Consider the following 72089-nt stretch of genomic DNA (forward strand, 5'->3'; position numbering starts at 1 on the left):
TCTTGATTTTCAATAGAGATTCAATTATGAGTGCTGAAAAGAATTACCAAACTTAAAGCCCCTTTTCGACACTTGTCACTGTAAACCAACTTTGTTACACCGGGATGGGAGACATTTCATGAATACAATAAAACAAGGAATACGGTTTACTTGAGAATTTTAATAGCATTTCAAACCTTGAAATGAATCAATTAACAAAAATATAATCACTATATATATTATCATATAATCACTATATGAAGAAATCAATCAATATCAATGATCTGAAAGTTTGCACTCTTTCCAATGATGGCTTTATAGGAATAATGATAACAAAATACAGGGTCTTACCCTACTTCATTGCACTTAACCTTACAACTTTTGGTCGAAATACTATTTCCAGAAACCATAAAGGAATCTCAAGGCTTTTGTTTTACACTACTGCAAATAAACTTCTCTGATTCTTGAGATCCGGGAATCCGGCAGTCTCCAGCAGTAACCACTTCAGACCTATTTTCAACAGTGCATACAGATACGTCCAGGACGATCACCTTGTGTTCACATTATTTCTGTTTTCTATGTTATTAGTAGTTCTCATGGATTTCATGATGGTATGCTTTCTTACGATTCTTCGACTTTTAATGATCCTATGATCTTTATGATTTTATGATCTTACGATATTTATGCTGTTTTACGAACGATTTGGTCTGGCAGAACTATAATACAAAAGAAAACTGTTGTAAACGATATTCTGATGGCTCTACGATTTGTTACAATCAACAAATTCAAATTATGTCATCCTTATCAAATGCTATTTCTTTCAAGGTGTAGCTTATGTTTTAGTTGGTCAACTTGAACCATATTCAACTTACAGTACTTAATCATGAACTAAAGCGAGTTATACTAATATTTTTTTATTCAAAGGATAAATTCACATCATATAGATAATCGGGTGTTCATGTTTTTCATATGTGGACCGTAATAATGCCTCACCGATCTCTGAAAAGGAATTAGTTTGAGATGTCATATAATACTCTAATACTCTATTAGGTAGAGCACACAAAACTTTCATAAATGCTGTCTTCTACAGATTACACTACTAGTAGGCTTCCTGTAAATCAAAAGAGATAATTTTACGTGATGTGTGTAAGTAATTCTATTATAAAATTGTACTGTTACTGAAGAGTATACTCACTTTAGTTGTCATGCATTGATATATCTGTATATATTTTCATCGTTATATTTATGTATTTTCTAGCCTTGGATCGTCTATTTGCGCTGGTGGTGAACTTGAATATTTTCATCTGTCATCAGAAAATAAACAATCGGATGTCGACCTCTAACTTTCAATCAGCTGAAGGATATTTTCTTTCATGTTCCGAGAGCAGATCGGTTAATGTGTTCTGTTCTCATCATTCTTCCACACTCGGTGCGTTCGTTGTTTATTCAACACTACGAAACGTGAATCTCTAGACATGCCATCTGGCGGGTCGAAACAACTACTCTTTTCTTCTAGTAGTCCTTTTGACATTAGGTAGAAGTTCTTGGCATTACAGTTTTCGTCATTTAAAAACACCCATATATATGTGTATATATAAATTTTATTATTTCCAGTTCAAATCTCAACCTGTTCGAAAATAATGAAACTCAAAGTACTTTGTCTGACGTCACCGTTTCGACGTGAAAAACAGACTCAGAATGTGTGCCAGTCTGAATGCGCTGTAGGTTGATTTTTTTGAAATGAAAAAAGAAGGTCCTCTTTTTTGAGTGGCCGGCCTGATTTCAGAGTGGCGAGCCATAAGCTCTGGTTTCCTTTGTGAAATTTTTCTTTTGCGATGAGGATATGCTCACACAGATTGTGATTTTGTTGTTTAGTTTGTTTCTGTTGAGAGCAAGTTTATCTTCTGAACCCGATAGGGTTTTTCCGTTGGGGCTTGATGATCTTTACTCACTATAATTTGAGAAGAAATAATCCATTTCTGGAGTTTCCTTTTTCGAGTCTGATTTCAAGAAGTCCAGCACGGGTACCACGAGGTCCTGTTCAACAGCTTCCTGTTGTAACTGTACCGTGTCAGTACTTTCAACCGTAGCAGTGTCCCAAACTCTGTAGATGTATCCCAGGTCCGATGTATAGTTCTATTGAAGTGTTCAGAATGCAGGTTCCATTGCAAGGCAGATTTGATTCCACCAATATCAGCTGATGTGTTTGAATCTAGTCTTCACTTCAGCTGGAAGTAAATCCACCAGGCACCCTGTTTGGCACATCCACCATACACGTTCACCATCACCAATATACCGTCTAAGGCAGAGCTGATTCTGAAGCTCTTTAAAAGGTATAAAATTCTATTATTTCTATTCATCATCCATGTAATGGACAACCATATTCGTTCATAATTATCTTGGGTAATATCCCAGATTTTGTATATAACTCATTGTATCTCATCATCATTCTACGCCATAAACAAAAATTATTGTAGTAATAAATTATAGTTTTAGATTTTGACTTTCATTTCATAAGGCTCTGTCATTCTCAATATTTTGTTTTCTGGGTTTCATAAAATCAAATTCTAGTGGCGCCTAACATTTTTTTTGTGCTATCAAACAATACTTAGTTTAGACTTGAAACCATGCCCAATGCCGCCAGTCGAAGAGCTGACGTTTGCTGTGTGTATATATAAGTAAAATTTAAGCCACAATAAGATTTTATATATTCCTCTTTCAAATTCATGTATATGAACACTCCAAAAGTTGGAAGTTATTCTGATGGATGATTCTCAAAAATTTTATTTTTATCACCACTACGTATCCTCTATACTCATTGTTTTTCGACCTTTTCCATGACTCGACCCCCCTAGGAAGAAAAAATATTATGCGACCCCCAAGACCCATTTTTCATGTATGTTATTATTTTATGTTACAAATAACCAGTCCAACATTTTGATGCGTTTTAATAATTGGAATATAAATACATAATAAAGTACGTAAAAAAATTCGAAAAAGTCGCCAATTGATAAAGTCGCCAATTTATAATGAACGCAATTAACGCACATAGGTAAGAATGACCAAGGCCGATGCCGGTCATCCAGCTGAGAAACAGGACGTAACATGGTATGAAAACGGTGTTAGATAATTTGAAAGAAGAATTATGTCTTTACTTTTCTGTGCAAGAGATATCGGAAAACACTGAGCAAAGATGGATCTTGAATCCATTTTTAATTGCAGCTATAAATGAAGCGAGTTTAACAACTCACCTCAAAGAAATTTTGTTGAAGTTATGTTCCGATGGGATGTTTCACTTAGAATTCAAGTTTGCTAATTTGGATAGGTTTTGGTTAAAAGGAAAAACAGAAGACCCTAAATTAACAACTGCCACCTCGTATTTGTGCGAGTTGATATTTTCATCAATGGCCCAAATAAAAAGCAAGCAAAGAAATCTCTTAAATTTAGAAAATGACTTGATTCTCAATGTAGCAAACACGAAACCTCGATGGGAAAATTGATTAATTGAAAACAAGCGCAACCTTCGCATTAAAAGTGACAAGTAGACGTAGGCTTTAATTTTTTGTTAATTTGTTTGTATTAATATGTACAAATGTTTACCAGTATATACTTTTTGTTAACATTTTCTTAATAAATCTATCTTTATAAACTTTATTAATTTTAACAGAGGTAGTTTTTTTATCCTTGCGCGACCCCCCTACAGAAACATCGCGACCCCACAGGGGGTCGCGACCCACACGTTAAAAAACGGTGCTCTATACGAAGCCAGGCATAGAAAACACCCTTTCATAATTTCATCCTTCACTCATAGACTCGGTGTCGGTTCAAAGTACAGACAATTTTGCCACCTGTTGAATTATTCATAATATATACAAAGTCAACCGAATCTAAATATGGTATTACTAAAAGAAGATATCTCTCTCTGTATCTCATTTATCACACTACGTGACACTATTAAAATAGAGTCTATGATTGAACACCAAAAGGAGACTCTGAATAATAGGTGTAAGCATTCTGATTTTTTCGGATTACTACTGTAGACCGCTCAGAAGAATCCCAGATCTGTGAAAATATAAAATAGAAACTTCAAATGATTGGTATGTTACAATCTATAAGTTTAAATTAGCAAAAACGATTTCTTTCTATTCAGATTCGTGTTCGGCGATTTTCTGCAATGGAAAAATGGATCAAAGAATATGCATAAAATTTTGTGTAAAAAATGGAATTGAGGGCTCAAACACACTTTAAATGTTGACAGTGGCATAAGGTGATTGACCTCTGAGTCAGAAAAATGTTTAAAAGTAGTAAACGATTTTCACAGAATGTCGAGGTGTAAAGGACGACGCTCGCCCTGGATGCTCCAGCATATCAACAACCGATGAAAACGTCGAGAAAGTGAAGAAAATTGTTATGGAGAATCGTTGAAGCACTATTAGAGAACTTGTTGAGGATGTCGTCATACCGGTTGGCTTATGCTACGTTATTTTTTTGAAAATGTTTGGCATAAAGCGTGTGTCAGCGAAATTCGTTTCAAAATTGGTGAATGTTGGCAAAAAACCATCGCATGGACATCGCTCATTGACGTCAACGGCGATCCAGATTTGCCCGAAAGGTCATATCTGGTGACGAATCATGGGTATATCATTATGACATCAAAACCAAAGTCCAATCGTCCCAATGGAAGAACCAAGGAGAGCCAAGACAAAAAACATGGCAAGTTTGATCAAATGTCAAGGTTTTGGAAAACGTCCGGTATTGTGGAAAAACCTTTCGTTGCTTTTGCATAACGATAATGCAGCTGATCACTTGTCATTGCTTGTTAGTAATTTTTTGGCCAAAAACAAGACCGTAACCATGCCTCAGCCACCATATTCACCAGATCCGGCCCCAACGACCTTTGGTTCGCAAGATTAAAGAACCTATGGAAGGGCGGCGTTTTGCTGAGAGAGCTCAAGGACATATCAAAAAGTGCGTATCAGAACTGCTTCTAGGATTAGAAAAAAGGAAGTCAAAAATGTATTTTATTGGTGAAGACTACTTCGAAGGGATTGAAATAAATATTGATGAATAAATTAATAAGTTTTGGAAAAAAATTAAACTTCACCCTATTTTTTGAACAGAGAGCGAATTCTGTAAAAGTTAATTAGCTTATGAATCCACCCAAAAATGAATTGAAATCTTATTATGGTAATATTTGAAAAGTTTCTGCGTGGGCGTTGTAGCTGTTTTTCATTTAAAATTTATTGAATCTAATGTAATGTGAGAATGTTTTTCTTTTCATCCCTGAAAACGTGATTCATTCATTTATACTCCGTTCTTGTTGGAGCGTGAATATAGATACAGTCTACAGAACAATTCCCAAGAAAATCTAGTATTTTTGATAATGTTACATTCATTACGATAACTTTTTGATAAATATGAAAAACATTGTCAAATATGTCAATAAATACATGCGGGGAATGCTCTTAAAACCGCAAAATTCCAGCACGAATTCTGTCAATCTACATTCCAATATTTAATTTGATTGGTTTGCAAGAATATTTCAGATTTATGTATAAATCGAAAGTAATTTGAAGGAAGAATTTGTGTTTTGTACTAGTTTGTACCGAAAATATACAATTGCACCTTACACAGACCTTTCAGGAACACCAATTATACGTCTTTTTGCTGAATAATTTATGGGGGTTTATGTGTTATTCGAAATAATGAAACACAATCTCCTCTACAAAAATAATTTTACAAAAATGTATCGCCTGAAAACTAAAATGAGGAAAACATATGAATTATGTTTTTGATTCTACACTCGGAGGTCCTCATAAGCCTGAGTACTAACTAAATTGATGAACCGTTGATGGCTCAGTACAGTTAAACTACAACCTCAATAATTCATATACAGGCTTTTTTTCTGATTCCAATATTGCTATCTCGGAAACGGAAACGGAAACTCAAGGTCGATTGAATTGGAAAGTTTTCAATTTTGGGGAACTGGAATAATCACTTTTCAGGTCTAGAATATATGTGTTTGTTTTTGAAATACTCGCCGGAAAGTAGACTAGTGGAAATTCGGTTTTTGGTTGTTTCGCCTCCATTTTGAATGATATAAAACAAGGAAGAGGAACTTTCAATACTGTCACATATTTGATATAATCTGATATAAACCAATTTGCAATGCGACGTTCCGTTCATTAGATTTCATCATAAACTTTATTTTTTTGAATGCGGACCTCTAGTTTTTTCATAGATTTTTGTAGCCACTGGTAATGATACTTTCTGCTATGTATTACATCACATGTGTTTCCCGACGCTTTCCTTACCATCACTATATAGTTATAAAATTCCCGGTTAGGGCTACCCCAAAATGGTAGGGACTAATATTTTTTGGGTCTACAACCCAAAACTATATATAAATTCCACGTATTGAAAGAGAATATGATATACCGAGTAACAAAGGGAAAAAAATCAATATCAAAATACTCCTAACCATTTACGTCTTTACGATATCCAATTGAATGTTCACATTGCCGTCCATCGTTCCTTGAACACATATTCGCTCTTGCAATAGTATTTTTATGTATCAATTTTCCGGCATTTGTGAAGTCATAGTAATACAAGCCCTCCTTATTGTTTCTTTCAATTCGTCAATATGACCAAAAGTTGAGCCAAATACCTTGTCTTTAATGAAGCGTCAGAAAGAAATGTCCAGAAGGGTCAAATCAGGTGAACGTGGTGGTCATTTGATAGGACCATTGTTTGCCATCCATCGTCCTGGCATTGTCATATCGAGGAAATCTCTGCAGATAGTTCTGCAATGTGGTGCAGCTCCATCATGTTGGAAACACTAATATTGTCTCAAACTATTCAAAGGCAGATCTTTCAACAATTCAAACAGAGTCTCAGACAAAAATTTCAAATATAATTCCCCCGTCAAAGATATCTCAAAAAAGTTAGGATCTATAATTTTGGCCAAATATTAACTCCAAATCTCTTGGAAATTTGTATCTACATGTAGGAAGGAATTTTCTTGTCGCCAGTGATGAAGAATATCATCGAATCAACGGTTATCTGTCAATCTACTCCTATCATACCATGGAATTTCATTACAGATTCTATTATCCTGATGATGTTGTCTGAGTAGCCGTCCACAGATTTTTTTTCTATCATAGTCCGTTAAACGCAAATAGTGGATTTTTCTGACTTTATTAGGTCTACATTTATTTCTTCTCAAAATTTCTCTGACTGATGCCAATTTCAGTATCGCCAACTCTTTTAGTTGCTATACAACCCTTAGTTGAGGGTTTTTCTTATAAACCATGATTTCGTGAACTCCTCTCAATGCGTTGAAAAGATCTTTGATGATTGACGTCTCTCAGAGTACCATTCCCCATACAAAGCTAATAGCATTTCTCAAACATCTAGGTTATACTTAAAGTGTATCAACTTCATCGTAATCAGAAAAACTCATGATTTTTCTCTCACAATTTCACACGAATTGAATGATTGTTTATGTACTTGACAGTAAATTTGACAATTATACATACATATTCTGTTAATTAATGACTCACGTTGAACAAATCAATTCATTTCAGTACTCTCATGAATTTTTTCTCCACCATTTCAATTTGCAAGAAAATATCGGAAAAAAACATTTGTGTTCCATGAAAATTAGCTTTTGAATAGTTATTCAATATCAATACGAAACCTCTGGAATGCATAGACGTTCACCTCTACTTGCAAATTTTCAAAAGATGTGTGGTGTTGATGTATTTTTGAGTTCTAAGATATTGGTTTCTATCTTTTTGAGACTACACATATAATGATGATATTTTTCAGAGACAAACGTTGAAAAACATATTAATGTATCATCTAAAAAAACAATTCGTTTTGGATGATTTGATTTATAGCCAGTCCTCAAGTATGCCCACTGACTATATGTGGAAAGTTCTCTTTCCTTATACGAGGAATTGTGCAAATTTCGGATATGCGGTTGGTTACCTAGTTCACAGGCAGATGGGGCGATGACAAACCTTGTTATTTGTTATCCGCTTCAACCTAGTTCAAGGAATGATACTCTGAAGGAATTCGATTTTCAATTATCGGAAGTCATCAATTTTATAGTGATGATAGACACTACCTTGCACTGATGAGTGGCCAAACAGCCAGAAACCGGTGTGCAAGTGTGTTCCAATATTTGAAAATCTATTGCGGCAGTTGTATCGCCAACAGCATATGCAGGAATAAGTTCAGTGAATAATCCTGCACTGACACCTATCGGATATAATCCAACGCCCTTCGTAGTATTAGCCAGGGCAGTAGTTATTTTCTGATAGGTGTCAGTCCATCAACCTACAGTGTAGGGAGTTGAGACTGACCTGAACGAATTGTTCTTTTAGATAATTTGATTTATAGCTAGTCTTCAAGTATACATGTGAAAATATGTATTGTAATACACAGCCGAATTTGTGATTAAAGTGGCTACAAAAAGCGATGAAAAAAACTAAAGGTTTGTATTTAATAAGTGGATGATGAAGAAATTTAATGAAAGAAACATTACATTGCAAATTGGTTGATTTCGGATTATAACAAATATGAAACAGTATTGGAAATTTTTCTGGTATTTTTTTATAATTCGGAAAAGATATTATTCTAGTCTCCGAAAATAGAAAACTCTTATCTGACCTTGTAGGCTTTACCGTTTCCGAGATAGCAATAGTGAAACATCAAAAAACGGCGTGCATAATTATCCCATTCTACAATTCAGAAGCTCTATTCAGGTAAGTAAATACATTAAAATAATATTAGATTATCAATCATCAACCAATTAGTCTCAGTCAAGATTAACTTTCTATAAAATCTCCCAAACAATGAATAATAGAATATCTTCATGAGATAATACAGATGCGGCAATTTTTTTCGTGGTAACTGTGTCATGGATAATCCTCCTCAGATAAATCAAATTTCAATTAGATTTCATTGAAATATACATTCTAGTCACTTCTTCGAAGTGACTTTGATTTCTTACAAATTTTTAATATTTATAATTTCAGTGAAAATATTCATTCGAGCTAATTGAACGACTCATCACGAAGAATGATTGGTTTTTAAATATTCATTTTTCATTCAAAACAAATTCAATGGTAGAATAAAATAAGGGAAAATGATTGACATTGACTCTTGAAGTTCCATTCTACGAACTAGCCTACTTACCCAAGTAACACTTCATCGTGATATTTTCACCGGACAGTTTACAAAACTACTACACGTGTTTCGCTATACCAAAGATTTCTTCAGTTTTTTCATAGGCTTTTACATTTATTTTCCATTAGAAACATCAAAAATCGCAACCTGTCAAGTAGAAACAGCTCACAACTAGATACGTATGGAAAATATTTTTCGGGTATTTCCCGAAGTAATGCGTGAGATAATCTGCTTTTGCTTGCTTGTATTTTCTGTAATTTTTTATTGATAATCTTTAGTTTTTTTGCAATATTCAATTTTTTTCCATATTTTCATATATTCCTTACCGTACTTGATCCATCAAAGCTTCTGATTCATTTTTATTGATTGTCGATGATTCTGTGAAGCTTTTTTTATTATTTCATTTATTTGCTTTGTAATTTTCTTAATTACTTGATTGATTCTCTGTTCACAGGATGTCAATTTCTTTTCCAGTCTTTCTTTATTAATTTACTTGACTATCAGTTCTTTTCTATATATTTTCATCTCTTTCCTATTCTTCTTTGTTTCATTTTAGGTTGACATCTTTTTCAATGTGTATTTATGAAGTCGATCACTATTAGCTTTGTGACCATCTTGCAAAAGGTTAAAGTAGAGCATAAAGTGAGTCATGTGAATTCATATCGAAAGTTTTCTTATTTATTTCCCAAAAATTAATCACTCTCGAAAATATAATCCCTTTAAATTTGAAAAAGATCCGTTTGGCCTGAATTTATTCAAATAAGAGAATGAATGTTATTATTTTTTTTCCACCGTAGTGTGCGCTGGTTATGTATCGGGGATTCGAGGGATACCCTGTGCCCTGAGCAAACGCAGTGAGCCGAGAATGACAACCTTCTGCACATGTGCGGCTAAGATTTCTGCCTTAGTGCGGCAAGCCGGTATGATTTTAAGATTCGTCCACCAAGGACTCCAATAATCAGAACAACCATCTTGACAGAGTGATCTGGATAGAGTCTGCGGAGTTCGAAGAGGAAATCTCGATATTTTATCCGTTTTTCCTCCTCTTTTCTGACGATATTCGTCTCGCCAGGAGCTGAAAACTCCACAACAAATATCGTTTTGCTCTGGTGATCGAGAAGGACAACATCAGGCTTATTAGCTTGTATGAGCCTGAAGTTGGGGAACGAATCGTTCCAATGAATTTGGCACTTCTCGTTCCCCACAACGTTCCCAACACCGGTGTCTCGTCAATACCGTAAGAGTGCCGTAGATGGTAATATAACACTCTTAGGGCCGCGTTATGTCGATGGATATAGGCCGAGACCGCATATGCTGGACATGCTGATATCAAGTGCATTAGGGTCTCGGGCGCCTCGCGGAAGGCCCTGCACCTTGTGTCAGGAACCTCTATATCCATCATGCGACTGCGGTAGACTAGGGTGTTGAAGACACTATCCTGGCAAGCCAGGATGGTGTCTTCAGTTTCCGACTTCAGTCCACTCGACCTGAGAAAAGCAAACGTCAGGGGCTTTGATAAGCCAAGGTCTCCAATATTATTAAAGGAGACTCCATGCAGTGGCTTATCCTTGTGTCTCCGCAGAAGTAAGGTGATCTCTGCGGTTTTTATCTGAGCTTTTTGCTGAACGGGTTCCAACTTGGTGACAGAGTTGTGGTCACCTCGTTCAGAGTCGAAAACTATACCGAGTTCATCAGCTGCTCGGGCAGCTACCCTAAGGAGAATTTCTCCAATTACTGCTCTCTCATGGTCACAGACTATGCAGAGAAGGAGATCCGAACTCCTGACGACTTTACAGGCTGTATCCAGTACCATTCTGTCATGTAGACACTCCAAACTCAAAAGTCCACGACCTCCCTGTTGTCGGGGGAAGTACAACCATGGAACGGACGATTTGGGATGCAAACTCCTATAGAGATGCATCATTTCTCGGGTTTTTACGTCGAGTTGATACAGCAACTCCCGAGTCCACTTCACTACTCCAAACGAGTAGAGTGAGATTGGAACGGCAAGCATATTTGTTGCAGCAACTTTGTTCTTTCCCGACAGTTCCGATGACCAGATCTGTCGAAGTTTGTGCTGATACTTGCCGTGGAGAGAGTTTTTCACTGCTGTTTAAAAATCTGTCTGTTTTAAAATCTGTTTTTCCGTTAACCAGCTGTCGCACCCCTACGAACGACAACCCTCAGAAGTCGAAACTTGTGCGAGCTAAGGATTAACGAGGTCTCACCTTTTAACGTGTGATTCCTAACACGGGTTGGACGGTAGCACGTGAAGATCGATAGTTCAGACTAGGGCTTGAACCACCGACCAACACGGCAGTCAATTCGGGTGAGTGAACAAAGCATCCACGCCGAACCGCTTGGCTACCGACTGACCATGTTACCTCATGTGATTCTCGTTGTTCCACCCCGAGGTAAGTATACGTCTCTCCGGCATCCAGATGGTGTAGGATGCTTCCATCTACGAGCTGCACATCCTCTCCGTAGTCCCCGCATCGTCCTTTTTTGAGATGGACCACTGCACATTTGTCTATCCCGAATTTCATACCGATAGCATGCGTGTACTCTTCCACCACCCTCAAGGACTGATGGAGATCCTTCTCTCCAGAAGCAAAAAGTTTAAGATCATCCATATAAAACAGATGGGTGACCTTGTGCCTCCGGTTTCCGGGGGTGCCACAGTTATACCCTCGAGTGTTTCTGAGCGCAACGGATAATGACAATAGTGAGATGCAGAAGAGAAGGGGACTGAGGGAATCACCCTGAAATACACCCCTTCTGAAAGTGACCCACCCTGTTTGGACTCTTGCTTGACCAGATGTTATGGTAAAGCGAGTTCGCCAAAGTGGTATCAGTTGTTCAATGCATCTCACTATTTTATCGCGTACCGCAAGGCATCTGAGCAAATGCAAGATGAGCTCATGCGATTATTACGATGCCATCGATGACATGAATAAATCAAATTCATTCCTTGACATAAAGTCATAAATCATGACTTATAATGTTATCCAGGTTGGTACTGAAGAGCCATAAGGCAAATGTCTTACGGCGAAACATTGATGTCTACCAGTGAGGATGATAGTGTTTCATGTAAGTGTAATTTTTACCTTTCATTTATTATATTGTGTAAGAATCCTGTCAATTATATCGGATTCAATTCCATAACGAATATTTGGAATACAAACTGAGTGAAGAAAAGTGTTTTTGTATCATTCAGTATTTATATAAAAGTTATTATTTCGAAAGCATTTTTTTTCGTGTAATTCAATGTTTATATGAAAGTAGCTGTTTCAGGAGGGCTCCTTCTTCCAGTTAGTGTCTGAAAGTTACTTCTTGCAAGATCTAGACATATATGTATAGAGTAACTTCTTTTGAAATTGATTGCTTCCTTTTTTTCTTTGGAAGATTCCCACAAATTTTTGTATCAAGATGGAGTAGTAGAAAGCCAAAAACTTCCTTTGGAAAAAAATTAATCACTCACAGCTTACAGTCGTAGACTACCTTTTGAAACTAAACTTCAAAAACAAAGCATTCGTGATAAAACGCCTGATAGCTATGGGTATATAGTAGCATCGCCCACATGTCCAGCTACAACCAGCATACTGAAGGTGCTGTTTGTTTGATTTCAAGGGAATTTCAGTTGATATCGAGCGGTGATAGAAACATGTCTGTCACTAGCAGTTCTGTGGAAGAAGTCGTCATTATAGTGGCCGCATTATTGAATGTAGAAAAAAATTGTCACAAAAAATAATGTTGTGGGTCCATTCCATTTATCAAAAAACGGCAAATCTGGGAGAGTTTCATCATCTTTTCAACGATCTGAAAGAAGACGAGGAGAAATTTTTCCAGTATTTCCGAATGACTCCAGGCAAATTTTCAGAACTTCTAGATATTCTATAGCCTGCCTCAACAAGCAACTCAATTTTTCCTCGTCCATTTTCATAGGTACCATCTGACACTGTTCTGTCAACTGATGCAAACAACAGAAAGACAGAAACTTCCCAGGCACTTTTGGACAAGTTGATGCTGGCAAGCGCTGGCCGTCGACGCGCTCACTAGGCCAGTCCGTCATAGCACGTTCCGTTATTTGCCGGTCAGGATTGGAGAGCTGGAATCCTTTCCGGCGGAGGACGCTCTTGGCGTGCCGGGCTAGTTGGCGGTTGTGTATTCATTTTCATTGTTCCAATTCTATCCGTATTTTGACGGGACGGACCGTGCTGTGCTGTGCTGGACAAGTGGGCGACAAGCTTTATAAGGCTGAGAGTAGATTCCCACACACCTACGCGTTTCATTATCAACTGCTCATGCCTGGGAACCCTACCTAGCTGTGAAGCAGAACTCAAAGGAGATCATGAACCCATAATAGAAATATTGGCTTCAAAAGCAAGTATCCCAAACAAAATTTCACAACTTTCAGTATCGACGTAGCTTCTTCCACAGTATTGCAAATATTTTCGAATCAACTCAGGATGACTTCAAAGATCGAATAATTTTTTTGTGAAAAAATGATTTTTCTTGATGAATATGTTCACCTTGCATTGAATAGGAATTTATTCTGAATAGAATGATATGATATCTGTGGAATTGGCCGCGGTGGTAGTGCGCCCGACTCACGATCGGAAGACCGTGGGTTCGATTCCCGCCTCGACCAGATATTCTTCTCGAGAGAATTTATCTGGTTGAAGCTGGAATGATTCTGCAACCGTGTTAGGAATCACACGTTCAAAGGTGAGACCTCGTTAGTCCTTAGCTCGCACAAGTTTCTCAACTTCTGATAGTTGTCGTTCGTATGGGGGCGACAGCTGATTAACAGAAAAACAGATTTGAAACAGATTTTTTTTATTCTTTCACATGAATGAGTCCTTCCCATTGCTCAGCATACTAAAAAAGTCCTCACATATATTTCTTACACAAATAGTATTGGTAACTTTAGCGTACACTTCAGTATTTCACTGGCATATATTTTTCTCTCCGATTTGAGTTCGGGTGTAAGAGCGCGGTCTCTTTGTTGCAAAACAGTGGAGTACGAACCCTGCCTTTCGTCATTGTATTATTTTAATTGACACAAAGGCTATTTTCCGGTTTTTCTAGCCGTGGTCTGCAGATTTTTATGCCTGGTGTTTCGTCTACTACTGTTCTGGTAGACATTTTCAATAACGAGTTGGTGCTCTGGTTCTTGTTCCTGTTGTATCCAACGCATTAACTGCTTTTGAAAAGCAGTAGCAGTAGCCTCCACACAGTCATCTCCGGCCGTAAAAGTTTACATTCTTCGAATAAGAACATTATTATGTAACTATTATTTCATTACCATTATCACATACTGATTTGGGTTATTTCATGTTGGTTGACATCACCCTTCTATTTATTTTTTATATTCATTTTACTCTGTTTGTGTTTTGAATACATAATAATGATTGAATCGAAGATCTTATGAAAAGTGAAAACTTTTATTTACAGGACGCATTATTTACAAATAATTGTCATTAACTTTCTTTTTCACTACTGAAGTTTCTCTTCTGGTTGGGGATGTGCTGCAATCCATTCCAAAGCTCTGAGTATCGCAGGTGGAACTGGATGAGGTGTTGGTAAGATATCTGACTGGGGTTGGAATCCATCCTTATTAGCAATATAAGAAACCTGGACTTTTGAGCCGTCGTCATTGGTATACTCATATGATCCAGCAACTTCTAGTTCAGCTTCTTCAGGATTGTCACCAACTTTCACTTGACCTTTTTCTTGAGCACTGATACCGTTTCCAGTCTCAATACTATAAATTAAAAAACAGAGTCATCAAAGTTGTTTTTCAATTAGCTTATGGGTACGGTTATTCGCTTAGAAAAAAGTAACAGAAGTATCTAATATTGAAAAGTGTTGATAAGGTTGATTAGATAATTGACTGTCTCAGAAAAATTCGAAAAGTAATCTATTGACACATTGTAATGTTGTTTATGAAACAATGTTTTCATTGATATTCGCCATTTTTTTCCATGTTTCAACTTTGTTCATGCGTTTCTTTATATTACTGGGCTATAACTATACATTATGATCACTTTTTAGTTGATGAAACTCCATTTCTCCAGACCTTAATGAATTTGATTTTTTTTAATCCGAAATATGTGTGCAGGTGTGGAAATGAAATAACTATAGGTAGAGTTATCATTATTGCAGAATTCAATTTGTCTGTTTCCTATTCAGTGATATATTCGATAAAAAATGTTGGAAAGTACCCTTTCATATATTTTATAGTGAACGAAGAAAAATAATTTTACTTACTTCCATTGATATGAACCATCCGCATTGACACCTTCATTGTCATACCTTATGATTGGAATTGGTTCAGCAGTTGTTTCGCTAGCAGGAGCACAATTCACTGCAGCAATAGCCAAACTGAGAATGATCTGTGAAATATAAGAGAAAAAAGTCAATAACTTTAGAATCGTTGAATAATCTTTAGTGAAATAATATTTTGCCTTGAATAAATGGTCAAGAATACATAAAATATTTTTCTTTGCGTACTTTATTTTCTATTCAACTTAAATTGCATTATTATTTTATCTACTGAAAAATTTACGAACGAGTGAATGTAATTGTGTGTGTTGGAATTGGCGGATTCCTAATAAAAATTAATAATGCTCCGAATAACCGAATATAGAATATAATCCGGTTTACCCCTCACCGAATCGGATATTCGGCCGAAGTTTTAAAATAAATGTTGATATAAGTTTCAAAAATAAATGTTGATTCGATTGAAGTTCAAAATTAACGATTGTTTTGATTTAACGTTTAAAAATAAATGTTTATTTTAAGTCAAATTGCTTTATAACACATTCTTCATAGGATTTTTTCGACTTATAATATACCATAAATCTTACAATAGAATTCTATACCGTCAATAGAAATACTCAAACCGAATATATTCGGTACCAAAGACGAATGATTCGGCCTAACACAAATGATGAAAAAGATGCCGAATACGCCAAAAACCGAATACTGAACGAATATTTGGCGTATCACTAATAAAAATTAATAACTTATTCAACTATCATGTCATTATGAGTTTTTCACTAGACAGTTAACCAAATTGCTATACAGTATTTTCCTCAAGCGTATAAAAACGCAAAAGCCAAATACGTTTGGCAGTTTTGTGAACTGTCATATGAGTTAAGTTAATAAATAGCTTTAGCTGACACTCCGCCCTTTCGTCGTTAGGTCTTCTTCTACTAATGAGAGTACAAATAAGGTATCTCGCATCTCCTGTGACGAATAAAGTTCATTATCATCATTATTATTATAAAATCTTACAATGAAGTGTTTCCTGAATGGATCAAGTACTGCTTGAATGAAAATTGTGTAACAATTATGAGTTGTCTGTGATAACATTTACATTCACAATCGAATTTATATTGTAGCCTATAGTTTATCCTTAACTTGTTCTCATTCTTCAATATCATCAATATAACTTGTCATAAATACCAAATAATCTTTATTTAGTAGTACTGTTAATATATATTGAAAGTGACGAATAAAAAGAATGTGATAAAATTTTGAAAATTTCGTGTCTGTCATATAAATGCGGCTTCTATGAAAACAAATGTTATAAATACTCACCAGCTTCATTTTGATGATTATAGGTACAAATCACGTCTATGCTGATTCTAATGATGTTGGAGATATTTATATTTTTCGCACTGATTACTCCCACCATTTGAACAACCCCGAAATAGTTTTTTAAACCGTTTGGCGGTATTTGAACAAACGACCTTCAACAAAGGTGACGAAATCTGCACGAAGTATGAAGATGACAATTAGTGTCTTGCATTACGTAATTTGTGATAATTAAAAACGTGCCTAAAAATTAATTCCTGATTGATCATTTGAATGTTTCTTGAAATCGGTTTTATAATCAATATTTCCGAAATATACGTTATTTTGGAGAATCAGGTGCTCCAATCGTGTTCTGAATAATGATAAAGACATGATGCAAAAATTAATTTCTCAAAAATTGTTTCAGTTCATTTGAATGTAGGACAGTAGTCAGTTGGTTCATTCTACCCAATCAATCGATCGCTATTTGGGGTTGGTTCAAGCCCTATGGCCATGCCATCGATTTTCTCAGCTAATCATCGAAACCTAGCTAGGAATCGCACGTTCGAAGGTAAGACTCCGGTAAATCTCAGTTCGCACAAATTTTGACTTCTGAGGGCTGTCATTCGCAGGGGGTGAGAGCTGGTTGTTTGGCAACAAAGAATCCACCCTGGGTATATTCATAGATATCGAGGGAACGTTTGATAAAACAACCTTTACAACAATTTTCCTGCAACTACACACCAGGAATGTACCTCTGGTAGTACCTAGGTGAATGGATACTCAGGATGCTCTCTAGTAGAGTAATGAGTATCAATGTAGAAGACATCACAGTGAGAGGACTGGTCATGAGGGGATGTCCATAGGGAGGGGTCTTATCACCCTTTTTTTGGAACATAGTACTGGATACCCTAATTAATCACCTCAACAATAATGGATTCTACACAATTGTATATGCGGATGACATAGTTATCATGCAGACCGGCAAATTTGTGAACACGCTGCGCGATAAAGCGTAGGATGGGTTCAAATTAATAGAAACATGGTGTAAGGAACATTCACTGTCGATCAATGCCAAGACAACTGAGATTGTCCTTTTCACTAGGAAAATTAGTTTATCGGGCTCAAAACCTCCCGAAATCTTCAAAAGTAAACTACACTTCTCTGAAGAGGTGAAATACCTTGATACTATCCTCGACAGGAACTAACATGGAACTCTCACCTACAGAGTAGAGCATATGTGGCTTATGAACAATGTCTGAGGACACTGGGATGCGCATGAGGTCATTCACCTCGTGTGGTCACCTAGATCTACACTGCAATAATAAGACATACGGAGCCATTACACAGGGACCGAAAGTTCTACAAGCAACGGCCATCCAAAAATTATATCCAATTCAGTGATTTGCTTGGTGTAAGGAACATTCACTGTCGATCAATGCCAAGACAACTGAGATTGTCCTTTTCACTAGGAAAATTAGTTTATCGGGCTCAAAACCTCCCGAAATCTTCAAAAGTAAACTACACTTCTCTGAAGAGGTGAAATACCTTGATACTATCCTCGACAGGAACTAACATGGAACTCTCACCTACAGAGTAGAGCATATGTGGCTTATGAACAATGTCTGAGGACACTGGGATGCGCATGAGGTCATTCACCTCGTGTGGTCACCTAGATCTACACTGCAATAATAAGACATACGGAGCCATTACACAGGGACCGAAAGTTCTACAAGCAACGGCCATCCAAAAATTATATCCAATTCAGTGATTTGCTTGCTTAAACATCACAGGAGCCATGAGAACAACGACGGCAATGGAATTAATAACTGGTTTAATCCTCCTAGACCTGTACATTAAGGAGGTGGCGTTAATGGCATTGTTACGATTGCGCACGGCTGGTGTAAATCTCGAAGTTGGAATGGGTCAATTGAGGCTGAGCCTATGGCAAGAAGCGTCTACTGCGCAACCTCTGCTGCAGGCAGCCAATGACGCAATTGAACCCAGGTTTGTGTTTAATAAGCCCTACAAAATATAAATAAAACAAAACCCAGAGTCAGATGCTACAAACGCAATACGCATATATACAGACGGCTCAAAAACCAAAGAAGGCTTAGGATGTGGAGTATACTCCAGATCACTAAGGCTAAGGATTGAGTGGGGAATGGAAAAATAACAGCGTGGTTCAAACAGAAGTGACTGATATCTCAATCGCCACAAAAGAAATAACCAGGAAAGGAATTTCTGGCAAAAACATAACAATCTGCACTGATAGAAGACAGCTTTGAACAGACAACATGTTTCCTCAGGGCTAGTACTAGAATTGCCTTGCCGATTCTTCAGCCAAGAAAGCATCTGGACTAAGAATTTAAGGACCTAGTGGCACCTACGGCCTGATGACTTCGACAATTGCGGAACTAGCCAAATGTCACGCCCATTCTTAATCCCTGAAGAGATGGGATGAGCTCAAAAGATGCAATCTTGCCAGAAATATCTGACGATGACCAGGAAAAATCTACGCCTAACAGTAGGATTTCTGACTGGCTATTGTTGACTAAGGAACCAAACACCTCCATAATATGGGGCTAGTGGACACACCTCTATGCAGGATGTGTGAACAGGAAGATGAAACTGTCTAGGGGGACAACTCTTCGGAAGGATGTACAGATAGAGGTACAGATAATATCAGCAGTCTGAATAAAAGACGAATACAACTTATTTGTACTTGAAAGAAAAAAAAAAAAGAATTATTCTACATATATATGTACGTGATAAAAGTTGATCAAGGATATTTTTCAAATACTCCACGTGTTTTAAATCCTATGTATACAGGTTGATTCACGGTGGATGGCACATTAGACGTTTCTGGTGAACCAGACAACGGATCACTTTGAAAATTCAATGGAGGGCATATTCGGACATTCTCTAGCCAACTAAAATATTTTCGACAATGCGGTGTTGCCGCTTCTATTAGAAAGCAGTAGCAACTTTGATTTTTCAAATGGAACACTCTGTATATAATATTATTTTTGGAATCTCCAACAATTGCCCGACAACTTTTCTTGATATTTCCCTATACCTATCTGTTACCGTTTTTGAAATAAAAATTAATTTCAATTTTTTTCTTCGAAAATCATGACTTCTAAAAATGCCGATATCTTTTAGTTAAGAAGTACTATGATATCGAAATTTGGTTTGGAGTTAGGTGATACTTGGACACTTCCCACACGTCAGCCTAATCTCCGTTACTTCAGTACAGGGTGGTAAAAAAATACAGTTTTTTCGTTTGCTTGAAGAAGTTGCTGAAATTTGATTATTTTAAATGGAACACCCTGTATATTATTGAAAATTCGGAAAGCTGCTGAAATTTGCTTTCTTTCTATGTATATCATACCTATACCTAACTAGTCAAGTTTCGGACTTATGAACATTTATTTGTGAAAATGTCCCTTCAGAATGGTATTTCCATTCGGTATTTGGTAAGCAGGCCATGATTACTATTTGACAGTAGCGTTGTGACATTCTCCTAATAATATCGACATTTTCGTCACTTCAGAAGTTGCAAATACCTTCAAAACGATGGAACAAAACTATTCAAACGAAGTTCTTATGAATTTGTTCATTATTTTTGGACAGTGTGACAAAATTATCAGCAGAACATGTAGAAAGTTCAATGAAATGTATCCGAATCTACCGCCAATGAACCTCAAGAAATTTATACGAATTCAGAACAATTTCAATGCATTTGGATCAACTTTAAAAGCACCAAAAAACTTGCCTCGACCCGTAACTTTCGAAGACAACCAGATTAATGTTTTAGCATATTTTCACGCATTTCCCGAGTCATCGATAAGAAGTGATGAAGAAGATTTGGGTATAAAATATTCATCGGTTTAAAGAATCTTGCGAAGACATAAAATGCATGATTATAAATTCACCAAAATTCAAGCAATGAAGCCTCAAGATCCTCAACAGAGAGTAGAATTTTGTGAAATGTTGTTGACACGCATTCAAGAAGATCCACTTTTTTTAAATAAAATTATTTGGACTGATGAATCGAAATTTTCGAGAGAAGGGATTTTCAATAGAAAAAATCGTCATTATTGGTCCAGTGAAAATCCTCACGTCACAAAAGAAGCCGGATTTCAAGAAAAATTTAGTTTTAATGTCTTCTGCATGTTGATGGACAACAAATTGAGGTACGTGATATACGAGGAGTCATTAACATCCAGAAGCTACCTGAATATTTTGGAGAATACTGTAGACAGTTTCGTGGATAATCTGCCACTCGAAGATTATCGAAACTGTTGGTACCAACTAGACGGAGCTCCTGCACATTGCACAAAAGAAGTGAGCGCAGAACTGGATAGACTATTTGACGATCGGTGGATGAGGCGCTTGGGACCATGGAATTGGCCAGCGAGATCACCCGATCTTAATCCATTAGATTTTTATTTGTGGGAAATGTATAAAGAAAAAGTTTACAAAATACCCCTGCGTTCGAGAGATGAATTGTTAGAAAGGATTGCCCAAACATTTGAAGATTTGGATCCCAATGAAATCAGATCTGCCACCACGAAACCAGTCAACACCCGCATTTAAAAGTGCTTGGAAGTGAACGGCCAGCGATTCGAACATATTTTGAATTATTCCACATGATTGTTTTACTTTTTTACAATTATTCATATCAATATTACCAATTTCAAGTTTCTTGGTGCTTTTTTAAAGTTTATCCAAACATATTGAAATTGTTCTAAATTCGTATAAATTTCTTGAGGTTCATTGGCGGTAGATTCGGATACATTTCATTAAACTTTCTACATGTTCTGCTGATAATTTTGTCACACTGTCCAAAAATAATAAACAAATTCATAAGAACTTCGTTTGAATAGTTTTGTTCCATCGTTTTGAAGGTATTTGCAACTTCTGAAGTGACGAAAATGTCGATATTATTAGGAGAATGTCACAACGCTACTGTCAAATAGTAATCATGGCCTGCTTACCAAATACCGAATGGAAATACCATACCAAAATACCAAAGTCCGACACTTGACTAGTTAGGTATAGGTATGATATACATAGAAAGAATGCAAATTTCAGCAGCTTTCCGAATTTTCAATAATATATAGGGTGTTCCATTTAAAATAATCAAATTTCAGCAACTTTTTCAAGCAAACGAAAAAACTGTATTTTTTTACCACCCTGTATTGAAGTAACGGAGATTAGGCTGACGTGTGAGAAGTGTCCAAGTATCACCTAACTCCAAACCAAATTTCGATATCATAGTACTTCTTAACTAAAAGATATCGGCATTTTTAGAAGTCATGATTTTCGAAGAAAAAAATTGAAATTAATTTTTATTTCGAAAACATTAACAGATAGGTATAGGGAAATATCAAGAAAAGTTGTCGGGCAATTGTTGGAGATTCCAAAAATAATATTATATACAGAGTGTTCCATTTGAAAAATCAAAGTTGCTACTGCTTTCTAATAGAAGCGGCAACACCGCATTGTCGAAAATATTTTAGTTGGCTAGGGAGTGTCCGAATATGCCCTCCATTATATTGTCAAAGTGATCCGTTGTCTGGTTCACCAGAAACGTCTAATGTGCCATCCACCGTGAATCAGCCTATATACTTCAATTGCATGTCTTCTATGAGCGACTTTTCCTGTGGTATTGATATGAAGATATAATAAACTCTGAGCTCTAAAGTTACATTATCCTGACAGTTCGTCAAATATAAACTACCAACTCCTGATTATATCAGGAAATATTATTTTAAACATAATGTGAAAGGTATTTTGATGTTGAACTAACTCAAATAGTAACTGTTTGGTGTACAATAACCAAGTAGGTCGTATGATTGAAACAATAAAAGAAGTAACAAATATAAATAATTTTTAGTGCATTAGGTCACTGAAATTTGTGAAATTCCTATTATATTCTTAACTGAACTAACTGTTCACAGAATTCATGCAACTTTTCCGAAACACCCGGATATTTTTTGTCTACATATCAAAATGACTTCATCAGGACAGAAAAATATCCAACAAAAAATCTAATACTGAACTGTGGAAAATATTTTAATGTCTTTATTGACTATATTTACGCATATTTCATTGACAGGTAACGCCTCATACACATTTGTTCATAATCATGATTCATTCCTTCGAATTCTGAATCATTTAATTTGTAATCATTTGCGATTCAATATTCTTTAAACTCCCTAAAAACTGAATTATTCTTCTAATACTATCATTACGCGCTATTAGGGTATCATCAACGAAGAGGCCTTGAGAAACACCCACATCATTTGTTAATTATCTATCACATACTATTGAAAGGTACTTTTATTCACGGACTCTGAAGCAGTTATTGAGCCAATTATGAACACCACTTCCATTGCCGTTTTTTTCTTCTAAAAGTATTTTTCGGTCACTGGTCTCGACTCCGATAGAAACTGATTATTATCGATTGGTCATTTTCCACAGCAGAAGAATGTGGGTTTGAAAATGTTACCCAAATTTGTTTTGACTGCATCCTGAATTATCAGGTTTTCTGACGTATATTCGAACTTGAAATTCAGCTTCAGATTCAGCTTCAATTTAGAAATCGAAAAGAAACATTCTCAAGAGGTATATTTTCAAGAAATATTTTCAGTTGTAACTTCATTTCAACTTTATTTTAAATAAATTTTGATTCTGTTTCCAATGACACTTTAATTTTTTATTTTTAGACCCACAATTTCCCAAAAATCACAGATATAATTTCATCTTGCCTGCGTAGACTGTAATTTTTTTCAAAATATAATTTGAATAAAAATTATTGTTTTGGGTTTACTTTCAGTAGAAATGATCAGAAGGGTATAAATACTTATTCGTGTAGATGAAATTTCAGCGAAGGAAATTGTCTCTTCATTAAAAACATTCTCATAACATTGTTAAGGTTCCATGTATCATTTCAAAATAAAATATCAACACGAGTTTAATATTTCTCTACCTCCTTTACACTTTGTGATAATGGGGGAGGCCAGGATGGGACAATTCAGACTGGAAAACTTACGGAACTACAAAAGATCGGACCGAACAGAAATTTCGAAACAAGTGGAGGAGCACATATTGAATAAGTGCACGGACCACATGACACCGAAGTACACCTTTAACACAAACTTCACGGCCAAAATCATAAGTCGTGAAGAGTGGAAAACCATTAGTCATCCCGAAAACATGTTTGGAAAAAACACCTGGTATACAGATGGATCGAAGACCAAACATGGAACGGGAGCTGGAATATACCGAGCGGATAGAAATCTAAACTACAGCTATCCGTTAGGACTATACACATCCGTCTTTCAAGCGTAAGTGTATGCTATCTTGCAGTGTGCAAGGCTTATCAACTTGAGACCTCAACGAAATGAGCGGACAAACCCGAAGGTGACATCAAAACTGGTCTGGGAATGCCATGAACAACTGAATGAACTTGCAAACAGTAACAAATTAACTTTGTACTGGGTGCCAGGGCAGTCAAGAATCACAGGTAATGATAAAGCTAGATCCGCGCTAGACGCGGATCATCAACTTCATATATAGATACTGAACCAGCTCTGGGGGTACCAAAATCATTGGTACGAAACCAGATTAGGACATGGACCAATAAGAAGCACACAGAGTACTGGACAAAAGTACCTGGCAACAAACACAGTAGATCCTTCATTAGGGAACCGTCCAAGAAAAGAACCGAAGATTTACTTCAATATAGTAGGGATCGGCTCAGAATAATTACAGGGTTACTAACCGGTCATTGTCCGCTTAGAGGACGCCTGAACAAAATGGGGCTGTACATCAGAGACCTCAGCTGCAGATTATGCAACGAAGGAATAGAAACAGCTCTACATGCGAATGTGAGGCACTGAATTACAGGAGGCAGGCAATATATGGACGTACAAAATTACGCCCAGAAGAATATGACGAACATCCAACACGGATCCTGTACAAACTAGTACAGGGAACGAGACTGATGGAATGGGTGTTATGAGAAGGTGGGAGAATAAACGCAATAAGCCCAAGAGGTTGCAGTGTTTTCTGGAGCCTTGAACTAAATGGACAAGCTCCCAAGGTACAAAAAAAATATTTCAGTATATCAATTCTAATATTACACAAAATACATACCAATAATTGAAATCCATCAAATACTGATACAATTACATGTATAATAAATTCATAGCAATCACCCTGTAAAAAATATTCATTTCTTCAGTTAATCATTTCTTGTCAAATTCCATGTTCTTTAGGATAATCGAGGAAAAAAAAGGTTCACTTTTTTATTCTTTTAAGTTTTGGTTATATTCTCTTGAGCAAGTGTTTCAGCTCAACACATTTGTGAACTCTAGGAACCAAAATAGAAAACACGTGTAAATATTATAAATCGTTATCTGAATGTATAACATACCCACTGTTTTTGGGATATTTGTAAAATACCTCGGTTTTCACAATCTAATCTAGTAATGCCATCCATCATCTACGGTAAGGATCCTTCTTTCGAGCATAAACAAAAAAACATGCTAATTTGACCGATTTCTCCTTCCAGATCTTTTTATTTTCACCTTCGATCTTTCTAATTCTGACTCCGGCAGTCTACAACAGAAATCATCCAGTAATGTCAACATTGTTGGAAGGGTGACATTTATACCACTCCAGGAGCAGGCTACCTTTTGGAATTAGTGCTACTGTTTGGCTGAACCACTTACAAAGAACCTATATCGTATTGCTGGTAGCTCGACTTGCCTATAAGTACACTCCTCATATATTCGTACCAGACATAGAACCCAGGAACCGAACTGAATCTGTCCCCGTCAATAAAAGGGTACAACTTGGATGCTCTCGACGAAAACCGTGATTAATTGATAAGTTTGCGACCAACTAAGGTTACCTACCTTATCACTGTAACCCAAAAGTATACTTCTGGCTTGTAGTGACTAAACTTCACATCCGTCTACATTGTCGAAGGGAATCTTCTAATATATAAAAATGGATGTTTGTTGGTTGGTTGCTTGGTTGGCTGGTTGGTAAGTGATAAACTTCTACATCGCTCAACCGATTGTGATGAAACTTGACATCTATAAGTAATTTTTCATTGAGAAGGTTTTCAGACTATCAGTTTTTCTGTAACTCGCCACTAGATGGCGCTGTAGAACAATAATTTGAAAGCACTGTTCTATAACGCTGCGCACGCCTAAGTTCGTTGATTCTGATTCTGTCAAAACATTGGAGCAGCAGCGATACAGCAACATAGTACTAATTAGTACTACAACTACCAAATTCTATGCGGGCGAAGCCGCGGGCAACAACTAGTATATTATAAAATTCTCAGTTGAAAATTCTTTTACCCTCTCCGATGAGCTCTGGCATTCAAATTCCAGTTTGAAGAAGGTAAGACCCCTTTTCACTAAGATTGAGGTTGTTTACAACATTAAATCAACAATTTAGGTTTGCTGATTGTGCTGCTCAGTGATCACTTCAATTGGGTACATATACTCTGAAAGTGTGTTATTCTTTCTCACTTTTCTTTTTACTACAGTTCAGTGGTTCCGCCTAGTGCCATAGATGAGACCTGGTTGGTCTAAATATCGCTGTCTTATGTTAGATCACAAATTCATCGAGTTTCGTTGCAGTAAAAGCTGCAGTGAGGGACGGAGGACGAATTTCGTTCGACGGTCGATGTTAAAACTTGGCTCTGCAATGGACAGCCTTGGTGTGTCTAGTTTATTTTTCATCTTCGGAAAATCAGTCTTTTGTTCATCCCATAGATGACATTTTCGTAGGGGAAGATTCGATCGCCTTTTCTTATAGGCTTGTTCTTTTAAGGGAGTTCATGGTTCATGTTCATGGTTCAACCAAACACCACCGATGAGACCTGGTGTGTCGAAACAACGTTACCTTGTTTTGATTTGGGAATCCATGGTGTTATTTTTCTCTAGTAATAGTTGACATACTATTCATTTATGAAGAGGTTGGAAAGTGCCGATAATAATGTCAAATAGCAATGTATATGTATATTTTCTTAACTAGTTACACTAAAATTCTGAAATATTGAGAAAATTTCTGCAAATAGTTCTGCGATGTGGCAGAGCTCCATCATTTTGGAAATACTGATATTGGTTTAGAATATTGAAAAGTAAATCTTTCAAGAACTGAACAAGTGTCTCCGATAAAAATATAATTCCCCCGTCAAAGGTGGTTCATGTTCATGGTTCAGCCTAACACCACCGATGAGACCTGGTGTATCGAATCAACGTTACTTTGTTTTGATTTGGAAATCTACGGTGTTATTCTTCAAAAAAATTATGAAATCAGTTTTGTGACGGACAAAAAGAGAAATTTTGAATGGAATTTGGGAAATATATGTTAGGAGATCAGATAAGATCAGCTTCCCATAACAGTAGCAAACCAATCGGAAAGACAGAGATCTCAAGAGCTGTATGAGAATGTCTACGCTATCCGTAATATCAGTTTGAGCGATAGACGGTATTATTTCTGAGTTGTAATGTAGGCAAACGAATATATCACATTCTAATATTCATTGATATGAAATATAAATATAATTGACTTGTGATTATGATTCCAGTTGTATTTTAATTCTTTGAAAAACATGTCGAACACTCTCTGCAGTAGCTTCGATGTGCTGAGATTAATAATAATAATATTTATTTGCCATTCAATTTGAAATACAGAATAATCTTAGTTAACGACAAATAAATTTAGTTCCTACAGAAGGATAAACCTTTGCGTGGGCTATATAATTTCAATATATAATAGATTATAATGAATGAAATATAAAATAAAGTTTTTTTCAGTATTAACAAAAAAAGCACTAGAAAAATTGTACACAGATAATACATTAAAATCATATATAGTTAATATAAATAAAAACACTTAGTATGAACAAAAAAACAAATAGAAAAATTGTATACAAATATCACATCAAAATTACATATACTTAATATGAATAAAATCATTTGGGTTATATAATGAAACAATCGCAATAGGTACATTACATCGGACATCACTCACACATCAATCAAACAAATACCCTATTTTTCAAAAATGAAACAAACAAACCATTGACCTACAGATTTCACAACTCTAATCACATACATCTTCTACAGACATTTATACATTGTAGTAATATGTATTTTTCATATCAACATATTGGTGTATCTGTGCTTTAGACAAACCTGAGATTCAAGCTTTAAGCTTATTTGAATGAGCTTGTGGAATTATTTTCTAGTGTTCATGTTAATTGATTCATTCTTAAATTCAGATTCATATTTTTAACATTAATCAGGTAGGTGCTTCAAACTGTAAAAATATATATGAAGCATTGAATACGTAGATCTTTGTTAATATAGACACACCTGAATAAGTTATTGTATAGAGAAACACGTGTTGCATATTTGTGACAAGGTATTGGCAATAAAATGTTATACAAAGATGAGATCCTCAACAATCCATGAGATTTATTTGATCACTGCTGATTTTTTCAGTGTATAGTTTATACACAATGTAAACATCAAATGTTCATGCACATTACACTAGTGATATTACTTATAGACCATTAAAAATTCGAATGCTGATGATGTTTATCAAACACTGAGAAAATTAAAACTTAAGTTCACTGCTGGACACGATCATTCAGTGATCTAATCAGATTTTTCGAATTGTATTTTCAAAATCGGTGGCAGATTATCAAATGATCCATGCCTTGCATAGGAAGCAAAGAATCGAAATGCTCGAGAATTCAGCCAGAAATTTCCAACAGCAACGAAAGCAATTATTGGGCATCACTATATAGATGATTACTTAGTGTAAGATATTCAAGACTTCCTCAAAGCATAGAAGAATCCTCTGTTGAGGAGGTAGAGTTAAATTACGTGACATATTTTTGGGGAATGAACATTTTCTAATTGACTTTTAGATAGTTTCAGAAGCCACGGCCAAGGATGAAATTTTATCTTTAGTTATTAAAAAAATCGGAGAAAGAGTGGATAAAAGCGGAAATTGTAAAGAAAATTGGCAAAACAATATATGTAGTACGAGTGCCAGATTTAGGTAATGTACAGTGGAGACGTCATTTAAACCAAATAAAAAAATTCCTTTTCGTTCGTCTTCAATAACAGAAAATATTAAAATTGAGGAACATAGATCAAATGACGGACAACCAACTGTTTCTTTAAATAGTGACAATTTAGTTGGCAGTAGACCAAGACGATTAATTAAACCTCCAGATAGATTAACTTATCAATACATTTTTTTTTATAATAATGAAATACAACTTTTTATTTTTTTTTAAGGGAGGAGATGTAAGATATTCATTATAGATACACTCTGTATGTACATCGAACGGTGGTATATTGTTTTTACGGGAATGTTAAACTACTTTTTTTGTATATATTTTATATATTGACATTCCAGTCAGTGGGAAATAGAATATGAAAAGTGAAACATCTTGTTTGATTATTCCAGAACGAATATTTATGTTAATATTAGTTGTGAATATTCTGAGTTCCATCAAATTATTGAGTTCAGTATATTACACTTAGGTAATGCAGATTCCATTGAGGAGGGTAAGAAACCTATTGATTATATTATGTATAATTGGATCTCTAATTCACCTGAAATTTTCAATCACATAAGTTGAGAGTGTCGGAAAAAGAAAACATTCAAAAACATTCGGGAAAAGTAACTGAATTTTAGGTGTTTCTTGAAATCCATTTAGTGATACTTTTACATTTCATAAAATTGTCAATGGAATTTTGGAATTCAATTGACGATCAATTAAGCAGAAAATATTGAAATTGGTCCAAGATATTTGGGAAATAAAACTTGGGTAGGACAATAAAATTATAGATATTCCTAATAAAATATGGGAACTCTGGTTGTCTGATCTCAAGTGAATATTTTCTCTCAAAACCCAAAGATTATATTCTACTTTGGAAAGAACTGAATCGACTATTCAACTGCATTTGTTTCGTGATACTTCTGAGAGATCATATGCTACAGTAGTATTTTTACATTACCAAAACAAATATTCGCTTTGAGTAGATTTTGTCAATGCGAAAGCAAGAGTTACCCCTTGATACAACCTTTTTCAATACTCAGGTTGGAATTACAAGCAGCATTGTTGGGAGCTCGCTTGGGACACTATATTGTTAACAATTTGGACTTGAGAATGCCAGGAAGTTATTTATTGGACAACAGTGTTATACTGGATCAGATCTGACGCATATAGATATGAAGTTTTTGTGTTTGAACGTTTGGGGGAAAGCCAAAACCTTGCCAAAGCAAATCAATGGAGATATGTCAGCCCCAATGATAAAGTTGCGAATGGAGCTACCAAAATCAATACAATTTTGGATTTTCATCCAAATAGTCGATGATTCTGAGGTTGTGCGTTTCTGAAGTTCCCTAGGGAAAATTGGCCTATGGAGAATGAAAATACAATACAAGGATAATGGAGAAAACTGTTTCGGAAGGAAGAAATGAATATATTTCCTTGACTTCTGATAAAATTGTTATTCCAACTCCAACCCCAGAACATAATTGTTAAGAGCAACTGGCTGGATACTCAGATTCATAAAAAGAAGTGAACAAACATATCGGAAGAACATGTGATGTACCAAGTAACAAACAGAAAAAAATTAATGTTAAAATACTAAAATAAGATATCGTTCACGATATCTTATCAAATGTTCACATTGCCGTACATCGTTCCTTAAACACGTATTCGCTCTTGCAATAGTATTTTTATGTCAATTTTCGAGAATTTGTCATAGCCATACAAACCCTCCTTGATTCCTTAAATTCATCAAAACGGCCAAAAGTTGAGCCGAATACCTTTGTCGTCAATGAAGCCCCACAATTGAAAGTCCAAAAGGGTCAGGCCAGGTGAACGTGGTGGTCATTCAATAGAAACACTCTTTCCTATACATCGTCCTGGCATAGTCCGATTGAGAAAATTTCTGCAAATAGTTTTGCGAAATCAATCATTTTGGAAATACTGATATTGTTTCACTAAATTAAGTCTCCGATAAAAATATAACTTCCCCGTCAAAGATGTCTTCAAAAAGTAGGGACCTATTTGCTTGATGTCTAGCACACCAAGCCAATCATCAACTCCAAATCTCTCTTGAAAATTTGTATCTCAATGTGGAACGAATTTTTTTTTTGATAATTATTATTGTTGAACCATCCGTTATTTGTGAAGCTACTCGCATCACACCAGACAATTACAGATTTCATCATCCTGACAATGTTGTGTGAGTAGCCACCTATAAAATATCATAGTCCGTTGAAAACAAATCGTGGATTTTTCTGACGTTATAAGGTCTAAATTTATTTTTCTTAAATTCTTTCAATATTATAGAGTCGATATAGCACTATGATGTGCAATATCTCAATGATATTCCTTCGTCCCCAATTTTTGAGTATTTCATAATGATTTCGTAAACTCTTCTCATTGCGTTGAAAATATATTTTGGATGACTGACGTCTTTCAGAGTACAACTCCCCATACAAAGCTGAAGATCCAGTAGCATTTCTCAAACATCTCGGGTGTACAAAAAACGTACCATCTTTCTCGTGGGTCTATTCGACCCTCCACTGCAACCCGCAAGGATTTATCGGGGCTCACACCTATTCACACTCGATCAAATAAACCCAGCTTCTTAACGAAGCTGATTAGTTTGTATAGTGAGTGGTCTTTCAGGTCTGATGTTAAGAGTACGGCTCTGTTGAATTCTAAAAACCTGATTCGGTCCCCAGCGGGGTAGGCACAAAGTATGTGCTCTGCTATTTCATCATTTTCCGCCTGTAAGGAGGTCTGTTAGGCATCGTAGTTCATATCTACTGTAGTCCAACAACTGTTTGGTATCAAGCTTCGAAAGGTGAATAAACGCCTTGGAGTAGCCAATCCTGGAAGGTTCTGCCAGAAGTCCATGATTCTTCTTGGGGTCTAAGTGTTCAATGTTTGTTTGGCAAATCCTAAAGCGAAACCAATGACAGGTTCTGGTCCGATGGAGCTGCTTGCAGCACCCTTCTTTGCAAATCACTGCATTACATTGCAGGTGGTGTTGAGTTATCTTTGAGTTTTAAGATAATGGTTTCTACCTTTTTGTGACTACACAAATATTGATGAAGAAAACTAGCAGTACACGTTTGAGAAAATACAGATTATAAAAAAAATAATAGTTCTGAAATTTCCACTGCTTTTTATTTTATCATTCTGAATGCAGGCGGAGCCAAAATATGAAAATCAAGTATTCAAAAACAATCCCTGATATTCTTGATCTGAAAAAATTCTAGTTCCCCAAAATAGGAAACTTTTATCCGATCTAACCGTTTTCGAGCTTCGGGGAATCAGTTAAAAAATCAGCATGTATAATTATCCCATTTGGGCAAGTTATTATATTAAATTAATTCTAGATTGTAAATCATCAACCAATTAGTCTTAGTCAAGGTTAACTTTCTACAAAATCTCTCAAACAATGAATAATAGAATATCTTCATAAGATAATAGAAATGAATAATCCTTTTCAATGGAATCTAATTGAAATCCAATTTCAATTAGATTCCATTGAAATATACTTCCAGTGTGTGATAAACAGATAGGATTTTATTCTTTCGAAGTGAATTTGATTTGTTACAAATCTTAGATATTTAAAATTTCAGTGGAAATATTCATCCAAGGTAAGTGAAAGACTCAACACGAAAAATGCTAGATTTAAAAAAAATATTTTTCATTCAAAACAAATTCAATCAGATATTGAAATAAGGGAAAGTGACTGACACCGACTCTTGAAGTTTTATTCTCCGAAGTAGCCTACTTATTCAAGTAACACTTCACTATGAGCGTTTTACCGGACAGTTTACAACACTTCCTCATATGCTCAAATATTTTCAATTAGAAACATCAAAAACCGCAACTATTCAAATAGAAATACCTCACAACCAGATACGTGAAAAATGTTTTTCGGGAATTCTCCGAAGTAATGCCTGAGAGAACCAGAGAAGCAGGTGTAACTGACAACTTTTTTTACATATATGATATCAAATTTCTGTTTTTGCTTGCTTGTATTTTCAGTAGTTTCCTCACTGTCAATCTATATTTACATTTCTAATCTTTAATTTCCCTTGATATTCTATTCTTTGGGATATATTCTTTGCTGTACTTGATCTACCGTAGTTTCTGATTCTTTCTAATTGATTGTCGATGACTCTGTGATTTTTTAAAACCATTTCATCTATTTGCTGTGTTAGTTTCTTAAATCCATGATTGATTCTTTGTTCATAGGGTGTCACTTTCTTTTCCAGTCTTTCTATATTTCTTTACTTGTTCTATTGTCTTCCTTATTTTTCATCTTTTTTCTTTCTCCCTTGTTTCACTTTTTTCAATGTGTTTTATGAAGTCTATCAGTATCAGTTTTGTGACTATCTTGCAAGAGGGTGATGTAGAGTTTATACTGAGTTTGTGAATTCATGTCAAAAACTTGGTTATTTCTGAGTTTCTAAATTTTATTTGGAAACACCCGTTTTTAGTTGAGACGTTTCTATACTGAGCTTCATTTATTATTTTCTGATATTTTGATGAATCAAATTACTAGAAGGTCATTCAAAACTGAAATAAGTTAACCATAATTTTGAATAGAGGCGATGACATGCCCCTCACGAAAATGTCATTTATCAGATTGACAGAAGACTCAATTTACGAATATCAACGTTGAAAGAAACTTTTCAAGCCATTCAGTTGCAAAGCAAAGCTTCAATAGCTTCAAAGCTAAACAAGATTCGTCTCATTTGCTACAGCCTTCACTGATAAGCTATTATATGAAACCAGAGTCTAAAAACGAAGCATTCGCGATAAAATTTTAGACACCTTACAGTGCTTAATGGTGTTGGGCTGAACTATGAATGCATTGCTGAATTCAACTATCCATGGAGGACAATACTGAGTATGTGAAGGAATAACATCTACCTATACGAGACATCAGCCATGGTCTCGGGTTTCAACCGTATTTTTAGGTAAAACAGCAGAATCGAGTATTATTCAACGGAAAAAAATCACATTTTGATTCAATATTATTTCACCTGATAATATAAACATAATGATGATATCACAATGCTGTCCTTAAATCTTGCTCGTCATCATTCATATTTTCAATTTTTGCGTAAATAACTTTACCTTTTCTGCTTTATCAAAGGATGCGAATGTTGTTCCACTATCTAAGAGGCCTGATCCAGAAAATGTATCAGACTTAATACCTACAAGTTTTCTTTGTGTATGTTCGGAAGGATTAGATAAGATAATTGATGAACAAATACGACCTCACACCGATAGTTTGAGATTGAACTGTGTAGAGTCGACATCGTGCTGCTTACCCAGGAAATTTCGCCAATAATAAAATCAGATGTGCTTAATCTATACTAATAATTAATCTTTAATTTTCTAAATATCATATTTCATAAATTTTATAGGCTGATTTAATTAATGTTCATGAGTGTTCAATGGGGTGGCAGATCTTCGCCACTCTTAAAAAAAGGCTCTTTTTACTGATGACAAAAACCCAAATAATGATGAGGAAAATGAAACTAATATATCTGATGAAACTGTTGATAGGGAAGTTGAGGAAATAATGTTCTTCGGTAATTCACTCATTGTTTTAAATGTTTGATGTATGGTCACGCAAAAAAGAACTAACTGTAAGGGAAAACGTAGATGCTATAGTTGTATGGAACAACATGAAAATGAGGAAGAGTATAAAAAGTGTCAGATCAATAAATGTTTTAATTGTAAAAGAGAAAATCATAAAACACTTAACAAAGAATGTCCGGAATTTGATAGACAAAAGAAATTAGGGAAAAATGAGCCTAGAAAATATTTCATTTCATGAAGCCATACAGTTTTATCCAAAAAATAGCCATATAAACATCAATAATATCAATGAATTCCCCAATTTAAGGAGCAATGTGAGCTCCACCCAAAATAATGTAATAACTATAGCGCAAAGAAGAGATACATTGTATAATAATAATAAAAATAAAAGAACCTTTTCGCAAACAACTAAAATTCCAAAAAATAATAATCATAAAGATGAAATGCAAAATTTAAACGAGTATCTATTATATCCCAATGGAGAATTATCTCAGCCAAGAACAGGAGCTATGTTAAACAGGATTAAATTCCAGACAAATGCAGGATCTTCACAATCTTTCCATGATGGGCAAAATTCAGATGAAGAATATAATATTAAAAAAAAATTACTATCGGGTTTACCTGAAAGTATTAAACCTAAAATAATAAATTTGATGAATACCTATGAATGGTTAAAAAATATTCAACATTCTGACGGAGCGAGTCAGGATAAATATTAAATATTTGAATCTAAATTTACAAAGGGGGACAACAGAGAAATAAGAATGATGATAATCATTCAGTGAAATATTATAAGTATAACTTAATTGAATTAATAGAAGAAAAGGATCGAGACATATTAATATTAAATGAGACATGGTTAAAAAAAATAAACAATTTCATACAAAACATTATAACATTTTCAGAAAAGACAGAAAGGATGGTTTTGGGGGTATAGTCACTATGACAAAAAACAATATTGATGTAATGGAAATTGAATTAAATTGGGATGATAAAGAGGAACAATATCAATTCATTATAATAACAATTAAAGATATTAATATAATAAACTCATATATAACTAGTAATAATATGCCTGATATCGATAAAATTAATCACATGCTGGGTAAATTAGAGGGTAATATAATATGGTAATATATATGGTAATATAATGGACATCATCCAATGTGGGGTAGCAGGTATATTAATAAAAATGGGAAAATCATTCGGGAAATTTTAGAAAAAGACGACTTACTCATATTAAACGATGAAAGTGCCACTCGGTTTTATTATCCCCAAGATAATAACAGCCCATTAGATCTCACAATAGTGTCAGGTTCCATTGCCCTGCAATGCCATTGGAAGGTCTTGGAGGACAACGGAAACAGTGATCATTATCCTACCATGTGCACGTTTAAAAAAACACGGTTCATGGTATGATAGAAATAAATGAAAAATATACATATGACGAATTAATGGAAATTTTATCCCAAGCGGCAGATAATAATATCCCGGAAAGAAAGATTAAATTTAATTAAAAAAAACCTTCCAATTCTTGGTGGGATAACGAATATGAAGAACAAATAAAAATCAGGAGACAAATACTTGCAACTTTTAAACAGTTTCCAAAAAAATATCTAGTTTTATTTCATTCTGTTCAACCTTGAATCCAAAAAGTAACATATCCCATGTGTGGAAGATAATAAAAAATTTGCTAATAATTCAAATACATATGGTAATAATAGTAAGTTACCTAACATGACATCCGCAATAGAAATTTTGAATAATCTTTCAATATGTGATATAATCCCTGATTTTATACTACAAACACATCACTTACGAATGGAACCCTTTACACTTCCAGAATTTAATCTAGCACTGCACGGTAGAAATACCAAATCTAAACCTGGATTAGATGGAATTACATATAATATGCTTATTCATATACCTGAAACTTTTGAATATGAATTAGTAAAAATTTTTAACGAAATATTAAGGGGGGAAACTTACCTAAAGAATTAATATAAATAATGCCATAATTAATTTGAAAAATGAAGTGAAATATTTGGGAATGATTTTACAACATAATCTGAAATGGGATTAACATATTAAATATATCATTAAGAAAGGCAGGGAAGGAATCAATGTAATGAAATGTTTCGGTAAAGTATGGTGGGGTCGTACCCTAGAATAATGATGATAATGTATAAGGGACTAGAACGATCACATTTAGATCCATTTTGCTCAAACCCACAACAAAAAATAATAATCTAGATAATATACATAATCAAGGATTAAGATTGGTACCAGGAACAATGAAATCTACACCTATTATGGCTTTATTAGGAGAAACCGAGGAAACTAAATTAGAAATCCGTCGTCAATGTTTAGCCGGACACTGCCATACTGAAGAACATCTGTATAAGATAGGAATAGTTGATAATCCATATTGTGAATGCGGTCAAATAGAAGATTCAAACCATATTTTTTTGGAATGCCCTATCAACAGTCTCCCAAATAAAGATGTATATTTTGAATATTTTGAATAACAAAGGTGTTAAAACTCCCTTCAACATATTCCAAGTTCTCAGTGATTTGAACTTATAAATCATAAAATTTATTATCCAATTTTTAGATTATAATAAAATCAGACTATGATTTATATCCCAAATAATGTATCTCAAGTAACCCAGAGCCCATTGTTTGTGTATCTTTGTCAACCTAATAACCGTTAAAGCACATGAAGAAAAAGACACACAATATTAAGAAGTGGAAAAATTGAATAGAAGAACTGAACAAATTCAATGGGTGGTTCATGGGCTTAGCTCAGATAAAGACAACCTCAGGTATTGAGCTGGACCCAATTGCGCCAGAATACAGCGGCCAATAAAGGAGGAAGGAAGGAAGGAAGGACCTCAAAACGATACATTCAGCTTGTTTTCCGTAAATCAAATCATCTAATAGAACAATTCATCCTTTTGTGTGTATGTGTGAGAAATCGCGTAAAACAATCTGGCTTCTGCTCAAAATATTGTTGTTTGTACTATTGCTCTCCTGAGAGTCGTTGATGACATCTACTTATATCTAGACTATTGAGAAAAAATGTGTATTCTTTTAGTCTTGGACTATATTCCAATTATCTAGACTACCTTGTCCTCTCAGAGAGTTCCAAATTACTTATGTCGTCAAACCTGTCGGAGCAATTCCAGACAGGCATAATTGATGATATATGTTGATATTTAGGTAATGTAATCCAAGGTGTACTTTGAATCCTGATAATTCACTATGTATAGTTTCCAACTCAATAATTACCTTAAATGTCTACGCGATCTATACACAAATTTATTTTTAATTCGAAAAAGAAAATACAGATACCGACTTTCAAAAAAATAATGAAGACTCAGAAAATAGTCTTTTTCATCTAACTCAAATATTGTGTTTCTCCATGAATCCTCAATTGAAAACGGTATTGTTCGACAACGAACAAAAGGAAACTGAATTTTCAATAAACAATAATAATAATGATGATAATAATTGTGGATGATCTGCCGACCGCTGATCAGGTGGAATCATTCTGGGAGAATATCTATGAACACTCGCAGCCACTCAACTTAGACACTCCAGCCCTAGCGCAATTCGAAGCTTTCAACAGAGAGCTTCGACAGCCTGAGCTCACCGAACTGCGCAACCAGATAACCCCGGACGACATACGAAGAGCCTTCGTGGGTTCTAAGAACTGTGCTGCTTCAGGCCCAGATGGGCTGAACACTTACTGATGGAAAAAACTAACAAGCACCCACCGTCATCTGGCCAGAGTTTTCAACTCATGGATGGACGGAGATCAGTTCTCATCCCCAAAAGTAGAGATTTGTCGATTCCTAAGAATTACAGAACGATAACATGCTTGAATTCGTGTTATAAGTTGTTTACAAGAATCTTATACAAACAAATACTCACCACAGTTGATCAACTGTTCGAACGGATATATGAGCAGAGAGGGTCGAAGAGAGGAGTCGATGGATGTAAAGAGAATCTGCTCATAGATAGATGCATAAGACAGGACTCGATACAATGTGAGCGTAACCTGTCTAAGGCCTGGATCGATTACCGCAAGACATTTGATACAACATCCCATGATATATCATCTGTCATTTGATCAGATGCCTTACCGTACCCGACAAAATAGTGAAATGGATTGAACAACTGATACCACTCTAGCGAACTCGCTTCATCATAATATCTGGTCCAGCCAGAGTCCAAACAAGGTGGGTCACTTTCAGAAGCGGTGTATTTCAGGGTGATTCCCTGTCCCCTTCTATTCTGCATCTCACTATTGTCATTATCTGTTGCGCTCAGAAATAATCGACGGTATAACTGTGGCACCCGGAGGCACAAGGTCACCCATTTGTTTTATAAGCATGATCTTGAACTGTATGCCTCCAGAGAGATGTGCATCTGAAAAGAGGACGTTACAGGAACTACGGATGGGATGAGCAGCTCGTAGATGAAGGCATCCTGCACCATTTGGATGCCGAAGAGAAGTATACTTACCTCGGGGTGAAACAACGTCACTCTCTCCCCGGCAAGTATCAGAACCAATTCCGACAGATCTAGTCATCGGTACTGTCGGGGAAGAACAAAGTTGCTGCAACAAATATGCTTGCCATTCCAGTCTTACTCTACTCGTTTGAAGTAGTGGAGTGGACTCGGCAGGACCTGTATCTACTTGACGTGAAGCCCCGAAAAATGATGCATCTTTATAGGAGTTTGCATCCCAAATCGTCAGTTCCCCAGTTGTACTTCCCCCGACAACAAGGAGAACTTTGGATGTAACCTGTAAAATCGTCAGGAGTTCGGTTCCTCTTTTTGCAGGAGAGCTGGAATTGAAGCATTTCCCTTTAGGGCAGCTGCCGATCAGCTGATGAACTTTATTCAGTTTTCAACACTGAATGAGGTGATCTTAGCTGGACAGATGCAGAAGGCTGCCAATCTTGGCTCACTACGTTTGCTCAGGGCACATGATTTTCTGACAGGATGATCAATTACCCCACGGTGTGTGGAGTGGTCGTTGGTTTATAATGCTGGCGCGTCCTTCGGAATATAACGGGGCTTCGGGGGATAGGACCTGATCAGCGCATACTATCGTAAACATAATAATAGTAATAATAATGATGATAATAATGACCTTTATTAACCAAAAATGAAATAAAATGAAATATATCCAGTATGGTTGAAAGGAGCCTGATCAGTCAAGAATGGTCTTCCTCGAAAACCTACGATTCAAAACAAAAAAAGTTATAGATTACAGATTATGTGAGTATCCCAGGAAAATTTGGAGGAAAAAAATCAAAATCAATGGTAATTGCATGTACTAATATATTGCTCATCAAAAAGTTTTTTCTGTAGGGGTTCACGAAACCTGGCCACTGACATTGTTTCAAGATTTTCAGGAAGTAGGTTATATGATGTGATTAAATTGTAGGAGAGTAATTTTTTGAATTGTTCAATGTGGTGGTGCGGAATTATAATTATTATTTAATGTCTCAGATTCAGATTATGAACGTCTGTTCAATATCCGATTTTTTCGTCAGATAGGAAGCAAGGAACTATCACTTTATGTAGTAGCGATAAACCATGAAATTTCCACCGATGTCTCATAGACAGCCATTTCCTAACAACCAAGTTATGAGAAATTATTTCAAACTTGCGAATGACAAATTATCGTCTTAGAGCGTAAGCGTAATCCCAGTAGCTGGCTCGAGATAGTACCAAGAAATTGCATTAACGATCGAGTTTTTTGCCTTTTCTGTCACATTTAGTTAATATTCTTATAACTGAATGTTTATATCAGCTGGATTCGAATAATATTAAATGATTTACGACTGAATCATATTTCTTAGATATCTCTACAATTTGAAGCAGATCTTCATTTATTTCCTGTTGTGTTATTGTATTCGGTCCAAAAAAGTAGTAAATTTTGGTGTCGTCTGCGTACATATGAACTCGTGAGTATTTAACAAAAAGAGACATAACATGTGTGAATAGAGTAGATTAGAGGCTCAAGAATCAATCTGAGTTCTGAGGTGGCGAACTGAAATTTTCTTTTTTTGTATCTCTTCATAGGATGCGTCATTGGCTATAGCGAATCCAGTACCTTTTAGTTTTCGTTTTCCTGAATAAATTTTGTTTTTTCAGACATGGAAAAAATTCAAGCACAACAGGGAATGCAGAAGAGTTTTTTTCGATTTGATATATGTTGTTGATATCTTGTTCAACCGGGTTGATACTGAGAACTCGAGTATTTTCTTTTAGCAGATCTGTCCCATTTGCAATATTCATGCCAAATATGATAATAGTAGTACTTTGTGCTTTTTTCTCCAGAATTTGCAATACATTTTCTGGGGTTTTGATTTTTTTCACGTTTTCATAGTTCATAGTTTGAATCAGTCTGCATAATTTCGAAGATGTAAAATTTTTCACAGGTTTATCTTCATCAGTCATTCTCAACAAACTTTATATTCAAGACCGTGGTGGAATTAGTCAGCATATATATAGACAAAAACTGATAATATACTTTTTTTCACTGGGTAGGACATGCAAAATTGATCTTCAATATAAATGATCTAAATTTCTAAAATCTAGTCACATTCAGATCAGATAACCACCACCATCTAGGCTTTTTCTCTCCAATAACGGCACACAAATTATCAAGAAAACTTTCATAACGGATCTATGCAAACCGCAGTATTCCAAACAGGTCTCCTAAAACCATTTGAGATTCTTTGGTACTCTCCTTAACTATGCAGACATTATTTTATTTATAGACTAGCTCTCCGCCAAAATGAGGCTCATTTGTAACATTGAAAAATGTGTTCCTCGATGTTCACATATTCGAGTAATGCTTTGGTTAGATAAGGCTGAGAGAAGATTCCTACACAGCTACGCGTTTTACTATAAACTGCTCATGCCTAGAAATCCTACCTACCTGTACAGTCAAAAGGGAGTATAAACCCATAATAGAAATGTTCGTTTCAAAAGAAAGTAATCTGAAACAAGATTTCACAACTCTCAGTCGATGAATTCAGGAACCTTATTTTGTTATTTTTCTCACGTTCACCTTGAATTGAATAGGAATTCTTTCTGAATATAATACGTAATATATTTTCTTTCATATGAATAAATCCTTTCTATTGCTCAGGATGGTATCATCCTCACATATATTTCTCTCACAATAAGTATTGATAACGTTAGCGTGCACTTCAGTACCTATTTTACTTGTATATATTTTTCTCTTCGATTTGAGTTCGGGTGTAAGAGCGCGGCCTCTTTATTGCAAAACAATGAAGTACGAACTCTGCCTTCTTCCATTGTTTTATTCGAATTGACAATAAAATATTATTATTAATGTAACTATCATTTTATTATTATCATCAATTACTGATTTGGGTTATTACTTGTTGGTTGGTTCAGCCTACTATGTTAGGAATCACACGTTAAAGCTAGGACCCCAATAATCTTTTGCTCGTACAAGTTTAGAATTTTGAAAGTTGTCATTCGTAGACGGGCGACAGCTGGTTAACAGAAAAATAGATTTTAACAGAATATACAGATTTAACGTTTTTATTCATTTTACACTGTTTCTTTTCGAATATATCATGATGATCCAATCGAAGTTCTTATAAAAATTGAGAACTTTTATTTACAGGACGCGTTATTTACAAATAATTGTCATTAACTTCGTTTTTCATTACTGAAGTTTCTCTTCTGGTTGGGGATGTGCTGCAATCCATTCTAAAGCTCTAAGTATCGCAGGTGGAACTGGATGTGGTGTTGGTAAGATATCTGATTGAGGTTGGAATCCATCCTTATTAGCAATATAAGAAACCTGGATTTTTGAGCCGTCGTCATTGGTATACTCATATGATCCAGCAACTTCTAGTTCAGCTTCTTCAGGATTGTCACCAACTTTCACTTGGCCTTTTTCTTGGGCACTGATACCGTTTCCAGTCTCAATACTATAAATTTAAAAAACAAAGTAAGTAAAGTTATTTTTTATTTCGCATATAAGTATGGTTAATCGCTCAGTTAGAAAAAAGTAACAGAAATATTTAATTTCAAAATTTTTTGGAAAGGTTGATCATACAATGGACTGTCTCAGAAAAAATCGAAAAGTAATTTATTAGAGCATTCTATTGTTAGTAACGAAACGATGTTTTTATTGATATTCGCTATTTTAGTTTGAAAGAAATAGAGCATATTTTTTATTGTCGATGTTTTAAGATTGTTTATGCGTTTTTTCATGTCATGATCCCTTCTTGGTTGATGAAACTCCAGTTCTCCAGACTTATATGAAGTGATTTATTTCCAGAATCGAGATAAGGAAGAATTGCATTTATTAGTCTCTTCTTGAATTATTGCAAAGTACATATTATAGCCCTCTTATATGGTATATGTTATATTTTATGAAAAAAAATTTACTTACTTCCATTGATATGATCCATCCGCGTTGACACCTTCATTGTCATACCTTATGATTGGAATTGGTTCAGCAGTTGATTCGCTAGCAGGAGCACAATTCACTGCAGCAATTGCCAAACTGAGAATGATCTGTGAAATACAATAAATATTATTTCCTGATGCACTTTATTTTCCATTCAATTCGAATTGCGTTGTCAAACTATCTCCTGAGAAATTTATCAACAAGTAATAATGCTTGTTGAAAATCAATAACGTATTCAAGTATCACTTATTGTAATATTTTCGCATAGAAACGCGTAATCAAATCCGTTTTACGGTTTCGTATACTGTTCTGCCAATCGAGTTGAAAAACAGCTTTAGCTGACACTACGCCCTTTATTCATTAGGTCTTCTTTATTGATATGGATACAATTAGTATATCGTGTATATCTTGTGACGAATATCATTATTATTATTATTATAAACTCTCTCAACGGATTGTCACTTCAATGGATCAAGTAATGGATAAATGAAAATTGTGTTAAAATTATGAGTTTTCTGTTATGACATTTGGCACCACAATTGTTTTTATATTGTGTTGTACTTTACATCTGATAAAATATATAAAATGAAAAAAAATTTCATAATCACAACCTGACAACACTATTTTCGTTTCAATGCCATACGATATCTGAGAATTCAGTGCCTAATATTATGGAGTTTTAGTATAGTTCATTCGAAACTTGTTATGAAGAAAAGAGAATTGAAACTATGTGTTTTACCACTTTTATTTTTAACTAACGTAACTGTAGTTTCGTCCTATAAGGTTATTTTCAAACTTATACATTAAATTTTACATTGAACTAGTTATACATTGAATTTTACATTAAACTAGTTTAGTTTAATGTATAACGTTAGTTACAAAAAAGAGTGGTAAAAAACATAGAAAGTTCCAATTCTGTTTCCTACCACGTAGGAAATATATATATATATATATATATATATATATATATATATATATATATATATATATATATATATATATATATATATATATATATATATATATATATATAAATATATCAAATACCAAATACTTTATATTTGAGTGGTGCAACTGATGAATGAAAAGAATGTGATAAAATTTTGAATATTTCGTGCTTGTCATATAAATGCGACTCCTCGAAAACAAATCTTATAAATACTCACCAGCTTCATTTTGATGATTATAGGTACAAATCACGTCTATACTGGTTCGAATAATGTTGAAGGTATTTATATTTTTGGCACTGATTACTCCCACCATTTGAACAATCCCAAAATAATTTTTAAAACCGTTTGGCGGTATTTGAACATACAAATAAACTTCAACACAGGTGACGAAACCTGTACGAAGTATGAAGATGACAATTAATGTCTTGCATTACGTAATTTGTGATAATTGAAAACGCACGATAAAATGAATTCTTGATTGATCATTTTGAATATTTTCTGAAATCGGTTTCAGAATCAATATTTTCGAAATATACATTCTTTTGGGGAATCAGGTGCTCCAACGTGTTCTCAATACAGATAAAGGCAGGAGGTAAAAATTAATAAACAAAAATTGTTTCAGTTTATCTGAATGTTGGACGGTAGCTAGTTGGTTAGATGTAACTGAATCATTCTTCTCATTCAATCGATCGCGATGTGCAACTGTGGTTTAAGTCCTACAGCCGGATCATGGATTTTCTCTGCTCATCTTTCGACCCTTTCTGGAAATTGCACTTTGAAAGGTAATCCTAAGCTCGCACAAATTTGGACTTCTGTAGGGCTGTCGTTCGGGGGCGGGGGGTGAGAGCTGATTGACGAAAAAAAGATTTCAATAGATTCATTCGATTATATGTACGGACACATAAATAGATAAACATTTGAATGGAAAACTCCCTTCTAAAATTTGAATATTTTGGAGCACAAGAATTCACATGATTTTCTTCAGAGAGCCGGTTGTAGAAATTGGATTCATGAAACGACCCAAAGAAACATTCAGGGCCTATAGGTTTTCAGTAGAAAAAAAGATTGCTCTGATAATGGCATCGCAATCGACATCGAAGGATCATTTGACAATGCACTTTTTGAATGTATAGAATCAACATTGGTTGAAAAAGGAATAGACTTAATCATAACTGGTGGATTCTATGCTATGCAGAACAGCAACCACGACCCTTCATAATGGAGCATCAAGGGTTAGGATCACCAATAGCTCTTCCCAGGACGGGGTACCATTTCCCTTACTGTGGTCACTCTTGATGGATAGTCAGCTTGATGTCTTGACCGTGGAGCAGTAGATCTGCAACCTTATGCAGATGATTTCATCATCCTGGTTGACAGAAACAGTCTGTAATATTTTCCAAATATTAGCGGTCATTTTTTACAGTTGGTACCACGGGGCGCAGCAAAACTGTAATAGTCCTCTTCACATAAAAAAATAGAAGATTTAACTTCACTTTTTTCAATGTTGAGGTATTTTCATCTGCAGCGGAGGTGAAAAATTAAGGTTTTATCATAGATGAAACACTGATCTGGAACATTCAACTTGACGAAAGTTTTACAACAAACCACACTGTTACTATGGATTATATCCATTGGATATATATGATAATTTTCAGACCGATGCTAGTGAACGAATCAATTGACTCGTGGCCAAAAGCTCCACAGCAAACGAATCAGTCGAAGCTGTCTTGTGTACAGAGGCAGGTTTGCCTGGCTATCTTTGGTACCTACCAACAACACCATACCGACAGCGGCAATGAAAATCTTTCTTGACCTCCACATCTTTCTGGAGAGAAATTGTGCATATTGCCTGATACTGAGTAGAGAAAAGCTAGATGGACAGCATATATAAATATGCATAATGCCTGATCCTGAGTAGATGAGTAGAGAAAATCCAGAAAAATGAAAGCCGCATGACAAAATCTGACCCAGTGCTGCCAAACTGATGGAAAATATAATCCATAGAAATTTTCTGGCCGCTTAGCCACTTCATATTTCGCCTCTATGAATATGAATTTATTCAAAAGTAAAGTTTATGAAATCTAGAACCAGGCTTGAGAATTTCAGAACTTGCGCGTTCACAATTCGAGTACGCATTGGGATGGAAAAGGATGGATACTGTCGTTTCTTAAGTAAACAATATTGTACTGTCGATAATGCCTACAAGAATAATTTCAAAACTGAGCTCTCTTTTATCTTATAATGTACAGGACCATTTTTGAAATTTGCAATAGCGATAATCAAGTATAAAGGAATATTAACATATCTATGTACTTGATAAATATTGATTCAGGAGATTTTACGAGATATTTACGTGTTTCGAATCATCTCCATATACTTCATTTGCATGTCTTCTATGAGCGACTTCTCTATTGGTATTGATATAAAGATATAATAAATAACTAAGCTACCTAACTGAAGCTACAGTTTGTTAATAGTTCATAAAATATGAACTCTCAACTCCTGAGTATATCAGGAAATATTTTTCAAAGCGTAATGTGAATATACAGGGCGTCAGTTTGAAAACTTCCCATACTTAATATCTTCCTTCCAGTAGACATTATTAGGAATCGAAAAAATAAGTCAATTTTATTATCAACGGGACACTTTGAAGGACTATTTGTAGCCCCCGTGGTTCAACTACCCAGAAGGGGTAGATGTTCCAGAAGGGGTAGATGTTACCCTTAGGTTTCAAATGGAAGGAAGTGTCAAGTGGCACATCATTTTGATTGGCGTTCAATTCTGCTTCCAATGGGAAATGTAACAACTGTGTAAGGAGCTGCATAGATATCGATTGATCTGCTCTTCAAAATATGGTGTAATCTGAAATTGATGAAGCTCTTCCTTTTCTACAAATTGAAGTCAATGAACTCAGAGTAGATATTTCTAGAGTACCTAACACACGAAACTGAATGTGCTACCCATATGCCTCTTAGATACGCTGACGTGCTCAGAGACATCTCAACCTGAGGTGATCGTTCATCTCAAGAATAACGTTAGATCAGTTCCGCAAACAAATTGACTATTATAAGAAAACAAGTATAGTTGAGACATCAGTGAATATAATAATAACACTGATGATCTTGTGATGCACTGTTTGGAACCTTTGGTATAGTAGTTATTTTCGTTCTCTTGAAGATGATCCCTTGGTGATCGAAACACGTGACGAGGTATTGAAATAACGGTTTGATGTTGGAAAAAACTCAAGTAATATTCAACACTGATGGTCTTTAAACATGACTCAACCTCTGACGGAAGCACCAAACTCTTACGAAGGTTCGAAATAGATGAACTCTTCAATCTAGCAGATCAATATTACCTATAATCTTCATGCAGTCATTGTTCACTGTGGTTTTGGTCATTATTACACATTGGTCAAAGACGAAACGGACTGGTTTGAGTTTGACGATGCTTGTGTCAGTAAGTATTCTGACGATGTCTTGAATTCATTGAAGCTTCTGGATACACCATACATTTTGTTTCATGAAAAAGAGGACATTAGCAGATCAAGATCTTCAGATGATGTGGTGCTGCAGGTTTTCCGGGTTTTTCTGCAGCTGAAAAAGCAAATGCGCCACCGGAATCATCGAAGTCGCCCTGAAGCGCCAATTAATTTTTGTTGTTGTTTCATAATTTCATGATTTGTAATACTTTCTTCTTCAATATATTTCTGTAGTATTTCATTTCGTATTATTGAAATTTCACTATTCCGCTTTGAAACTTGAATCCCAATCTCTGTGCTATCTCAGATGCATTTCATATTTCTGAACGTTTTGTCAATTTAATATGGGTTAATTTGAGTTTTCATCAACTCCATGTCCATTTGAATAAATATATAAAAGAACAAATATACTCTTTGACAATTTTTGGTTAAATCATCATTGGAATCAGCTCAATCTCTAATCCAGACAGTTGCAATAATCGAGTATAGAAGTGAATATCGTGTTTTCATTTACTGTATCACAATATTATTCAATGACGAATTAATTTGTATTTTGAGTGCAGACCGTAAGTTGACCGAAGTTTGGTTCAGATTTATATAGTTCAAAGGATAAATGAAAGACAAGTAACCTTGAATATACATGAAACGTTCGAAGATACCGAACTGACCAAATACATCAATTATCCATTGCAGCTACAGTGGACTCAAAACTCAGCGAAGAAAATGAAGTTCTCATGAATGGAAATAATTATATCGACTGTTTTCTTTCCCTTGAGGAGAACGCTTCACCTCACCATATGTCTATTTCACACGTGCGACTCTAGTTGGTGGCGACCCACCAACCCAGTAAAATACCTCTCATGATTTCATGAGGTTGTTATTGAAAATGCTTGCAATACTTCAGAAATAAGGTGTGATATTGACTTCATTTAACTTCAGTCGATTGACAGCACCATCTCTTCAGGGCTTTGTAACACGACATCGGTACTGTGAACACCAAAGCAGATATTTTTTTCATGTTTCTCCCTCATCGATTGTTCGAGCGTAAGAAAACCTTTATTATCTATAAATTGATGTAACCGTTACTGCGTGGTTGGAGATCATCATGAAAAATGAAAAATAAAACTTTCTATGTTTTTTTACCACTTGCATTTTCAACTAACGTTACTGCAGTTTCGTCCTATAAGGACATTTTCAGACAAATACAATACACTAAAAATAATTGATAATGTTAGCCCTGAATACAGAGGTACTTAACTCAATTGAGTATCCGAATTTCGTTCAATTTCGACAATGTGGGTATACTAATTTGAAAACCAGTGAGTAGATTATCGATTCGATCATTTAGCAGGTTACATCCGCAATACATATGCTTATAATTTCCGAACATTCCAAATAATTGAGATTCCAACTTTGCTTGCATAATGCAAAATTTTCGTATCGTTTAGATTCGGGAACTTGTGGTTCCATTCCAAGGAGAGGTTTGAAAACGTCGAATCATTTTAACCTAATCTGAAGGAACCCTCATGTTCAGCATACCGTTTTGAGAAAATCAACAGTGTCCAAAGGCCCAAAATTTGCACCAACAATAATCAATGAAGTAATTCAGAACCATCCATTTGCATTATTGAACCGCAGAAAAACAGGTATAATAAAAACTATACAACAAAAAATAAAAGAAAACGATCTTGTTACCACGAAAGCTGATGAATCGGATGCCATTGTCATTCTTGAACGAGAAACATATATCTAGAAAATTGATTTAGTCATTTATAATAAAAATCTTACCGTCATCAAGAAAGGATCAACGAGAAATAGTGAAAATGAACTAAAAAAATTCCTCTCAGATACTAAACTCATCCTCACTGAATTAGAGAAACGAAGAATCATCAACATGAACCCTTTCTGCCGTAAACTATTTCGCCTAATGAAAACACATAAAGAAGATAACCCCATAAGACCGATAGTTCCGTATATAGACAGTCCGGTAAGAGAACTAGGATAGTTCTTCAAAAATATTCCCAATTTCGTCCCACGTCACAACATTGAAAATTCGCTGACTTTAGTGGAAAAAATAAAAAACTAAACCATGCCACATAATTCAATTTTAGTAAGCCTCCCATTTAAGATATATTAGATCAAGCCAAATTTTTGGTACAGCTATGTAGATGATATTCTTGCCTATTCCAGACAGCTGAACCAATTTATGAATAATCTCAATAGAAACATACAGTTCTACTTGAAATAGAAATAGAGAAACGCAATATTTCCTAGACCTGATAATTTTATATAATCATCATGAATTTGAGTACACTTTATTCAGAAAACCGAGCTATATAGGCATTCTTTCTACCACGACGACAATTTTCAGAAGTCGAAACTTGTGCGAGCTAAGGACTAACGAGGTCTTGGATGATAGACGGGTTGGATGATAGCAAGTGAAAATCGAGCGTTCAGCCTAAGGCTTGAATCATCGACTCGCACATCGACCGATTGACTGAGTGAACAAAGCACCCAGGTGTTCAGCGGCACTAGCTTTTTCTAGTCTCTGAAATCGGATATGTAGTTCATGTTCTTTGAAACGAGTTTTAATGCCTCGCTTGTCTGACCAAAATATTTTTGACACAGTCTCAACTTATTTCATATATCTTGACTTTTCAGCTTTCAATGTGTTTTCTTCAGGGTAACATGATATTTGTTAAAGCAAGCAGTTCTGAAGGCTACTCTCACGTTCAACTTCTCAATAATCTAATTTGCTAGTGTATTTTTCAGTACACACCGAAGGACAATAAACTTTGAATCCAGGTCTTTCTGAAAAGCTGTTGATTCACGAAGATTCTCTTTGAATTTACGTTTCCCTTTTCTCCCATCTACTATATTTGAAGAATACTTGTTACTTTCAGCTATGCTCCTGGTAACTTTTTTCCCAATATCGTACCTTTCTTTACTCAAAGGGAACCTAACAAACCTATAGACAAGAAAGTTCAGAACTGCAATTTTGTGTTACGGACAATGGTGTTTAAAAATACATTTTTCTGGTATATATGATTCATTAAATATATAGAATACTTGGATATTTCTGTAGGAATTTTCTGGAGAGATTAGGCTGTTACTGAGCCCACGCCAGAAGTTTTTGTACATTACAAAATACATAAAAATATCAACATTTTCTTCGCCTTTTTTCAGAAACAAGGCAAAATTCTGTTTGGTTAAAAAAATTGACAGTCGACATATATTTTCTGCAAAATTCTGACCTGAGTTTATTGAATACTTATTTAGCTCATTACATATTATATTCGGATCAGCTAACCGTTTGCAGATAATTATATACATTTATGAGGTCTCTGAGATTCCATTAGAGCAATATCAAAGTCCTTCATAACGTTTGTAGTGATCGCCATATCCCTCTTACTATATTGTTAGGTTGTTTCTGATACCCTCAACTTTGATATTTCCATCCATTCACTTTTATTTACCGACATTTATTTATCATTCAAATAGCTATACACAATGCTAATGAGAAGAGTATATTATGACGGGGAACGTAAGGTCTTGATAATACTAATGTTGACAAAAAAAAAGAAAGAAAATACAGGTTATCATGACTCTTTTAACTGCGATTTCAATGAAACCGATGATGTATTCTAACTATTGAAGAACTCTTCATTTCTTCAAATGAACTCTTGAAAGTGAAAACCTGCTACACAAGAATGAGTTAGTGGCCATGGGTGCTGAAAACAAATACTCATTGGTGAGGCTGACTTCATTGCTAATTTCGACAATTGATCTACTGGCTATCCTTCAAATTATACAACGATTGCAAACAATAAAAAAGTGTTGATATTTCAGAATACTGTAACGTTTGTTTATTTTTATTCAAAAAAATGTATTATGGAAATGGTTGGTAAAATGAGATTTGATGTAATCGATATGGATTCATCTCAATTTTTGAATCCCAAATAACAAATGAGAAGCAAGTATGAAAATCTAATATTTACAAATTTCTTCCATGTGTGTTTTTGATTATTGTCCTAGAGGGGATACAACTGGTATATCTGTGGTAACTCTAAAATTATATATTAAAGCAGATTATATTAAAATAATAATTCAATTCAAATGTAAATGAAACATATGAGCCAGGCTATAAGTGATAGGTTCATATTGTAAATTTATTGAAAACCTGATTACAAAAAAACATTAGGAAATGAATGAAGACACAAGATGGATGATCTGAAAAATTGCCCAAAAAGAATTCAAATTCAACGGCTTATCATCTGGTGTGAATCTGCCATATATTCGTTAATCGAGTCAACTTTTCGAGAAGCAATTAGAACTACTTTGTGATAGTTGATAATTTCTCAGTATATAGGGCTGCTTTTTGTGAGTGCGATATCGATATTATTTTCGTGAGACTGCAATGTTTATATCTCTAACTTTTTATACCATCTGATAAAATGGAAAGTCTTCACCTGGTATTTCAATTTTGAGGAAAATCAACAATTATGCTCAGACACGACAATTTATTTTTTGATGGAAAACTGTTTTCTGCACATACTCAACCCTGCCACTTTCAACCTCTAACAGACACGCAACCCCTAAATCTTCAAAACTATTTGAATACATTGGCTTAAATAGTCATGCCTCTTGTCGAGACAAAACAAAAAAAAATGGTTCTCTTGTCTCGACTGAGTCGAGAGAATTTTTTTTCTCGTCATGACAAGAATACTGTTTATTTTCGATAATAGAAGGCATTCTCTTATCTCTCTTTGTCTTGTCTCGCCTTGTCTTGTTTCGCCTTTTCTCAACTTCAGTTTCAAACCTCAATGACGAAACCAGCTCTACGCAAAAGTCAATTTGGTATATCAGTGAAGATACTATACTCATCATCAAACTCTTTGATTAGCAGTGATATCGATTGTTCACTTCGAATTACTCTATTCTGATATATATAAGACACTATACAGTGTGTGTCAGATTGAGTTATCATTGAAAGTTTCAGATGAAGGAGAGAAGTTATCAAAAAATGTCTAGTGTAAAAGTTTTCAATATCAATGCTATGAGCTTTTTTTAAAATATTTCAATACGTAGGATACCCAGTTAAAGCGTAGCGGGTCAAAGTTATTTTTTTTAAAGAAATGATATTTGTTGCTTTCCATCAGTCAAAAAATTAATTTCAGAAAATAAATCAGCAGTTAACAAGTTATTTGAAAAAATATACTTATCAAATCATTGGTGTATTCATCTCTTGCCATTTTAAATGAAAATTCATCCAATGGATTTTTCTTGTTATTGAAATATTTTGAAAATGAAATTTTATAATCATCCAATGATCATTTTTTGAATTTTTATATTACATTCGACTTTTCCGTGGATTGTTCTCCCTGAAAAAATGGAGTTGCATTAGTATATACTGGGCGGTTCAAGTTATTCATCGTGAAAACTGACAAAACAAATTCCGAAAACAATTTTATTGTTCAAGTTATTCTTTCCCGAAGATATTTTGAAATACTATGTTATTTCATTGTTGAATAGTAATTTCACTGAATTATTGGGGGTTTCAATATATTTCAATAAAAACGGTATGCTATTTCATGGATTCCACGTTGTGATTTTATAGGAAACACGAATACGAAATATTTTGGTGCTATCAATCCCGAATAAACCTACTTAACGGTCTGAACTTTTTTGTATAATTATTTTCTCATCTGTTTAAATCTGTTCAAAATCTGTTCAAAATCTGTTTAAAATCTGTTCCGTTAATCAGCTGTCGCCCCCATACGAACGACAACTCTCAGAAATTGAGAAACTTGTGCGAGCTAAGGACTAACGAGGTCTTAATTTTCAATGTGTGATTCCTAACACATTATTGAATACTCTCATGAGAGTATTTAATAATTTTCATGAATATTTATGTTCTATAACAGTCTTTTACGTTATCAAGATTGAGTATTTATGAAATTTCATTTTCGATGTTTCTGCTGAAAGGATTCAATGTTGAAAATAATATATAGTTTTTGAAACTATTTTTGTTATGGCCAAACAACCTCAAATTTTTCAAAAGAGCCATTCAAAAAGAAATCACATTCTGAATAAAAAATTGAATGTTCAATTTGAAGAAAATGAGACAAAACTGTGAAGTTTCGATTCACTTGCATTAGGAAAAAATATTGTGGTCAAGTTATCATTTAATGATAAAAAAATCACATTTTAAAAATATCCCCAAAACAGACTATCGAAAAGAGTTTTCATTGAAAATGTGGACAGTTGATCACATCAACCTTTTAACTTCATTCGAGGCATGTCTTCTCAACTTCTTGGTACATACCCACAACAGAAAAAAAATCCATAATGGATCACTCCTCAAGTTGGTACCATTATTTTCAACATGACACATGACATATACTGTCTCAAATTGCCCTTCTTTCATATAATACTTTGACTGAACCACATCGCCTCAATCTAAAAAATGTATTTCGTTGGTTGTTAGCCTATTTTGTTTTATATAATTCAATTATTACAAATAATATATCATAAACAATTTTCCTGAATTTCATAACCTCAAAAAATTTTTTCAGAAAATTTTAATTTTCACAAAAACCTTTTCAATTAGATCACTTACTTTCAGGTGAGCACTGATGATGACGAAACTTGAAAGCGTTTTGCCATAATTTTATAATTATACACTTTCATACAAAACCTCTTCGATTCATTCATTCAATGTGTGTATTCAGCTCCCCAATTCTATTCATTATAACATAGGCGACAAGCTGAGGCTGAAATCCATAATTGAGTTCATAAATATCATATTTTCAAATTTTTTAGTATCAGTTGACAAAAATTATACTAGTTTTGTGAAATTGAAATTTTGGAACTATCGGTTTTCATTAATATTCAATAAATATCTATCATAAATTTGGCCTAAGTTATGTAAAATTGATAATAACTAATGATATTTTGAAAAAGTTGAAGTGAACATTTTGAATATTTGGAATAATAGTGTCAATCTCAAAAAATTAGGAAAATTTATCAACCATTTCTTTATATCCATGATAATAATTACACAATATTCACAAACATTTTTATTTCTAGATGCATATGTTTTCGAATCTCTGATTCAGCATCATATATTGTATAGTTTCAACGAATATATGTATATGTAATCAAACTTCAATATAGAAAAAGAGAGGAAGGCGATTCGCTCAAACATATATCCCTTCGACTTATTTGTGGCGAGCATACAATCAACGTGCCGCAAATTTTGCGAACAGATACCAATAAGAACTCAGTGAAACATTTTATAATGGTCGCTTTGAGTATGACGCATAGTGCAAAGAATAAAAATACCCCTTTTTCATTTCTCCCTGATCATTATTTTTAAGAAACCTTGAATGAACCTTTCTTCAATTTTCCTCACTTCAGGTGATTTATGTATAAAGTAAACTATAGAAAAATGAAGGATGGAATTAATTTTGAAATATCATCAAAAGGTGACGAGGAGAAAAAAAACATAGTTCATTATGAAAGTCTTTGTATTTTTCAGGATAGTGATCAAACTGCATTCTTATTAATTTTTTTAAATTCTGTAGACAAATGAATTGTATGTATTATTATCACAAAAAGTAAAAAACTTTTATTTACAAGTTATTTACAAAACTGCCAAATCATATTCACGAAGTTTGCTTTTTAAATACGAACTTTTTGTTCTGGTTCAGGATGTGCTGCAATCCATTCTAAAGCCCTAAGGATTGCTGGGGGAATTGGATGTGGTGTAGGCAAAATGTCTGATTGAGGTTGGTATCCATCCTTGTTAGCAATATAGGAAACCTGGACTTTTGAACCGTCCTCATTGGTGTATTCATACGATCCAGCAACTTCCATTTCTGCTTCTTCGGGATTGGGACCAGCTTTCACTTGACCCTTTTCTTGAGCACTGATACCGTTGCCAGTTTCAATGCTTGAAAATACAAAAACCAGAGTTAGTTTAATGAAATATAAATGAGTTTCTGATTGTATGTAAACTGAGAACTGACAAGTTTTCGACGCGCATTCAGTCAATAATACAGTTCATCTTCTGATGACACCAACTCGATTAGAAAAATTATAGGCTTAGGAGCAGAGTTTCGAATAGGTTAATTTTATATCACGGGTTGTATCTTGGTAGAATTATTTGTATTGAATTCCTTATGAACAACCTAAGTTAACATTTATATATTCATATCTGAAATATTCCTCATAATTGAAATCCTTGAAAATAAGAAAAATGAGGAATGCCAATTTCAAATTAATTTTTTTATATATTGTACAACTCGAAGGAAAATATCTGAATTGAATTTCATAAAAAAATCAAATTATTTTTACAAATTTTACAGAAAAAAGTGCCTGGTAGAAGAATATTTTTAAGGGTCACGTTTTTCAAGAATCCACCACAATACCTCTGTTGTTCAGAATACAATTCTGACCAAATTTGAAACGTTGATGTATTTCCTTGTTTTTTTTGTAGGTGTGCTGTTTTGAGGAAATGAAGTATCATTTACGAAAGTCTATTGAAAAGTTAATGACAATTGTGTTTCAATTCATATTCAGCATCCTCAAAAACTATCATGTGCAAAATAATTTTGGAAGAGCTCAAAAACTTTTTCAGAATAGTTCAAGAATAGTTTAAGAAACTTCAGCAGTTGAATTTTACTTTCCTTTTAGGTTAGGATTGGGTAGGGATTGGGTTGCATGTGCTTATGCAGAATGCATTTCTTCAATATCAGAAATATACCTTGCAATGAATGTAGCATATTACTTTTGACTTACTTCCATTGGTACGATCCATCAGGATTGACACCTTCGTTGTCGTATCTAAGGATTGGAATTGGTTCGGCAGTTGGTTGGCTAGCTGGAGCACAGGAGACTGCAGCAATAGCCAAGCTCAGAATGATCTACAGACACATCAAAATAGAAATACATAAACAATTATATTGATTATATTAATTTTACTAATGAACAATTTGTTCCTATATTAGTTGTTCCTATATTAATTTTTCATAATCCAAGCAGCAGGTTGGATTGTGAACCATTGATCAAAGTATATGAGTCTGTCATAAATCCATTTGAAATTTGTTTATACAAGAATTATACGTATGAATGCATTATTGCTGTTCATTATTTGCAGTGAAATGAAATGGCAATTTCTACAGTCATCTCAATAATCGTAAAGAATATTACTGGAATTTTATCCCAACACCAAACCGTTATTTTCATCACATCGACAGGTGTTTCAACCACCAAGTGATCAATGAAGATTAATCTTATTCTTGAAGATGATCACTTCTTCAAGATGATCACTCGGTGATTGAAACATGTGTCGAGGTGTTGAAAATTACGGTTTGATGTTGGGATAAAACTCCAGTAACATTCATTACAACGCCAAAGGTTCCAAACAGTGCATCACAATTTAATAATCGTTGTCTGTTCAGAAAACTACGTCAGTTGTTACCAAAGTATTCATTGATATCATCGATATAAGACTTAGGTTAAAATATGTGATGGAATTGGTCGATATTTGCTGAAAATTCGTGACTTGTGCAGGTAATACTTTATACTAATATGAACAAGCCAGAAGAAGTTGTAAAGTAGGACATGTGTTGCGATTTTGTGAAGTGTTCAGTGAAAATCCCATGATAAAATGTTACTCCAATGTGTCCAATGAGTATAGTTGACAGTAGAAAAAATATTTTGAAACCATATGTGAAAAATTGAATAGTGAATTGATTATATTTCAAGATATAATATAAAGAGAGGTAAAAGGTCAAATGACTGTAGAGTTTATAGAGTTTATAATGATGCATTCATTATTTTCTATCAATTTTTCTGGAGACAAATATGACCAATAATATACTACCGTTTAGATGAAGAAAATCTCATCAAAAATATTTCTTTGAGTGATATTAGTTATGCACTTCATGGGAATTTTTTGAAAATCACAAATAAGGTCTGATATTTTGTGAATTTGAAATACACGTAAATTAACTTCTATCACAGTGAATACTTACCAGTTTCATTTTATTGATTTTTAGTCCAAATCACTACTATGATGGTTTCAATAACGTTAAAGATATTTATATTATTCGTACCGATTACCCCCACCACCCGGACCATCCCAAAAATGTATTGTTAATCTATCGAATGATAATTATATACACGTATGAACTTTAACACGGATGATGAAATCCCCGCCGGGTATGAAGATGACAATTAGTGTCTGGTATTACGTGATAGGTGTTTGTCCGAATAATCGGAATGAATACGTAAAAAATGTATACCTGGGATAATCTTCAAAAACAACACGGACATAAATTTAAAGTGTGTTCAAATTCATCTAGGTAATACTTACGTGATAAAATTCCAAGTAGGTTTAAATCATTCGAGAATTTAGGAGGTGATTCTCTATTCAAGGATTTTTTGTACGATAAATCGGAATTTACTTGTATGGAATTTGAAAAATACTGTATAGTGCAAGTACTTTCATTATAATTGAGGCTTTCCGAAGTGGTTCAGAACATAATTTATGTTCTCAAACCAACTGAGAAAATTCACCTACAAATAAAAAAAATCTTTTGAAATGACACATATTTCAAAATAATATATCGTGATCAAAGAAATTTCGGAAAAAATGTTATTATTTAGTTATCAGATATCCTTGAGATGTAGAAAATATACTTGTAAGAAATTATTTGTGAAAAAAAAAAAATTTGTTACTTTTTTTATGTAAGTTTAGTGTCTTTGAACTGGGATGAAATATAATGAAAAACTTTATAAAGTGTCAAAGAAGCAATATTTTTAGAGTAGAAATGATTATTTAGTGTTTGAACACAATATACTTAATTGTTTTCTATTGTGAAGATTGAGATATTTGAAAAAGTCTACAAACTAGATACTTTTCATATCAATCCATTTTAAATTATCTCTACATGGGACAGAGAGAAATTATCTAATTCACAACTACGAAAAGTTCTACTAAATAATCACATCCAAATCATCTGAAAATGTATTTTACTGAATGAACATTTTGATGTGAAACTTCAGACCAAATCATGAGTTACTCTACAAGACAAAGGTACAGGTAAATTTCAAAGTATATTAAATTCAACAGATTTCCAATATTTGCAAGAAAATTGAAAATAATAGTTTGATGTTGAAAACCATATTTCAAAATTCAAACAGGTTGATATGCGTTTACCAACATAATCCGAAATTTTTGTTTAATCCGCTTCTTTATAACTCACTGAATTTTCTAGTCTTATCAATCCCAGAAAATCATGCTGTGTAACCCTGAAAAAGTCATTTAATATTGAGGCCCACATTTAAGATATTTCAAATGGGAATAATAGTCGAATTCTTATTTGAGAGTTATTTCAATTCTATATCCATCGTAAACATTTCAACGATAAACAATGTCGAAAATAAAAGAAAATACTTTAAGTTTGTATTTAATTTCAAACTGAAAAGTGAAACTGATCAGAAAAATATATTTCATTAAATGTTCGAACTGAGCATCATTAACTTCTATATAATGGTATTACCGAGCTTCTGTTCTGAAGAATATCAGGTGTTAGTAACCCACAGTACTTGGTTATTTTTTTTTCGTACATTATCTTCAGTAGTTGGCACCGTCTTATAGAATTTTCAACTACTCCCATAGAAAAATTATCGCACTGGTACTAAGCAATGAGAAGGAGCCACAACTTGTTGAAAAACTACCTCATTTCGCAATAGAAGAGTGGATATCGTTGTTAATTCTCTGCAAAACTGCACCATTTGGTTTTGTTTCCAAAAAGAATGGTTCTATAATATTGTTACCAAAAAATTCTGCTCAAATATTCAGTTTTGGTGATATTGGTTGTGAATTTAGCGTGTCATTTTGGGAATTGAATCGGAAAATTTGACGACTTACTCACTCATTCCAATAAAAAGTACATTCATCTGGGAACATGTGGTGTATAATGAAGGTGGATTATGGTTGAATCTTTCCGAAAACATCTAAACATTTCTTTTTATCGAAATCATATTCGTTCAATTCATGATTTTTTTTATACGGGTGAAAACGTTTGTATGGCTGATTCCTGATGCTTGAGACAACTTAATCAAATACTACGCATTTTCTATCTAGGCAACGTGGTCTAGAACTGTACTATTGATATCTGCACAGTCATGTTCGGAAAATATAACAAAAATTCTGTGAATTCAAAGATTTCGAGTTCAAAAGAGGATAGTCAGAAACATTTTGACAGTGAATATTGTTGGATTAATTTGGATGAATCATTTTAGTGAAATATTGGAAAGGCAGTCTACATTTTATAAGTGAGTATAATAGTACAAGAAAATCAGTCAATATTGCGAAAATGCTTGAAAGGTGAAGCAATATTTCCTAGAAATATTATTAATGTGAAATGTTGATGGATTCACACTAACCTTACAGAAACGTTTTGGTGAAGCAAAGCGAAGGGTACAGGGGAAGAAGGCGGTTAGTCATGAATTGGAAAATTTGCAGGAGAGCGCTTTCAAGTATTTGGGCTCGAATTTTGTGCTCAGTTATGCATTCTGCTACGAGCTTTTTTTAAGCATGATTCATTTTTGTTTTGTAATGGATTGCCTGCAAGTAAAAAAACTACTTGACGAAAGTTTTTTTTTATTAAAGTGTTTTTCATATTCGTATAGGAATAAAAAAAGCAAGAAGGTGTTATGTCAATATAATATATTCTTGAGAATATAACGAAATGTGTGGAAACTGAAAATGCAATGATGAATAAAAACATAAAAGATCACCTCTGAGAGTATTGGAATATATAGTTATAAGTCATATTAGTTTTTGTTTTCCTCGGAAGAGATTGGTGTCCTCCGGAATCCTGCTTTTTCGGCTTATTTGGCGGTAGTCGTGACTTTCCTGCTGAAGCATTCTGGCAAAACTTTTAAGACTTTGAAGAAGTTCTACAAAAAAAAAGATATTTCACTAAAAATCATCATGATTGTGATCCTACATACCTTCCTGTGATACACTAGGAAATTCGAATTCATTTTCTATTCTGTCTGTTCTCCAATATTTCTTTCATTTCTTTGGGTCAAGCAAAACTACAAATTCCCATGCGCCACACCACGAAGATCGGAAATACAGAAGTTGTGGGTCTTCTTTCAGAGCTTTCATTTCTCTAATAGGTCGAGACGGAAAGGTGCATTTGGTTTTGTAAAGTTCGTGGCAAAGTGGTCAGTCCATTTCTTGAACAATGTCAAATGGTGATTGCTTTGTCCTAGCTGATTTAAATACTTCTGTCCATTCACTTGGAAGTTCGGCTCGGGATTTTTGGTTAATAAGGCTAAAGTCTTTGTCGCACTCCATGTACGAATGCCCCTTTATCGGAAATGACATTTTAATTGACTTCAAGTTTTTTTTGAACGACAACCAAATCTTGAATATACCTAAACATCGTTTAGTTTTTATTTTGTCCTCCACAAGAGTCACAAAATATGTTTAAGTGTCGAACTCTTTCATCCAGGAAGTTGTATACAAAATCGTGTAAGAAAGAACATACTTTGTCACTGCCCTTCCGTCCGATAGTTTCTGGGTACATGTCACAGAGGGTATATGGTCTGTGGTACATGTAGAATATACTCTGGCTGTTTGATGGACATTCCCCCTTCTTGCATAGTACCGCACGGACATCCCGCGTTATTGCCCGGTACTGAATATCTTTGAACGTTTATAACGCTCGACCTAACGAATTCTTTCCCAAAACGAATAGACCAATAAAAAGACTCAACCTTTGGCTACAAGATGGCATGAAAATACGGCGTTTCGATTTTTACTGACTAACCGCCTTCTTTCCCTGTGCCCTCAATAGTAATCACTCTAGTATATGAACTTATTATATTTTTTCAAAAAAGGGAAAAAATCTTCCAAAAAAGTTGAATTTCCAGATATGATAGTTTAAGTGAGGTGTGTGAATAATAAATAAAGAAAACCATTCGACGAATCTATAATATCGTGGTAGAAACATGTTTTAACATATTCATACTCCGATGGAAATGAAAAAGTAGAGGATTGTATTTTTTGTGACTTGAAACTCAACATTTGTCAGAATGTAGTTAGTTCATTTTCAGATGATGATGTTGAAAAATGATGGTGAAATCATAAGGTGTTGAAGTACACACACAAAATTAAACCCAACTTGCATCACAGCAAAAGTGCATCGAAATGAAAAAATTAAAGTAAATTCCAAAATAGTTTATGTCCAGTTAAGTAATTAATAAAAGTAGTGAATACATATATGCTTTACTTGAATCTGTTGGATGATGATATATCAAAATAGATTTGAATAGATCTTCAAATTTTCGTGATGAAACGTGACAAAGATATACAGGATAATTCCAAAATCGTTACATAACATATGCGGTATATGAAAGGTTTGTGTCTTCCTAAAGAAAGTTTTGCTATGCAGGAATTTTCCGGGAAACATTCAGATATCAATAATTTCAAAAATTTGATTATGCTGAACCAACTATTCCAATAGGATGGGATAACTGACCTCATTATGTTAGTAATGAAGAAATGAGTGGGCGATGGGATGGAACAGTTTTAAGTAAAACTTTACTGGGTTGGAGTTTACATGGGAACGTAAGTGAACATTCAGTAGCCGTTGGAGAAAAGTACTTTTCCTGTCATATCTACAAAAATATGAAGAGCGATTAAATTTGCTCCATGATCTGTTCAAGGAAGAGGAAAAATCAGAAAACATAAATGCTAAAATTCAAAAGTCCTTCAACACCTTGACAAATTAACAGAAGGCCCAAAAAATTATGTAAAGCATAATGCATAATGCGATGATTTGAAAAAAATATATTTGGGATTGGTCTACTCTGGAAAAATAATATTATAACTCTTCTGGAGAATGGAACCAATGGTTCGTTAGCATTTTTTCAATTTGTTGTTGAAGCAATTGTTATATTTTGATGTTCTAGAAGATACCTTCTTCAGTATCTGGGTTTCGTTATGTGTGGTCTCTAAAAAATTCAAGCAATCATTTATGTTATCATTTCACTAGGTGATGGTTAGTTTAACTTCCATGCCTTATTCTAGGCTGTGCTTACAATCATACACTGAACGACTATATCATGAACTTCTTCCAGCTCAGTCTTCTGAAAACATTCGAGAGTTGAAGAATAATTGGTTAGTGATTGAAATGAAACGATCTTTAGCAGCGTAATACTAGGGCAAATGGCCAATATATACCTTTATTAATACCCAGAACCACCCAATATCGAAATTCAATTGTTTACAATGGTACGTAAACGTTCAACCATCTACCGAAGCAAATTAAAAATATTCATAGCACTCCCAAATTCAGAAGGGCTGTAAAAAATTTTAATAACAAAACCGTTTTATGATTTGAGGGAATTTTTTGAACAAAATTTTGAATAGCTGTCACAGTAGTACAAAATATGTCATATCCATGTCTCTCACTAAATAGTGTTAAGGGTAGTTGTGTATGTATATATATATATACACACATCGGAAAAGTCTAGGGATATTTTTAAAATGGCAATAATTTTTTTTAGATCGCTTTAGGGAAAAAAAGTTGACGGGTGATTAGTAAACGAATGTAACTTACAACAAAATTTATTAAATGGTCAAAAATACTGAGTGCGCATATAAGCAAAACTGAAAAAAAATATGGCTCTTCTTTGGCACCCCGAAAAAAAAATCATAATACAAAAAAAATTGGAATCAGTACAAAATATGGCCTCCACGCTGGTTTATTACGGCCCTACATCTATCGTGCATCGACAAAATGAGATTGTCAATGTCTTGTTGAGGTACATTTGCCCCTTCAGCGATTAAAAGCTCTCTCAATTGAAACGTTGTGTGAATGTTCCCCATATGCGAAGTAATTCTTCGTTGAAGCATGTCCCACACATGCTCGATGGGATTCAGGTCCGGTGATTGTGCTGGCCATGGCAATACATCAACTCCTTCGTTGGTGAGTCAGTCAGTCACTAGACGCGCGACATATGGACGAGCATTATCGTGCATTAGGTGGAAGGTTTCACCAACAGCACCAGCAAACGGACGGACGATAGGTAGAAGAATGGTGTCGAGGTACTGTCGAGCTGTGAGGGAGCGATTTGGAAAAACGATATCGGTTCTGCCGCCGATCATGATTCCGGCCCATAGCATTACTGTACCACCTCTGTATGTGTGGACTTCCTGGACGTGTCCCAAACGTTCATTATTTCCAGGTCGTCTCCACAGTCTTACTCGATGAGAATCTGGATGAAATCCAAATCTGTATTCGTCTGTAAACAAAACTGTGGCCCAATCATTTGCATCCCAGTTTTGATATTCTTGACATCACTTTAATCTTCTACCGCGATTGCCTCTCGACAAAGGTGGACATCTAAGTGGCCTTCTGGTGTGGAGATCTGCTTCATGCAGTCGATTTCTGACAGTATCACGACCAATGGTTACCTGGTGCGTCTGCTGCAACACGTTAACCAACTCAGGTGCTGTGATTGTCGGTTGTCCTCTTGCGGTTAAGACCAAAAATCGGTCTTGAACTGCAGTTGTAGCGCGTCCTCGCCCTGGATGTTGTTCGGCTGGACTGCCAGTTTCACGGAAACGCCGCCACAATCGACTGATAACACTTTGGGAGACCCCCAAAAGAAGAGCTACATCATTTTGTCGCATGCCACCTTGAAGAAGCCCTACAGCTCTATTCATCTCAGCCAATGGTAAGTGATGGCGTTCCATGTTAAAGCACAATATTTCCAGTTTAATTGCTGAGCAAGAATTGCATAGAATGTACAAACTCGACACTTTCAGATTATTCATTTTAGCCGAAAACTTGATAAAAGATCAGTTACCATTTTTGCAGGCTTTGTTCAACCCATAGAAATCTACAGGGTGGTCGAGTGTACCAATTTAACCGAAATTAAACGACCTCGTGCATTTATTTTTATGATATTTAGTATGTTATAAAAATATCCCTAGACTTTTCCGATGTATATATATATATATATATATATATATATATATATATATATATATATATATATATATATATATATATATATATATATAACGATGAATCACAATCATATGAACAATTTCTAGTTCTGCATTTATGATATATTCCGTAGACAGATTTTTCATTTCTATATTTTCGATTTTTTGCATATCTCAGTTACTTTCAAGCGTATATTATTATTCTACTCGATAACTGTATCCTTATGTTTTGTTATTTTTTTTGTAATAGAAGTGACGGATACTTGATAAAAATCCATAACGTATTCAAGAAACACGTTGTTGTGAGATTTTCACTGAACAGTTTACAAAATCGAAACACGTTATTCACTATTAGAATGCTTCTTCAGGCATGTTCATACTGCATACTGTTAAGTTATATAAAACACTAATTGGGTAGAATTCAGTCAATATAAACGCACTTGACGAGGCTAGTGTGTAATGAAACACATGTAACGGTTTTGTAAACTCAGAAATTCTCAAGTGTCATCTGAATGATTCATTTATTTTGTATTAGCGACCCGCCCCGGTTCACGGGTGCGGTGCAGATACTATATATAAATTCACTCACCGGAAATTTAAGGGCATGGAGAAACAGTAATGAAAAGATTATTTTATTTTATTGACGCGCCTTTTTCCCCCGCGGCTAGCACCCCAGTTGGAATAATCAAAAATCCTTTTCAATTAAACATCTACAATATAAAACAAACTCACATACAAACTTTCAGCTTCCGAAAATATACCGGTATGGAGAAACAGTGATGAAAAGCTAAGTTGGGCGCCGCGACTGGCGCCCAAGTTGAAATATTCAAAACTTTATTTTCATTGCATATCTACAACATGAAATGAACCTACATAAAAAATTTCAGGCTCCACAAATATAGCGGTACGATGAAACAGTGATGAAAAGGTATTTTTCTTAGTAAATGAGCCTCTTTTACCCCCCACGATAGACGCCTTAGATAAAATATTTGGAAATCCTTTCTTATTGAACATCTTAGACCTGAGAAGTACCTATATAGAAAATTATAGCTTCCTAGGACTTACTAGTACGGAGAAAACAGAGAATATTGAGTGAGTGTTATGTGAGTGACTTCCGCATTTTTAAGTATAGAATGTGATGACCTTTAAGGCGACTCAGTATTAAGAGTAATGTACAGTTATATAGGTATGTAATATTCTATAATATTGATGGAAATGACCTTGAAGAACTCTGTAAAAAACTGTTGGAGAAAATACTAACCAAAACTTCATCACTTTTTCATTAAAATAATTCATGGAAATGAAACTCAAATGATTAATTTGAGGTATCGCTTTAATTCAGTATAAGTAATGCAAGAAATAGACTATCACATTTGCTAACAATGACAAACCTAATAAACCGTATATATTTTCAATAAACAACGCAGTTGAGTGAATAAATCTGAATATCTAATAATTTCATATAATAATCCTTGGATGACACACTATCTCTTTGGATTAAAAAAAGGCTTCGAGATCACTGACCAAAAATGTTTTTATAAAAAATGGCATTGAAGGTGGTGTTTATTAGTAATTTCATAACTGCCTTTGAGTTCGTGAACAGAAGTACCCTTCATAGGTGATTAAAGATGTTGTGGGAGGTTCTCAAGGTCTTTTCGAAGATGATTCCTCAAGAGCCCATAATGATAGTGGTAGGAAAATTATTTCAGTTTTTACGCACTTTAATGAATTATTATCCCGAATGAACTCAAGTTGAATGTTTCAGAATATGACGAAAGGATTACTAACAAAAAATAATGCCTTGAACTGCAATGGAATAGATCTCAACATAACATAGAGAATAAAACAGTTGAGTATTTCCTTGCCTTTTATTCTGTAATTGTTTTGACCATAGTCAGACACGATTGCAAAAAACAATATTTCTAATCATTTATTTATTAAAATTTCAAAGTGTGAAATAATCAATGGAACTTATTGGTGAAGAATATTGTAATTGAGATTTTATAAGACTTATCTTTGACTTTCAATATTACGATAGCTTCATTCATTATTTTAATATAGGATATTCATTAAAATATGCACTTTTTTGAAAAATGTATGATTTTTTCTAATTATGTTACCCTATGTCGCAAGGAAATCTGGAAAGTTTATTATTAGGTATTAGGAAAAATCAAAGTCATGAAAGGTGTTTCAGTTCTTCATGAGATTCTGAATAATATTCATAAATGAAACTGATTTTTAATGAAAAATCTCGTCCCTTTTAAAACAGAGTAGATTAAAAAGTAAAAAATTAGCTTTATATTTTCACGTGAAAAACATCTGGTGAAAAAATTCATATTATACATGTGATAGTAGTTGAGAAATGAAATACAATAAGCAATTCGGTATCTCTGTATTTTGTCATATTGAAAAAGAGGAGATATATTGAGATTACCTGATAAAACAATCATAGATTGAAAAACAATTGAAAAAATTTGGACTCGATATTCGAAACATGTAAGTGAACAAAAAAATGCAAATTGAAAATGGAGTCATGATATTATTATTTTTTTTACGAAGAATACAAGACTGAAAATAAACTAAAACTGAGATGAAAATTTGGAAAAGTTCCAATTTTTCACCTTTTATCGGGAAATTTCTGAAGGGCGGGATGATTTGTTCTCATTGCATTTTTCATTCCTGATTTTCTTCTGAATCATTTAATTATATTCTGTTGTTTTCAATAATGTATCTACTAACTTAGAATGTGCATCTGTTTTTATATATCCAAAAAAATTTAAATGAAAGATCAATAAATACTACTACTACTATTGACTCAATCACATGGAATAATAAAAAAATAACTTCAAATATTGAAATTCAGATCTGATATAAACAGTTTCGGGGGTATTTTTGGCTTTCAATCTCCCTTAATCTGTAAAATGAATAAATGTAGATCAACAGAGACTCTGAACAGATCACCCCGGAAAGTTTCTTCGTAATACAAACCTATGAACAATGCTACTCAGTCGTTATCTCATCGAATTCATAAATTTTGCTAACAAACAGATTACTGAATTCATTATTTATGTAATTAGCTAATGAGTTCTGTGGGGCGGCTGATATTAGTAAATTATCACAGGTACTTATTTCGAAACGAGGACTTCTATACGTTTTAAAATTCTTTCATCTATAAGGTCGATCGTGACTTAAAACTTATTTTGATTACTTTTGGTCAATAGCTTCCGAATATTTTCTAAACAGTTGTTATTTGGCAATTCTATAGATCTAATCACTTGAATAATAAAACTCCAGTCTGTATTTCGTTCAGCAAATCTAAAATTCATCTTCATATCAGTTCAGCTGGATTGTAATGGTCGCATTATGCAAAATGAACTGTTTATTCTTTAACGATTTCATAAGAAGTAGGACCAGTTTGATAATTACTAGTTTTAGATGAAGAGACATTCCAGATATATTTACAATCACCTACTCTTCTCTAGATGGGTTGTTTACCGAATTTATATTCATCTTTGATATAGACAGAGTGTAAATGAGCAAATGCTGCATTCTTACGTCACCAAGTGCATGAAAGTACCAATTTTTGACAATGGAAAATAAAACGCATTTCGAATCTGTTTATGTCACATAATAACACAAGGAGAGTGACATACGTATGCTCACAGAGTGATTGGAATATGAATATACATTTTTTCAGAATGAACATTTTTACAGATGGTAGATTCTGGGCCCACCCGGCATCGTCCAGTGAGATACAATCGCAAGGCTTAGGCAGCTTGAAGTTGCTTTCGGGTTAACGTTTGGTTGCTGTCTCGCAGTTTCCGGTTTCAAGGGTGGTAATATAAGGAAAAATGCATGATGGCGCTCCCACGGTCAAAATACTCTAGAAGTAAAATAGCTTTCCAATTGGATCTCCGGGTGGAAACTGATTCAAGGGCATCATCCTGCAGAACTTATTCAAAAACCATTATTTCTGACACCCACCAGGATCTTCCTTACATCAGTCCACAGAGAAATAGTATGGTAACTGCAGTTGCTTAGAGGCACACTAGCATCTTCAAAATCGATTACTGCAATATCAGAGGAATCAACTCAAATATAAACTCAGTGCACCAACATCGGCAATCAAATAGTCCTCATATTCTTGCACTCACAGAAACCAAAGTTACTGCTTCAACAAACCCCGTAAGTTTTTTATATCCCGGTTATGATTCCCACTATTGATTCAGACGTAACTTTGGAATATTTCTTTTTATAAGAAGCAACCTCACCTGTCAACGAAAGGAAATGCTGGAACCTGAAAATTTTGATGTTATGTGGTTCAAAATAATAACACAGAAGATCACCAAATTCATATGCTGGATTTATCGACTACCTAGGGATGCACAATATAGGGCACTATTCTCTTCACTTGCAAACATCATTGACTTTCTGCTAATCAATCATCTCAGTGCCGACATTTCCATATTCGGTGAGTTCAATGTCCATAATATCGAATGACTCAAATTTTCAAATATCAACGACAAATAAGGTCGCGAAGCAGAGTCTTTTGCAATAAGCACCGGCCTTACTCAGATAATAAATGAGCCAACCAGGATTCCTGACTGTGATGGATAATATGCTAGTCTTCTGGATCTATACCTAACAATCAATCCAGAAATTTACACAGTCATCATAAGGTCGGCATTGGGATTTTCTGACCACAAACTCATTTCAGTGTTGAGTGAATTACCGATAAATATTGGAGGACAATCTAAACCGCACAAAGCTTGGCATTACGGTCGCGAAGCTGAGGCTTTTGCAATGAGCAGCGGACTTACTCATATTATAAATGAGCGGATTCCTAACTGTGATAGAGAATAGCCTAGTCTTGTGGATCTGTACCTAATAACCTATCCAGAAATTCGCACAGTCACCGTAAGGTCTCCATTGGGATCTCTTGACTACAAGCTTCTTTCAGTGTTGAGTGAATTACCGATAAATGTTGGGGAACAATCTAAGCCGCACAAAGTTTAGCATCACATAGAAATAGAAATGGATTTATTTGAAATAGATATCCTAATATACATAAATACTATACAAATATATCAGTTATCAAACAAAATACAAAAAAACTGAAATGTATAAGACATATATAGTAGAATATATTGGGTAAAACAAAGCAATAGTAGATGATGAAGAGATTAATAGAGAGAAGAATGATGAACAATTTAATTGGAATAGTATTGTGCCCTCTGTGAAAAATAGAATTAATTGTTCTTGCAAGGTTAGTTCGTGGGACAACCAAGTCATCTCTTCCTCTTGTATCGTATTTGTGTATCTGATGGTTATATGTAATAAACTCATTGAAGTAATGTGGTGCTTCTCCAGTGAGTATTTGAATATGAATATCATAGAAAAATATTGTAGTCTATTTTTTACTGTCATCCAATTCAGAATATTATTCATTGATAATATAGGAGTATATTTATGGCATTTTAATAACAAGCGCATTCCTCTGTTTTGTAATTTTTGTACAGTAGAGAGAGAATTACCGTCTAGTAATGAAATCAAAGTAGCGGAGTAATCAAAGCGTGGTAGGATTATTATAAACAGTCAGTTAGATTGGAATGTTAATTGTCTACTAATTCTAGTGAAGAAAAACATTTTTTTTAGAAATTTTATCACACTTATACTGGAAGTGTTCAAAGTGTTATCAACGATGAAGCCCAGGTATTCGAATTCTTCCACAATTTCAAAAGTTTCGCCGTAGATCTCAATATAAATGGAGTTGATATCAATTGAGTTATATTTATATTGTGTTGTCAATATCATAGCTTTCGTTTTCAAGAATCAAATTAATTTTGCGTACAGCATTATGAATATCAGAGTCGCTTGCTGCAATGAGAGTATCATCCGCGAAGATGTCGATGAATTCACAGTCACTAATAAAATTTATGTCATTCAAATAAAGTATGAATAGAACAGGGCCAAGTACACTCCCTTGGGGGACCCCGGTATCAATTGCTTTTTGGCTTGATAGGATGTTGTTTATTTTAGTATATTGAGATCTGTTGAGTAAATAACTTCTGAACCGTGTGAGGATCTTCAAGACCATTTCCGAAATTTCACCTGGTTAGATGTTTGTTTCAGCTCTAAAGTTCCATCATCTTGTGCTTCTGAAGTCAAGAAAGTTATTCTATCATTCATGGATGCATATATTCCTCTATCAATGGAACGACCACCTAACGGCAAAACTTGGTTCAACAAAAATTGCAAGCAAGCTGTCGCCTCCAAAAATCTTGCCTACCGGCAGTGGCGCAAATGTCCCAGTGCTCAAAACCGAACTGGATTTGTTAATGTTCGCAACAGTTGCGAACTTAGGATAAATGAAAGCAAAGAACTTCACAATCAGAACATTAGAGATAAACTTCTTGCCAATCCCAATGGGTCTAGATCGTTTTGGTCGTTAGCTAAAGCTGTTAATCAGAACTTTACAGAATCCATAATTTCACTACTAACACAAGCGGATAGTTCAATTGCAACAACAGTAGAAACAATTTGCGTCCCACTCCTCAGTCGATTTTGTGGGAAAGGCACCACCCACAAATCCCACACTGAAATTCACAATGCCGGAAATTACTTTTGACAGCGTCTAGTCACCCGAATTTTGAAACAGCTCAATATCAACAAGGCCTTGATGAAGTGCCCGTCATCGTAAATGAACTCGCATCAGTACTTTACAGACCTTTCAACCTGTCATACAGGAAAGGGGTTCTTCCTTATTGCTGAAAGATTGCTCGCGTTCAGCCTATTCTCAAAAAGGGAAAGAAAAATCTTTCAAATAACTTTAGACCAGTCGCTTTGCTATCAGTGATGATATCAATGATTATAGAGACTGTTGTAAACTACCATATCCTCAAATATTTGGAAGGCTTCAACATCTTGAGCGATCATCAATATGACTTTCGGAAACAAAGATCAACAGACGACCTTCTATCATGTCACCCATATTTGGAATACTGCAATCGAGAGATAATGAGAATCAAGAGCTGTCACGCTTGATATTTATAATGCCTTTGACCCTGTGTGGTATGATGGTTTGCTGTCCAAACTTCAATTCTATGACTAGTCGGATAATTTTTGTGTATGGCCATCCAGCTTCCTGAAAGAACGTTTCCTGCAAGTGGCCGTCGATAGATATGTCTCGAATACATTCACCATCAACGCTGGTGTTCCCCAGGGATCCATATTGTCTCCAACCCTCTTTTTATTGTATATCAACGACTTATTGGAAAAACCAAGAGTCTAATATAGTGCTTTGCTAACGACAGCACCCTTGTCTCGTTATTTCATTTCGATTCCAGGACATCGGCTACGGAGGCACATCTTCACCGGCAGCAGCAGGTTGCATATCTTAATGAGGATCTAGAAGTGAATTAGAATTGAGGTGAAAGTTACCAGGTTCAATTCAATGCCACGAAAACCCAGGAATAAGTTTTCTCCAAGAAGGTAAATGTCTCTGAACCGGATACAATAATGTCAGGTCAGACAATTCCACTTTTTGCTTCGATAAGTTTGTTGCCTTGGCACAGTCATGTTCCTGTAATTGCAAAGACTGCTTCTCGAAAGCTTAGAACACTGTTTCGAAGCAGAAAATTGTACACACCTCAGCAACTTTTGATGCTTTA

General features: G+C 34.6%; 3 protein-coding genes across 3 annotated transcripts; all 3 read right to left on the bottom strand.

Annotated features, from left to right (window-relative positions):
- Window positions 1-14602: 14602 nt before the first annotated feature.
- Window positions 14603-16867, bottom strand: LOC111517485 (endocuticle structural glycoprotein SgAbd-8-like). The gene is made up of 3 exons (XM_023173660.2): window positions 16783-16867; window positions 15448-15572; window positions 14603-14941 (listed from the first exon to the last, which is right to left on the bottom strand). The coding sequence occupies exons 1-3, from the start codon at window positions 16789-16791 to the stop codon at window positions 14674-14676; spliced, it is 402 nt and encodes a 133-aa protein (XP_023029428.1). The 5' UTR covers window positions 16792-16867; the 3' UTR covers window positions 14603-14673.
- Window positions 16868-42048: 25181 nt separating this feature from the next.
- On the bottom strand, window positions 42049-44262 carry LOC111517484 (endocuticle structural glycoprotein SgAbd-8-like). The gene is made up of 3 exons (XM_023173659.2): window positions 44111-44262; window positions 42927-43051; window positions 42049-42459 (listed from the first exon to the last, which is right to left on the bottom strand). The coding sequence occupies exons 1-3, from the start codon at window positions 44117-44119 to the stop codon at window positions 42192-42194; spliced, it is 402 nt and encodes a 133-aa protein (XP_023029427.2). The 5' UTR covers window positions 44120-44262; the 3' UTR covers window positions 42049-42191.
- A 10624-nt stretch (window positions 44263-54886) lies between these two features.
- On the bottom strand, window positions 54887-57568 carry LOC111517495 (endocuticle structural glycoprotein ABD-4). The gene is made up of 3 exons (XM_023173670.2): window positions 57416-57568; window positions 56178-56302; window positions 54887-55329 (listed from the first exon to the last, which is right to left on the bottom strand). The coding sequence occupies exons 1-3, from the start codon at window positions 57422-57424 to the stop codon at window positions 55059-55061; spliced, it is 405 nt and encodes a 134-aa protein (XP_023029438.1). The 5' UTR covers window positions 57425-57568; the 3' UTR covers window positions 54887-55058.
- Window positions 57569-72089: the final 14521 nt, after the last annotated feature.

Source organism: Leptinotarsa decemlineata, unplaced genomic scaffold, assembly GCF_025532065.1.
Source record: "Leptinotarsa decemlineata unplaced genomic scaffold, Ldec_3_MD MMD2_tig00000505_RagTag_RagTag, whole genome shotgun sequence".
Classification (NCBI taxonomy): domain Eukaryota; kingdom Metazoa; phylum Arthropoda; class Insecta; order Coleoptera; family Chrysomelidae; genus Leptinotarsa; species Leptinotarsa decemlineata.

Bases quoted from the DNA above. Each gene is read 5' to 3' on its own strand.
- LOC111517485 (XM_023173660.2), bottom strand. The intron at 14,942-15,447 runs GTAAGTAAAATT...TTTAATTTATAG, and splicing joins GATGGTTCATATCAATGGAA to TATTGAGACTGGAAACGGTA.
- LOC111517484 (XM_023173659.2), bottom strand. The intron at 42,460-42,926 runs GTAAGTAAATTT...TTAAATTTATAG, and splicing joins GATGGATCATATCAATGGAA to TATTGAGACTGGAAACGGTA.
- LOC111517495 (XM_023173670.2), bottom strand. The intron at 55,330-56,177 runs GTAAGTCAAAAG...TGTATTTTCAAG, and splicing joins GATGGATCGTACCAATGGAA to CATTGAAACTGGCAACGGTA.